The sequence below is a fragment of the Carcharodon carcharias genome (assembly GCF_017639515.1).
Source record: "Carcharodon carcharias isolate sCarCar2 chromosome 24 unlocalized genomic scaffold, sCarCar2.pri SUPER_24_unloc_2, whole genome shotgun sequence".
Taxonomy (NCBI): domain Eukaryota; kingdom Metazoa; phylum Chordata; class Chondrichthyes; order Lamniformes; family Lamnidae; genus Carcharodon; species Carcharodon carcharias.
In genome coordinates this window covers 1,150,152-1,222,240 of record NW_024470595.1, presented here as the reverse complement: position 1 = coordinate 1,222,240, position 72,089 = coordinate 1,150,152, and the positions used below count along the sequence as shown (strand labels likewise).

The following is a 72,089-nucleotide window of genomic DNA, read 5'->3' as shown; positions in this document are numbered from 1 at the left end:
CACTAGAGCTGTACCTTGCGTGTCCCTGCTAACCATTCTTAATTAACACATTCTTTTAGATAATATCACCAACTTCAACACCTCTTTGTTCTTTTGTCTGTGACATCTTTTGATTATCTGCTCCTATCACTGCTTGCTTGTCCCTACAACCACCACCCCCCACCTCTCTCCCCCCACCCCACCCCCACCTTAAACCAGCTTATATTTCACCCCTCTCCTATTTTTACTTAGTTCTGTTGAAGGGTAATGAGGACTCGAAACATCAACTTTGTTCTTCTCCGCCGATACTGCCAGACCTGCTGAGTTTTTCCAGGTAATTCTGTTTTTGTTTTGGATTTCCAGCATCCACAGTTTTTTTGTTTTTATCTCTGAGAGAAATCAAGAATTGTATTATTTCAAGGGAAGAGCTGCATAAAGTTGCCAAAAAAAGAAAAGCCTGAGAATTGGGAACATTTTGGAAATCTGCAGAGGAGGACATAGAAATGGATTAAGGAAGAAAAGATAGAATATGAGAGTAAGCTAGCAAGAAACACAAAGACTGATTGTAAATGCTTCTGTAGGTATGTAAAAAGGAAAATATTAGCAAAATAAATGTGGGTCCATTTCAAGCAAAGTCATGAAAATTTACAATGTGGAATCAGGAAATGGCAGAGAAATTAAACAAATATTTTGTGTCTGTCTTCACAGAGAAAAATACTAAAATATCACTCAGAAATAAAGGAGAATCAAGGGACTAGTGTAAACGAGGAACTGCAAGATATTAATATTTGTTAAAACAAGTATTAGATAAATTAATGGGGCTTAAAGTAGATAAATTCCCTGAACCTGATGATCTCATCCCAGAGTGTTGAAGGAAGTGGCTACAGAGATAGCAGATGCGTTGGTGATCATATTTCAAAATTCTGTAGCCTCTGGAATGGTTCCTGCAGATTGGAAGGTGGAAAATATAACCCTGTTGTTTAAGAAAGGAGGGAGAGAGAAAACTGGGAACGATAGATCTGTTAGCCTGTCATAAGTTGCAGGGAAAATGCTAGATTCTGCAATATAGGATGTGATAATAGAACACATAGAAAATAATGGTAGAATTGGGCAGATGCAACATGGATTTATGAAAGGGAAATCATGTGTAACATACCTGTTGGGGTTTTTTGAGGATACATTCAGCAGAATAGATAAGGGGAGACCCGTGGATGTGGTACAGTGAAGTAGCGCAAGGATCACAGCCGCAGCTATTCACAATCAATATCAATGATTTGGATGTGGGGATTAAATGTCATATTTAGAAGTTTGCAGGTGACAGGAAATTAGGTGGAAGTGTGAATTGTGAGGAGGATGCAAAGATGCTTCAAGGGCATCTAGAGAGGATAAGAGAGTGGCCAAAGTTTGGCAGATCCTGAGGGGACTTGACAGGGTGTATTCTGAAAGGATCTTTCCTCTTGTGGGAGTAGAACTAAGGGACACTTCAAAAAAATAAGTGTCACCCATTTAAGACTGAGATGAGAATAAATTTAGTTAGTCTGTGGAATTCTCTTCCCAAGAGGCGAATGGAGGCTGGGTCATTGAATATATTCAAGGCTGAGTTAAGGTAGGTTTTTGTTTGACAAGAGAATCGAGGGTTATGGCCAATCGACAGAAAAGCAGAGTTCAGGCCAGAATCAGATCAGCCACAATCAGATCATCCATCATCTTATCAAATGACGGAGAAGGCTTCGGGGCTGAATGGCCTACTCCTGCTCCTAGTTATTCTGTTCATATTCCAACATGTTCTTCAGACTACAATCTGACACCAGTGATGGATAGAGAAGCATTATTTTGTGGAGCCCAGAGGCTCTCCTGTGCTTGTTCATTAAGCCACTTGACCTCTCAGCTGCACCAACTATCCGCCCTGCCTTCAGGCCTCCCAGCTGCAGCACCTCATTTCCATTGATGTATGGATGGCAAGATCTGGACGCCAGCACTCTTAGTGGCTCCTTCCCTGACATCATGTGCTCTCTTCTACAAGCACATACATTTCTATTGTTACTCACCCATCAAAGATACACATTAGTCTATGCTGATGTCAGCCTGACTGTCCATCATGTCACCACAGGGAACCCTCCTGCATGTGGCCACTCAGTCTCGGCAGAGCAGGGTCAACTCTCACTGGCCACGGCCTTCCATAGAGGGGAGGTGGCGGGGGTGGGGGTGGGGGGCAGATAGAGCTGGAAAGAAGGCCAGTGATGAGTCCAACACCTTAAACCAGCTTATATTTCAACTCTTTCTTGGACTCGAACTCAAGTTCTGTCGAAGGGTCATGAGGACTCGAAACGTCAACTCTTTTCTTCTCCGCCGATGCTGCCAGACCTGCTGAGTTTTTCCAGGTAATTCTGTTTTTGTTTTGGATTTCCAGCATCCGCAGTTTTTTTGTTTTTATCTCTGTGTTTAATTGACTGCCACTGCTCTTCAAGAAATGCCTACCTCCTTGAAGAAGTTCTGTTCTTCTCTGCGACAAGATTTCCGTATCTCTCTGTTGTCTTGCTCAACTTCATTGCTTTCCATTTCCCTCCTGGTGTTTGACAAGGTGTTTACTAAAACCCGCTTTCACAGCCATATCTCCTTTCTCAGCGACTGTCTCCGTCTCCGACTTATCCCACGTGGATTTCAACTGAAATTCCACCCCTCGTGTTTCGAACCCACCCAGGATTACAGGTATCTCCGGGACATAAAACGTTTCTCAGACTGCTGTTCCTGTCACATTCTGAAAGCCACACTCAGTGCCATGCGCCGCCATATGAACACACATGACCTCTCCCTCCAGCAGCATCGCCATACCCTTTATCAAAGCTGCGCGTGCCCCCAGTTTCATTTTATTCTTCGGCTCATCCGATGCCTCAACAAGAAACTTTTTCTCTTTCTCTCAAGTGCTAAGGAACGCAAGCTCCAATGACTCATCAACACCAACACCCATCTAGGACCCTCCACCCCTGCCTGTCCCTCCGTCCCCACCCCAACTTCCAATCCCAGCCCCAGCCGTGTATTCACCATACCCCCTGACCTTCCCCTCTCCGATGTTGAACGTTCAGTGCTCAGCAAAGGACTTAGTTTCATACCCTTACGCCCTCACCTCAATGAATTTCGGGCTCGGCATGATGCTGAACTCTTCTTCCGCTGTCTTCGTCTCCGGGGTCACTTTTTTGGGCAGGAGTCCTCTCCCCATTCAACGGATCCTTTCACCAACCTCCAATATTCTTCCTCCACCTGGACACCTCCCTCTGGATTCTTACCTTCTCTTGATCTTTTCATTGAGAACTGTCGGCGCAACATTAGTCGTCTCAATTTCTCTGCTCATCTCACCATTCTAATCTCTCTCTCTCTGAACTTACTGCACTTCATTCTCTCAGGTCCAACCCTGATATTGTCATCAAACCCGCTGACAAGGGTGGTGCTGTTGATGTCTGGCGCACTGACCTCTACCTCACGGAAGCTGAGCGTCAACTCGCAGACACTTCCTCCTACCTCTCCCTGGACCATGACCCCACCACTGAACATCAAGCCATTGTTTCCAGGACTGTCACTGACCTCATCTACTCTGGGAATCTTCCTCCCACAGCTTGCAACCTGATAGTCACCCAACCTTGGACGGCCCGCTTCTATCTCCTACCCAAAATCCACAAACAGAACTGCCCCGGTAGACCGATCGTCTCAGCTTGCTCCTGCCCCACAGAACTCATTTCTTGTTATCTTGACTCCCTTCTCTCTCCCCTTGTCCAGTCCCTTCCCACCTACATCCGTGATTCCTCTGACACCTTACGTCACATCAACAATTTCCAGTTCCCTGGCCCCAACCGCTTCCTCTTCACCATGGACGTCCAATCCCTCTACACCTCCATCCCCCACCAGGATGGTCTGAGGGCCCTTAGCTTCTTCCTCGAACAGAGGCCCGAACAATCCCCATCCACCACTACTCTCCTCCGTCTGGCTGAACTTGTTCTCACACTGAACAATTTCTCCTTCAACTCCTCTCACTTCCTCCAAATAAAAGATGTGGCTATGGGTACCGGCATGGGCCCCAGCTATGCCTGTCTCTTTATGGGGTATGTGGAACATTCCTTGTTCCAGTCCTACTCCGGCCCCCTTCCACAACTCTTTCTCTGGTACATTGATGATTACTTCGGTGCTGCTTCGTGCTCTCGGCGGGACTTGGAAAAATTTATTAATTTTACTTCCAATCTCCACCCCTCCATCATTTTCACATGGTCCATCTCTGACACTTCCCTTCCCTTCCTTGACCTCTCTGTCTCAATCTCTGGTGATAGACTGTCCACCAATATCCATTACAAACCCACCGACTCCCACAGCTACCTCGACTACAGCTCCTCACACCCTGCTTCCTGTGAGGACTCCATCCCATTCTCTCAGTTCCTTCACCGCGGTCGCATCTGTTCCGATGATGCTACCTTCAAAAACAGTTCCTCTGACATGTCCTCCTTCTTCCTTAACCGAGGTTTTCCACCCAAGGTTGTTGACAGGGCCCTCAACTGTGTCCGGCCCATCTCCCGCGCATCCACCCTCACGCCTTCTCCTCCCTCCCAGAAACATGATAGGGTCCCCCCTGTGCTCACTTATCACCCCACCAGCCTCCGCATTCAAAGGATCATCCTCCCCCATTTCCGCCAACTCCAGCATGATGCCACCACCAAACACATTTCCCTTCACCCCCCCTTTGGCATTCCGTAGGGATTGCTCCCTCTGGGACACCCTGGTCCACTCCTCCATTACCCCCTACTCCTCAACCCCCTCCTATCGCACCACCCCATGCCCACGCAAAAGATGCAACACCTGCCCCTTCACTTCCTCTCTCCTCACTGTCCAAGAGCCCAAACACTCTTTTCAAGTGAAGCAGCATTTCACTTGCATCTCCCCCAACTTAGTCTACTGCATTCGTTGCTCCCAATGTGGTCTCCTCTACATTGGAGAGACCAAATGTAAACTGGGCGACCACTTTGCAGAACACCTGCGGTCTGTCCGCAAGAATGACCCAAACCTCCCTGTCGCTTGCCATTTTAACACTTCACCTTGCTCTCTTGCCCACATGTCTGTCCTTGGCTTGCTGCATTGTTCCAGTGAAGCCCAACGCAAACTGGAGGAACAACACCTCATCTTCCGACTCGGCACTTTACAGCCTTCTGGACTGAATATTGAATTCAACAACTTTAGGTCTTAAGCTCCCCCCTCCATCCCAACCCCTTTTCTGTTTCCCCTTTCCTTTTGTTTTTTTCCAATAAATTATATAGATTTTTCTTTTCCCACCTATTTCCATTATTTTTAAATATTTTAAATCTTTTATGCTCCCCCCACCCCCACTAGAGCTATACCTTGAGTGCAGTACCATCCGTTCTTAATTAGCTCATTCGTTTAGATAATATCACCAACTTTAACACCTATGTGTTCTTTTGTCCTGTTGTTTATGACATCTTTTGATGATCTGCTTCTATCACTGCTTTTGCCTACAACCACACCAACCCCCTCCACTTCTCTCTTTCTCTCTCTCTGTCTCTCCCCCCCCCCCCCCCCCCCCCCAACACCTTAAACCAGCTTATATTTCAAATCTTTCTTGGACTCGAACTCAAGTTCTGTCGAAGGGTCATGAGGACTCGAAACGTCAACTCTTTTCTTCTCCGCCGATGCTGCCAGACCTGCTGAGTTTTTCCAGGTAATTCTGTTTTTGTTTTGGATTTCCAGCATCCGCAGTTTTTTTGTTTTTATCTAGGTACTGTGGGGTAGTCTATTTAGGACTGAGATGAGAAATTTCTTCACCCAGAGACTGGTGAGCCTGTGGAATTCGCTACCACAGAAAGTGGTAGAGGCCAAGGCTTTGTATGTTTTGAAGAAGGAATTAGATATAGCTCTTGGGGTGAAAGGGATCAAAGGATAGGGGGAGAAAGGGGGAGCAGGCTATTGAGTTGGATGATCAGCCAATGAATGGTGGAGCATGCTTGAAGAGCCGAATGGCCGACTCCTGCTCCTATTTCCTATGTTTCTATGTTTAACTCTGTTTCTCTGTTCACAAATACTTGCCTGATCTGCTGAGTATTTGCAGTCTATTATATTTATATTTAATTTGCAGCATTAATAGTGTTTTCTTTTTCCTTTATAAATGGATGTTTTGCTTTTGGCATGCCTCTTACTGTATATTATTATTAATAGTATTCGTTAAAACACTGTGGATTTACCCTGATTCCTGTTATTTTTCTCCCGCTGATCCTTAGTCTATATGGTAACCGTCTCACTGATTCTTGTGCCGAGGATCTCGCCTCCGCTTTCAGTACAAACCGGTCACTGACGGATCTGAACCTGGGATTCAACCGCTTCACAGACCAATCTGTCCCCGCTCTCCGCCAGCTCATTCTGACCTGCAGGACTCTAAATCTGATCGAGTGAGTGTTTGTGTTAATTTTTTAGTGTAATCATTAAAATATAAATGGGATTTTAAAATATAAATTGTGCTGAATCTATCAAACAGCAGCAATGAAAAGCGGATTGCCACTGCTCAACAAGATTCTCCCAAACTGAAACTGCTTCATTTTCCTCCCGGGACCTTCAGCAGTGACTCCCCCGGGGATCTCCATCCGAGCAGAGTCTAGTCGGGTCAGGGGAGAGTAGTGGGGACGGCGGGGTCGGTGGGGGGTTAATGCGGTCAGGTTGACGGCTAATGGGGCTGGGTCAGCGGCATTGTTGGGTCGGGCTGTAAAGCCGGGGGTTTAGTCAGATTTGGTCAAGGACAGAGTTGGGAGGGTCAGGAGGTAGTCAGGTTGGGCGGGGGTGGTTGGAGGGGTTAATCGGATAGTGTGTGCAGTATGATGGTCAGTGGGGGTGGGGGTGGGTGATTGGGGGACTCGGTTGTGGAGTTACCCAGGTATTAGACCAGGTTTTACAGTCTAACATTTCCTGGGTAACTACCCAGGTAAGTCCTGTGGATTTGTCCCAAGTCTCCGATTCTAACCCAGTGTCAGAGACATTCACACAGGGTCCCGGGCAGCAGGGGTATTACCCAGTGGAAATTTAAACCTCTGGGGCAATTCCCACGTAGGTCCGCGAGTCAGGACATGACAGGGACACTCTGCCCATCTTCAGCCATATGTCAGGTCTCTGATGACCCAGTGAGCAGGAGATTTGGCCCATTAACTCCAGTCTCCCTGTTATTGACACTGTTGTTCAATCTGTTTATTCCTCTTTAATCTTTCATCTGTTTCAGGCTGTGGAGCAATCAGTTCAGTTTCAATGGAGGAAATCAGCTGAAGTCGCTGCAGGGAACCAGATCTGGACTGAGTGTGAAATATGAACCTTTGGATTTATAAACATTCCTGTTCTCATTGTAGGAACATTTTTAACCCAGTTTCTGTCCCTCCCCTTTAACCGGCCGCGCTCCAGGTTTTAATCCTATTGGCCGTTTCCCAGTTTCCACCTCGAGCTGAGTGAGCGTCATCTCCCATTGTGACGTCAGAGGCCCAGCAACAGGGTCACGAGAATCAGCCGCCCGGCCCCACAGGCGCAGCTTCTGCAGGATATCCGGGGCTAAATGTTCCCCAATGGGGCACTGGGGAAATGTACAGACAGGGAGGGCCCAGGTGGGGATCAGTCTGGGCTGCAGTGGGACATTGACAATTACATTCAGTATTCCTGGGTTTGGGGATAAAGCCCCTAGGGCTCCCGCCCAGTGACCCTGCTGGGAAGTGAACCTGTGTGGCTTCAGGGTGGGTGCAGGGTCTGTTCAGCTGGGATAGATCCCACTGTCCAATAGAGACAAACACCCACTACATGGGGTGTCCCAGAGAGAGTATCCTATTGGGGAGGTTTCAGCGGATTCTGTAAGCGAGGGATGAGACTGAAAGTATCAATGCTTTGCTGTCGTCCCTAAGAAAGAAAGCATCAGTTGTTGAAACAATGTGTTGAATTTAGACTCTGCCCTATTGATATTGCTGCAATTTACACACTGAAGGGTGAGTTTCCAAACAGCTGGAATGACAAGGAGGACTGGAGTGTGTCAAATATAGAATTTGACCTGGTAAATTCACCCACCCGCTCAAAGAGTAACAAGTTGTGGAAGTTAAGTGACCCAGTGGAAACTACACTGCAGTAAATGGACAGGATCCATGTAGGGACCCACAGCCTGAACCTCTGCGGGCCTAATGCATGGATTGTGGTCGAAACACAGAGCAGCATCGCCAGCATTTAAACAGAGAAAAGATAGTTTGATGTTCTGGGTCAGGTTCCTTAAGATGTAACTTTGTTGAATGTATATAATTTTCCAGATACTGATGGACCTGTTGTACATGCCATTATTTCCTGATTTATTTTACATTCCCCATCATATACAGTTTGTTTATTCTCCCCTCATTCTGGTACAATAAATGGTGAAGTTTCACTGTGTTCATCAGGCTTCAATAAATCAAGGAATGGGAACCAATAATTTGTAATCAGTCATGACCAGATTCGAACAACAGGTTCACACAAGAAAGATGATCTGGTATTAGATTTCTCCTGGGGCCACAGACTGACAGGTCAAGGGACAGAGCGATAAGACTCTATGGTTTCATAACAAAAACAGAATTACCTGGAAAAACTCAGCAGGTCTGGCAACATCGGCGGAGAAGAAAAGAGTTGACGTTTCGAGTCCTCATGACCCTTCGACAGAACTTGAGTTCGAGTGCAAGAAAGAGTTGAAATATGAAACCACGCTATGGTTTCATGTCGGAATCAACTCAGAAATGTCCACATAATCACCCTACCGTAATGAGAGATTAATACCGATATAGTGTTAAGAAAAGGTAACAGATACAAAAAAATACACTTTGTAAAGGTTTTTACATGCTTTTGTGATGTTGTCACTGACACCCAATTGACGCTCATACCCACAAATTGCAATGAGATAAGTGGCCCATTTAATGGAGTCGATTTCAACTATCAGAGGAGGATTGTGTATTGGGTTATGTTGCTGGACGAACGATCCAGGGGTTTTGCTGATAAGCCAGAGAATATGAGTTCAGATGACAGTTTGAGAATTTTAATTCAGTTTAACAGAAGCTGGATTTTAAATAGAAACTGTTGTCATTGATCATTAATCTGCCCGAGTGTTTGTAAAGGAAACGTGCCGTCCTTATCTGGTCTGACCTGTCTCTGACTCCAGACTCTCCAACGTGATTGACTGTCATGATTGCGGCCTCTGAAGTTTCCGAGTATTCCGCTTAGTTGTATCACACAGTCGCATCGATCATTCAAGGAGATGCCCCAAAGGCGACATCTCAGGGGAATTTGAGTTGACAATTACAGTGAATTCATCAGCAACAGCCACAACTGGGAAGTGGGTGGAACTTGTCACTTAGGTGTAAAACATTTCAGAACCTTGAAATGCAAATTGAAAGTTTTCTGGAGTCCGCTGATTTCTAATGCCAGTTTCTCACCAGTGGAGCAATTTGGGGGATAAATGTTCATGCAGGCAACGGGGAGCTCCCCATATCTTCTTGTATTCGAGCGCCAGGGATTAACGCTTCATCGGGGAAAGCAGCAAACAATGGAAAAGAGTATTGGGCCGAGTCCAAAAAGTCCGGCCGATTGACTATCCCCCATTATCGGCAAAATCCCAAGATAAACCTATTCTCCAATCAACAGTATTATATGCACAGACTACGGAATGGATGAATTAGATTCCTGAATGGTTCATAATAAACGAATCTCCCCAATCTGCAACAATCTCAGACCCTGATCTAAACTATAATTTTATAATCAGTGATCTAGTGAATACATTTTGATGCTATAGATTAAACTGGCAGCCTCTCATTCATTGTGTTGCTTACCTGCCTATTGATTGTGTAATTAATGTTCCTGTGTGACCCTACCAGCAACTATACAGAATAGTTCCTCCCGATCCACTCCAGCTCTACCCTCATAATTGTCAACACCTCAAATAAATGGACTCTTAGTCTCCTCTGTTCCAAAGAAAACAACCCCAGCCTATCCAGTCTTTCCTAATTAGAAATGGATGAGTGCCAGGCTGTCAAGGAGGACAAGGCCAGTAGTACATTAATCCCCTCAGTGCATCTCGCTCTACAACATTTATTCAGCCCTGAATACTGGTGAGAATGACGAATCAACTGAGGAATGCAGCCAGAGCCAAACCCATGGTACCACGGATTGTTCAGCTGTACGAGGTTGAGGAGGTGCAATAATTGGGGATTCTGTAGTTCAGGGAGACCGCCGGCCCTTCTGCGGCTGCAGACACGAGTCTTGGGTGATTTGTTGCCAGACCAACCACTTCCCCCAACCCCCATGTTGGGTCAAGGCCATGCGAAATCGCAAAGGCAAAGCAAGCAATGCTCAAAAAGATGCAAATAAAAATATGTAACTTACTAAATTCAGAGCTTGGAGGCGCTTGTTAGTATCACCACATCTCTCTTAAAAGAGCTGAGACCACAAGAAAATGGCACAGCGGCCCAGCTCCTTTTCAATAGAGATCAGTAAGAAACACGTGCTACACCCGCGCTTTCTCTTTGTCAGATCTGAACAATTATTTTGTGTTGCGCCTCCTGTTTAATGGACCTAGAGTTAATCATCTTCTCTATTATTCCCAAATTTCCCCAGTCCAATACAGTGTGAACAATTATTGTGTGGTGTTCTTCTCTAATCTGTAAACTTCATTGTTCGGGAGTGTGCCTTTCTTGCCTGTGAGCTGTCTGATTGGGACTGTTCCTGTTAATCCTATTTTATTGTCACACTCACAAGGTCTGAACTGTTGCTCTCTTTCCCATGGTCTCTATGATTATTAACCAGGTTAGGAAGGAATCAGTGACCCTCACCAGTGACAGCCGTTTCCTGATGGTTATCCACAAGGGCAGTTCAGACACTCTCGTCACTTCATCATTAACGACCATAATTAAAATATAAAAGATACATAACTACAGCAACAACAATAACTTCCATTTATAGGGCGCTTTTAACAAAGTGAAATGTCACAAGTTGCAGGAGGGTTACAGACAAATTTGACGCAAGAACAGAGGAAATAGGACCAGGAGTAAACCACACAGCCCGTCCAGCCTGCTCCGTTATTTCATGTAATCACGGCCAGGATTCCCTTCCCTCCATCCGAAGAGTTGGTGGTGAGCACAACGCCGCCAACTCCCACTGCCCCGCAGCCATTTCACTCTGGGATGAGCGTCAATTGGCTGCAGGTGAAACTTCCGCCCCTCACTGGGAGGAATTATCGCCTCAGAGAGCTGCTGGCTATCCTGATTGGCCGAGCGGTCTCTGGTCCCTGAGGCTCCAGGAGTGGAAAGGACCGGGACTGGAAGCAGCTCCCAGAGCCCAAATCCCAAAATTCCAGCAACAGGTAAGTTTTGGGAGCCTCAGGCCGGGTGGTGGGGGTGGCGGGGGTGGGGCGGTGGCCTTGCAGCTACCGGACTTAAGAGGTGGGGGCAAAGGTTTTCTTTATTCGTTCATGGAATGTTGCTGTCCCAGGAAAGAAGGAATTTATTGCCCATCTGTCTTTTGTTTAAGTGCCTGTTATTGAGGTTAAAGTATTTAGATTCAACACTAAATTAGATCTCCTCAAGATCATATACTTACTACGACCTATATTATATCTGCGCCCTCCTTCCGCTCCTTTAGTGAATTCCACTCTTCAGAACCAGGTTAAGCATTTTATTTAGTAGTTATGGTCTTACATTGGAACTGCTCTTTGGAACATTTCAATCATCATTGGCGCTTCGTGATCATAGTTTCACTTTTGCACGTCCATAGATGCCTCAAGATTATGGATATCAAAATATTCAATACAGAAAATACTCTCCTTACTCGCTGTCTAGGAGAATATGGGGGTGGGGGTGGGGGCAGGGGAGGGGGAATGGGTGGGTGTTGGTGATGGCCTGCAGTCATTTGTTTGGAATCTTGCCCTCCATTACCCAGATGTTTAGGGAATTTTCAAATTATCAAAGCTAATATTCACATTAATCAGTATAACCAATATCAAAACAAACTATAAGACAGAACTACGAATGAACTCTCTTAACTCCACTTCCCAGACACTCACTAGTTTGGTTATTGATATCAGGTTGATTTTATCTGTCGAGTCGTGACCATGTGGATTATATTCAGGAGGACTAGATAAATAGATGCAGATAGCGCCCGTCAGTTGAGGGATCAAGAACTAAACGACAGATATAAAATATTAAATGTCAGAACGATTTAGAAATGATGGTGAAGAAATGTCTTTACGTAGAGCACTGGGAGATGGTGGAATTCGCAGATTCAGAAATTATTCCAAAATAAAGAGGAAAATAAATAAGCTGGTCCCAAAAAATAAGCAGGTGATGTTCATAGAAGGCGGGTAAAATTACTAGAGGGTAAAGGCCCAAAAGGTTTGGCTGCTTGGAATGCTCTGTATAACACACTGACATGTTCACGACCAATTGAGAGTTTAAGTTAATACGATGAGTCATGTACTTGCTGCCGTTATAATTAGATACTGATCAGAAGACATGACGCTCTTCTCTTACCCCCTGGAAACAATGGAGAGTGGAACCTAATTGGGGACGAGGGTTTGTAACATTCACACGAATATTACAGGTAAACTATAAACAAGCACGATTTCAACACCCACTTCGTTGCCTCTATTCTAAAGGAATCTATCAATTAATATAACAGAGACTATTATTTCTGTTGCTGGACTGGAAGGCAGTAAGCGCCAACTCCATATCTGAACCCCAAGTATGACTGTTCCCTTTGAATACGGGGTAAAAGGTGGAAGGTTTCAGCAGGAAATTGAGCTGCACAGTTTCCGGGAGTAGTAGACATGAAACATACGCTCTAAGGTCAGGAAATGTTCTCTGATGCCTGTTCATTTTCAATGACAACAAATCCCTTAGATCCAAACGGAAGGTGGCCATTCTATACGGAATCACTGTCTGTAATTCTGCTCTAACTTGGGCAGGTCGTTTGGGTTTTAATTTTCATATTTTTACCCAATGACAAAATAAATTTCCCAGGAGATTTCACAACATTAATGAGCTCTTCCCTGAACTTTCTTTGTGTCGCTGCATAAATGCAGGTGTTTGTACAAGACTTCAACTGGGTGAGCATATATCCGGTCTCATTGGCAATAAATGCAGGTACTGTATATTCTTGTTGGATACGTAGGACCAGGGCATCAGTCCACTGACTCACCACCGATGTCAGACTCAACAATATAAAATTGGCCGACACGGCGAACAGAAAAATAATGGATTTCCTTCGGTTCTCCATCTCTTGATCGCGCTGATTCCCAGCCCTGGGAGTCCGGAGTCTCCTGCGGGCAATATTGGTTACTACAATGCGCCTGACCGTTAAACAATTACACAGCAATATCAATGCAAAAGGAACCAATGAAAGTAGAAAACTTTGTAATCTGAAGTAGGCTCCGCCTGCAGGCGATCTGAAAAAGGCCACATTGGGGCTGAAACCCCACTGAATATTGTTGATTATTATTTTAGGTTCAAATGCAAACCAAAAAGGATGTTCTCTAAACACATAAGTACAGAAACAATTATTAGGACGATCGACGCAGTTCTCGCTGTGCAATACCTAGTTTTCAGTTTCTCACAACATATAGCTACAAACCGGTCAAATGTGAAGCAGACTGTAAACCACACGGACAAGCCGACGTTGGTAGAATTCATGTACAGCATAATTTTGCAAATGACATTGTAGGAGAGGAATGAATATGGAAAACGTTCCCTGAGAATTTGATGAGCAACTCTATAGAGGAGCATGGCCAGTAGATCCACTGCTGCCATGGCCACCATATGAATGGAGATACTTATGGAAAGACGGCACCTTCCTCTGCAGATGGTCACTATTGTCAAAAGATTCACTGTAAGAAAGCGGAAGAAGAGTTAAATAAGGCTGGGGGTTGGGTGTGGCACTCAGAAATCTCCGGTCACAATTTGTGGGGCAATGTACAGATTTGTTGCTACTTTCAATTCGGAACACGGTTTCCTTTTAGAATATTCGGCCAGCATTGACGACATTTCTTTTGGATCAAGTAATTCATTGAAGACTCAATTACCTCATACATATTTCATTTAGGAAGTAACAGGTTCGTTCGGATTCAGGAACGGGGTTGGTAAAAGAGAACGGTCCACAACATTGAGGCCCAGACGCTGATAACACATGGCAGGGGTCGGGGGGCTGGGGCCGTGGTGTGCATCGGGGGGAGGGGGATGGTTCACTTTGGGGTGGTGGCGGAGGTTTACCGACTTGGGACGATATTGTAAAACATGAGTGATCAGTCAATTATCTGTCATTTTTCTACAATGATTAGTTTTCCATGCTTAACACCATTAAACTGCAAAAAAGTGCACATATCTTCCATAGCTGTGCGATTAAGGAAAGATGGGGTGTAAACAGCAACAGCTAAACAACAAGTATTTATATAGCGCTTTCGTGGAAGTGCCGTAAAATCAAACTAGGCAGTGAACACGTGGGGAGCTTTTAGGACGGTGGCTTAAAGCTTGGTCAAAGAGTGAAACTAACGAGTATCTTGAAAGGCCGACGAGACGTGGAGAGACGAGGGAAGGGGCGATTTGGCGGGAAATTCAAAGAGTTGGACTTAAGCACCAAAGATACGGGAACGAATAGTGGAACAATTAAAACTGGGGATGTCCAAGATGCCAAATTTAGAAGATCGCAAATGTCGCCGCGGTCTGTGGGGTTGCAGGAGATTTCAGGTTTACAATGGGCGGGACCTGGGGGTAATGGGTGTTGCGGTGTGGGGAGCCGGAGGTGGGGGGTGGTGGGTGGGTGGCGGTTGGGAGGGGACGGGGAGGTGGCGATTTGCACACAAGGATGAGGATTTTAAAATCAAGGCATTGTTTAATCGGGAAATGAATTAGACCAGCGACCACAGGCATGATATGCGAACACGACTCGTTGTGGATAAGGGTTCGGGAGCAGAGATTTTTTATCACCACAAGCTTATGGAAGGCAGACTGTAGGATGCCGGGCGGGTGTGCATTGGAATAGCAAAGTCTGCAGGTGACAAAGGCTGGAATGAGGAATTCAACAGCAGATCAACTGAGACAAGGCAAAATCGGACAATGTTACGGAGATGATCAAAGATTGGTCACGAAATACTGTGGAACTGTGGTCAGAAGCTCATCTCACGGTGAAATTCTGACACCAAAACAATCTTGTTTAGTCCCATACAATTTATGAGCAAGGGAAATAAGTCAAAGTTAGGCAACAGAGTTTTGAAGGGACCAGATACAATGGCTTATGGCTTCCTGATATTTAATGGGTGGAGATTTATGATCATTCGCTGCTGGATCTGTGATAAGCAGCCTGATGATTCGGTCGAGATGGAGCAATCTAAAGGTTCGATTGTGAGGCAGATCTGGCTGTCATCAGCAGCTATTTGTTTTATTCATTCCCGGGCTAGGCCAGCATTTGTTGCCCATCCCTTTCTGTGCTTGCGAAGGTGGTGATGAGCCGCCTTCTTGCACCTCGGCAGTCCATGTGGTGTAGGTACACCCACAGTGCTGTTATGGAGGGAGTTCCAGGATTTTGACCAAGCGGCAATGAAGGAATGATGATAGATCTCCAAGTCACAATGATCAGTTGCTTGGAGGGGAACTTCAACATCGTGTTGTTCCTTCGAGTCTGTTGTCCATGTCCTTCCCAATGGTCGTGGGTTTTGAAGGTGCGGCCGAAGGAGTCTGGGTGAGTTCCTGATTGAGTCCCTGTTCATGTGAAAACAATTGCTATGTTTGAGGACAATGTCGATGAGTGGCAGCATGTTGATGGGAAATAGGAAGCAAACAGGAATAGGTCCGAGTGGCGGTTTCCATATCAGAGGTAATGGCGCAGAAGAGGGAAGAGAAGCCCTTGCAATTGATGCTCTGGCTGTGATTAAATGAAAAGGAATCAAACGGAATCACAGAATTGTTAGGGTGCAGAAAGGGACCATTTGTTCCCTCGTGTCTGCACCAGGTCTCCGAATGAGCAACCCATCTAGCATTATTCCCCGCACCCCAGCTTCCCCCTCTCCACTCCACCTCACCCCCACCCCTACTTCCCATAACCCTGCACATTCTTCCTCTCAGATAACAGTCTAATTAACTGTGAGTGCTTCAATTGCATCGATCTCCTCCACAGCCTCAGGCAGTGCACTCCAAACCTGAACACACGCTGCACAAAAATATTTCTTCTCATATCACTTCTCCTTCTTTTAGTAATTACTCCACACATTTTCCCTCTCTTTCTCGAACCTTTCACGAATGGGACAATTATCTACTCTGTCCAAACGCCTGATGATTTTGAACACCTCCATCAAACCTGCTCTCAAAATTCCTTTCTCTAATGAAAACAATCCTAACTTATCCAATCTATTTTATAACCAAATTTCCTCATCCCTGGAACCAATCTGGTCAATTTGTTCTGCAACCTCTCTAATGCCTTCTCATCCTTCCTGAAGCATGGCACCCAGAACTGGACACAATACTGTAGCTGAGGCCGAACTAAGGCCTTGTTCAAATGCAACATTAACTTCTTGCTATTGTACTCTATTAATAAACCCCAGGATACAGCAGAGCACTGTCAACATGTCCTGTTCCCTTCAATATTCATGAGCAAACAGTCGCTTAGTAATACAGAACTTGAATACTGTTTTGTCGAAGCTTTTCATCTTGCACTCATGTGGACAATCACATGAATAACAATGTTAGGGCAATTTTTAGCAAATGCTGTCCGATCAGGGAATCACATCTAATGTCGGACACTGTACTTTGATTTCTGCAACCACGGTCTGTTCGGGTACCGTCTGTACCTTGCCCGTTCTGATAGCAGAAGTGATGTGCTGTTTGATATGATTTGATAGGTCTCCTATCAAACAGCAGCTCCCTTCTCCTGTTCACAACGGGCAAGGCCAAGCTAGCAAAACTCAAAACACAGTGTCCAAATTAGATGAGATTTAGCGATTGGACAACATTTGCTAAAGGTTCCTAAGTGAGAAAAAATTATGCTGAAAACCAATTTAAGACTGTGAGTTGGGCACACAGTGTGGCGCATCTGTGTAGAAGGAGCTACATATATCAATACCCAGAGTAGTGTCCTTTGCAGCTAGAAAGAACATGTATACACAATGCACCTGTTTCAGTGAAACAAAATAAGTAATAGCCATTCATTCCTTCTTTCCTCGGTGCAATGCCTTGGTGAATTCCAAACTGCATGGTTTAAAATTTGAAACAATTCAGTAGCCATCGACCGGTGCTTTCTCCATGGCAACACCTCTACCAATCAGAGTCCACTTGCCAGTTACTGAGCACTCTCTCATCAGATAATATAAAGTTGTTACTTCCCTGACTTTGGTAGTCTTGCAATTGTCATTATCATTCTCATTGCAAGGCAAAACTCTTTGATAAAATGCCTTTTTTTAGCATTAACCAATTTATGAACACATACAACCAAGTCTGTCTGTCCCTCCACACCCTTCAGAGTTGTACACTTTATTTTATAATGACCCTCCATTTTCTTCCTACCAAAATTAAGCACTTCACATCACTGCATTAAACTTCATCTGCCTCTAGTCCGCCCATTCCACCAACTTGTCGACGTCCCTTCGATGTTTTATACTGTCCTCCACACATTTCGGAATACCTCTAGGGTTTATGTATCTGTAAGGATTAAAATTTTGTCCTATACACAAGGGTCTCGGTCATTAATGCATATCAGGGAAAGCACGTGTCCCAACACTGATCCCTGTGGAACTCTAGTTCAAACCTTCATCCAGCCCGAAAATAAATCCACTCAGGAAAACTTTCCATTTCCTTTCACTCAGGGAGTTCCGTCTCCACCTTGTTTCTGTTCCATTTATTGCACGAGCTGCAAACTTGCTCCCAAGTCTGCTGCGTCACATTGTGTCAAATGATCTTTGGAAGACCATGAACACCATATCAAAAGTTGTGCCCTTATCAACCGTCTCTGTTAGCTCTTTGAAAAAATCTACAGCAATTTCGTGGAACAAGATTTTCCATTATCGAATTCATACATGCTAATTGAAACAAGAGAGTGCAGTCCCAGTTCACTACAAGACAATGTAAAACAGTGGAGGAGGATGGCTTGGTCAACGTCCTCTGCAGACAGACCCAGCGGCGCCCACATCCCAGGAGTGAATGAATAGTCACTTGATTTTATGCTCTGATAAAACAATGGAGCAGCGAAAATCATAAGGAGCAAATCGATTCTCCCAATTTGCCGACCAGCAGTCCCCTTCACCGGCGAGGTGGACTCCTAAATTTCCCTTGTATGTTCATCAAATGATCCCGCTGGACAAGGGGCAAGGCAAGGAGGAAATTCTCATTCTGTTACATAATCATTAAAAGTGAGATATTCAACAGCTATCAGACAGCAGGAAATATTGACTTACCAGGAGTACCAATGGCTACGAGCGCAGGATAGTAAATATCCTTGATCTGTAGAATTATTGGCCGTTCCATTCTTTAGAAGAATCTTCGCCTCCTGTCCTGTTTTGCAGTTCACATTGGAATGTATCTGATATCCTTAAGACATCCCCTTTATAGTACAATCCGTGCCCAGCTGAGAAAAGCAGCTTGCATAACATTTGGCGTTAGTTCCAGTCACTTAACAAACAAACAGCGCTTCCGCTTCAGTGAATTCAGAACGGCAATGGCAAAGTTGAGCAGGTCAGTCCACCAAACGCCTGCCATTGAAATTCATCATCAGAATGAAATCCCGATGGAAATGTGCCTCAATGTACACATGATAATTTTGTGGATCAGCATTTCAACGACTCAACAAAGGTTCTGGATCTAGTTTAGATCCCTTTTAGATCTAGTAGTGTGCAATAAGGACGGTTTAATTAATAATCTTATAAAATGCGATTTCTAAGGGAGACTGAAAATAATAAGGTAGAAGTTTAGATTTTGTTTTTGTAAATGATTTGGTTTACGCTGAATCTCGGGTGATGACTCTCAAAATAGCAAACAAATAGCTTTTGAATGCGAGCTGTCAAATGTAGGTTGGGTCACCACTGTTAAAGATATGATTGTGGACAAACAATGGTTCTCATTAAAATAATTACTGTACAATTTTAAACACGTATACATCCATTTAAGTTGTATCAGCCCCAAGACAAAAGAAGAACTGCGCAACCGTTACAAACAAGAGTGGTTAAAGATACCATAGTAATAAACCGCGAGAATGGAAAGCTTTTAGATTTCAACCAAAGAGGATCTACAATTTACAGGGATACAGTGAAGAGAATATGATATTACACCAACTACTAACTTTAAAAAAAGTTTGTAAACATTTCTATAAATTATGCAGATGAGAACAATAATAATCGTGAGAGTAAACATTGATCCTTTGGACTCAGAGAAAGGTGAAATTATAATGGGAATGGGGATTTGGCTCAAAAACGATTCAGAATAAACCTGAAACCAAATATCAAGTGAATATATTGAACTTGTGTAAATCTGTACCAGAAAAGAAACATTTCTGGAGACATTCATGGGGGTAAGTTGCAAGCAATCTCCTAGACCTTTCCACTTACAATATGGAGTTTTACAGAAGAGGTAGCTGCAAAGATAGCAGATGTATTGGATTCGATCTGTCAGAATTACTTAGAATCCAGAACAGTTCCCAAGGATTGGAAGGTAACGAACCCCGATATTTAGGAAGGGAGCAGGAAAGAAAACGGGGACCTATTAGCTTAACATCACTGCTAGGCAAAATAATATTTTCTTTTTTTTTCGGGATGTGCTAATAGAACACTTGGAAAATCTTAATGTTATTCAATAAACTCAACACAAGTTTGTGAAGGGGAAATTGAGTACGGCGATCTTATCAGCGTTTTTGAGGATGTAATTACGAGGACAAAGGGAACACAAGTGAATACACTAAATTTGGATTTTCAGGAAGCGTCCATTAAAGTATCCTTAGAGGTTCTTACGCAAACTTAGGAATTATGGGATTTGGCGTCAATATTAGCATGAAAAATGAATTGTGAATGGACAGACAACAGATAGTAGGTAGTAAAGTGACATTTTCACCTTTGCCGGCTGTAACTAGTGGGGTGCCGGATGGATGAAGACTTCGGTCTCAGCTATATACGTTCGATTTTAATGGCCGATATGATGGAACTGACTTCGAAGTGTGGGGTAAAGCTGTTTCCCACAGCAAGAGTTCATGTGAGACTGGAAAAGAGCCCGCCACAGTGTGATATAAAGAGTCACATAACAGTAAATCTGGAGTAGACAGGTTCGGACGTCGGAATGAGGTGAACTAGAGGCTCGTGTAGAAAACGGCATGGAGATATCTCTTAGCCTGGGCTATGCTGGTGCTTATGTATATCGCCGTGTGTTACCAATAAACAGTAACTGTTCAACAGTTGAACCTTCTTTGTAAGACCAATAGACAGAAGCCTTACAACTTGGTGGTAACTAGTGACCGAACACAGAACTCAATACAAGCGGGGGAAAGACCCCAAAATCTAATAAACTAAAGGAACCATATCCGGACCTGGCGAATTCACCAAAACTGAAGAGCACAGGTAGAGATCGCCTAAGAAGTAACCCCATTGAAGAACTGGAGGCTCAAGGGCAGAAGAGAAATCCACTGTGTAGCTGAATGACTCCAGCAGAGCACGTTGCGGGCATTGTCAATCCCCATCAAATACAGAATCTAGACAGATCGCAAAGGTGAGCAAGCTAAATAGAATTTTAAAAATCGGTACAAAGGCTGAACGGGTATTTAAAAGTATTGAGGGCATGAATCAGGCAGAATAGTCTATTTCTTCAATCACTGCGCCCAGCCCAAGTCCAGAATCGGCGGCCTAGAACGGTTGAAATAAAAACGTTTGACGCCTCAGTGAAAGCCGGAAATTACCTTTGATGAATTGAACACTATACTCTGGGAAATTCGCGAGAAAACCCAAACGTTCGATTCAAAGACTTGCTGCAAAGAAAATAGATCACTTTCAGGTTGGGTCCGACATCGCCGCTGGAGCCCGCCAAAACCCCAAAAGCCCGGGATGAAGTGAACTAAACGGCTACTGCAGAGCCATCTTTAAAAGTGTAACAACAATTAAATCTGAACTCTCTTCTGGTGAGAGAAAAACAGCCATGGATAATAAATCAGGGCCAACTGGTCGATCTTTGCTGACCCAAGGGGCAAATCAGGCACAGAATTGGTGGCGTTGGCCGGCATTTTAGAAGATATACGATAGTTTTAGAGTTAGATAAGGAGAAACAGGCTGAAAAACTGAAAATACTTTTGTAATCAGAAGGTCCGATCACCGATGACGTCATTGTGAGCCAAGGAATAAATGAATCTCGGGGTAAATTTGAAGCTGTTCTGAAATATTTCGATACTAACTTTAATTTAAGAAGGATTAAAATTTTAGTGCGAGGAAAGTTCAACAAAAAAGCCAACAACCTGGAGAGCCCATTGGCATCCTGGCCCTCGTGATGTCCGATAACGGCCGGCATTTCACTCGCGAAGTTTCACTCAATTCACCATCCATTACGGTTTTGAACAATTTACCTGCTCTCCAACTTTTCCACAATCAAATGGCGAGGCGGAAAGAGGCGGCACACCGTTAAACCCCTTGTGAGATATAGAAAATACCTCCCATAGACTGCCTCAAAGCAACAGTCAGGAGCTGATCCATGTCCCGCATAATCTTAGTCAAACTTATTTCTCCTAGTTTCTGTTACCAAGCTGAAACTGTTTACGTTTCGGCATGTTGTATTCCACCTGCCTTGTTCTTTCCCACACACTCAACCCATCCATCTCCCTTTGCAAATTTTCTGCGTTATCTCCAACACACATTTTCACGCCATTTTTCATCGTCAGTAAACTTGGATACTTTGTGCTGTAAGAGTTCTGTTCAGTAGGTTTCACAAAGATGTTCAGAGGCTTGTAATGTTGAACAATAATTGTTTGTTGCCAACACAACTGCATGTTGGTGTGTGTGTGTGTGTGTGCGCGCGCGCGCCTATGTGTGCTTACGTGCGCGTGTGTTTTTCTGTGGTTTTTTTTACAAACTATAGCCCAGACTAAGAGCTATCTCCATGCTGACATCCACTCAAGTCTCCTGATCATGCCTTTCCCATGCCCTAACCTGCCTACCTTAGCTATACTGTTACGTCACTCTTTCTATCACACTGTGGGCAGTACTGTTCTCCAGTCTCACATTAACTCTTGCTATGCCGAACATACTCGCAGTACCTTTCCCTCCACTCTTAACCCAACATAATTGCAGTACAATATTTTTTTTACAGCTACCCTTTCTCCTTCTCAAGCCAATGACTTTATAAATCCAGACAGCCTGGAGGCCTGACAATTCTACCAGATCTCGTTCTGGTCACATCTGGAGGGTTGTTGGCCCAGTTGTTTTGGGGCATCTTTATTGGTTTGGAGTTGAGAAATCAGAGTATCCTTTTTTTCTGGCACATTCTTTTATTCATTCATGGGATTTGACAGCCGGCTGGCTAGGCTACTGTTTATTACCCATCACCAATTGCCCTTGATAAGGTGGTGCTGAGCTGCTTTATTGAACCGCATGTGCGGTAGGTACACCCACTTGATTGTCTCTACCTGATTAGCTTAAAAGTATGATAGGAGGTTCTCCTAAATGGATGAGGAGGAGAATCCTGTTCCGGTGGATTGTACCTTCTGGAGTATGTAACAGGTATGATCTTGCTTGATCTTCATCTCCCCAGTCTATGTTGCCCGCTCTTTCAAGGTGCCTGGTCCAAACCTTGTCGCCTCTGTTTAACTGGAGCAGGTTCTTGGTGCAGCATTTCCTACTGTAAGCACCACAGTGCATTCTCGGTCCTGAACTTTCTTCTGATCCCTGACTGCCAGAATAACATAGAGATCCAGCTTGCCAGGGTTTCAGTCTCCTTACCTAAGGAAGGGCAGCTTTCACTCACAGAAAGGACAATGTATCTTCATTAGACTGCTTCATTGGAGGAGATGACTGAGTGTGAAGAGGGACTGATTAAGCTGGGCCTGTACACAGGTGATCGGCCTGCTTTGAAAACTTTATTTTCTGTAAGATTTGAATCTCAGAACACTCCAGCTTAGAGAAGCACTGGAGACCCCAGAGTCAGGAGGTGCGAGAAAAGCTCCATCATTTCAGTGCTGACCATTAGCTCCATCCAAGTTCCATCTGCCAACTATATAACTGCAGCAGCTTTAACAAAGACTATTCCAGCCTCCACTGCCTCGACTGCTGGTAACAGACTTAGCATCAGATCGCTCCTGATTAAGAATTTACTGGCAGATCATAGAGTCACAATGCCATAAGGTGTCGACAGGGGTGCTCAAGAGTCGACTGAGTTCTGGATCGACGTAATATTGTCCTGTGATAACGCTGAAAACGTAAATTAATCAGCACCGGGCAGAGATGACGATAACCTCACAAACAACCCTTATTATAGCTCTAGTGAGGAAGGCGGGGGCATGATTTATGTTTCTAAGTCTTCACAAAGATACGGTGACATTTCACCTACGGCCGCCATCTTATTCTTGCTCCACCGGCTCAATGTTTATTCATCTGTCAAAGTGATTTTTACTGACGTGAGCCCAGAATTTTATCTGCTTTCATTTTATGAAGGAGCACAGTTTGATGTTGAACTGAATGAGTCCCAGGCATCAACCAACATTCTCTGGGTTATCCGCTTCCCACTCTACAGGGCCCAGCCACTTCCAGTGTCACGGGGTGAATGGATAAAATGAAAAGCAAATATCTCTGCATCAACATCACTGTCCTTCTCCAGCTCTCTCTCCCTCGATATCCCTCTATTTCTTTCTTTCGATTTTTCTCTCTGTGGCTCTCTATGTATCTCCCCCTCTAAACCCTAACATCCCTGCCTCCCTTCAACCCGTCTCTCTCTCTCTCTCTCTCTCACACACACACACACGCAAACACAAACGCACACTGATGCTAACACACATTTTCCCTATTCTGGCCCAAGCGAATTGAAACAAAATATTTTCGGGAAAGCCGCAGTGACTGCCTTTAAAGAGATTGTTTGGGTCAAGTGGTGGTTCCTTGCCACGAATGGGAAAGTATGGCCAGACAAAACCAAAGGTTTTCGATGAGGAAATATGAATCGAGCAAAATGAAAGAAGTTAAGGCTGTCAGATTCTTTTCTTTTTATTCATTCACGTGATGAGAGCTTGCTGGCTGGGCCAGCCTTTATTGCCCATCCTAATTGTCCTTGAGAAGATGATGGTATGTTGCCTTCTTGAACCGCGGCTCTTCCTGTGGTTTAGGTACACCCACAGTTCGGTAAGGGAGGGGTTACAAGGTGTTGATCACGTGACAGTCAAGGAATGACAACATATTTCCAAGTCAGGATGGTGAGTGACTTGGACGGGAACGTCCAGGTGGAGGTGCCCCCATTTATCTGCTGCCCTTGTCCTTCTAGATGGTAGTGGTCGTGGGTTTGGAAGGTGGTACCTAAGGAGCCTTGGTGAATCCCTGTAGTGCATCCTATAGATGGTAGACACTGCTTGTGCCCTCTGTCAGTGGCGGAGGGAGTGAATGCTTGTGTGTGAGGTGCCACTCAAGTGGGCTGCGTGGAACTGGACCATGTCAAATCACTTGAGTATTGTGGAAGATGCACTCATTCAGACAAGTGGGGAGTATCCCATCACACTCCTGACATGTGCCTTGTAGCTTACAGACATGCTCTCAGGAGCGAGGGAGTGAGTTACTCGTCGCGGGAACCACAGCCTCTGATCTGCTTTTGTAGCCACAGCACTTATATCGTTAGTCCAGTTCAGTTTCTGGTCATGTTCACCCCCAGAATGTTGATTGTGAGGATTCAGTGAAGTGCAGTCGGACGTCAAGGGGCGATGGTTAGATTATCTCTTGATGGAGGTTATCATTGCCTGTCACTTGTGTGTTGTAAATGTTACTTGCCACTTGTCAGCCCAATCCTGGATATTGTCCAGGTCTTGCTGCATTTGACCATGGACTGCTTCAGTATCCGAGGAGTCGTGAATGGTGCTGAACATTTTGCAATCATCAGCGAACATCCCCACTTCTGACCTTATGTTGGACGGAAGATCATTGATGAAGCAAATGATGATGGTTTAGCAGAGGACACGACCCGGAGGACACTACACCACAAGTGAGAGCCATGGAAAAAAATAGACAATTCATAGGGGAAGTGAAGAATAACTACAGGTAGAAAAGGGCGAATGGGAGAATAGACTAGCAGATGTTTTTTTTTTTGCTCTATGGATATAAATATAAAAGGTTGCAAAAACAGGAACGGGCCGAATAGGGACTAAAACGGAATTTCACGTCTGGAACCAAATGATTATATTGTGTTTGCCAAGAAAGGAAAACACGGCCAAAGGCAGAGTGAAACTCGAGGTAGTTGTGAAATTGGATGGACGACAATTGTGGAAAGAGGAGGCATTATAAACCTGGCTTTACTTAAATGTTGATAATTCACCTGGATTGGTTCGGGGCAGGGTGTTGAGGAAAGAACGTTTGGAAATTATGGAGGGCAGTGGGCTGCAAATTTCCAATCCTGCTTACTTATAATGGACGACGCTAGAGGATATTAGAATTGCAAATGTTATACCATTGTTCATAAAATGTAACTAATTATCATTTTGTAAACCACACACGCACCAATTTAACCTCAAGTGGTGGAAGAGCTTTTGGAAACGATATCCAGAGACAAAATGTATTACCACATGGATAAGTGCGGATTCTTTACGGAAAACATGCCTGGATGTGTTAAAAGCAGATTGTGTTCAGTTAGCTTGATTGTTTTGGGAAGAAGACTGTCAGTGGAGTATAGGCACAAAGTCAGCTGAATGATAGAAAGCAAAGAGCCGCGGTGAATTGCTACATAATGGGATTCTCCAGCCATCAGCAGAGTCATAAATGCTGTTTTTTCTTCAACAAAGGACCGAGGCGTCAACGTGGAGGGCACCAATTCAAAATGTGTGGATGACACAAAACTCAGAAGTGTTGTAAAATTCAGAGGAGGATAATAATAAACTTCCAGAGGACAGAGGTAGGCTGAAGGGACAGATGCCAAGAAGTGATATTTAATGCGGAGAATAGTGAAGTTGTACATTTTTTCAGGTAGAGCGAGGAAAGGTGATATAAGGTATACTAGTCAATGATAAATGAGATACAGGAGCCGAGGGGGCTGGAGAAATGGCTGCACCAACCATTGACGTTGGCAGCGCATGTCCGGACATTAGTTAAATTAGTGACCGGTGATTCAACGCAAAATCAAATGGGTCCACCGACTGTGCGTTGGATTTTCAATTCACTCCCAGCATTCGGCGGAGTTGCAAGGAGAGGGAACTGGAAGATCTTTCTACCTGGCTTTCAGTCAGAGATTTGTTGTGTTTATAGCAAATATAGTAACAACTAAACTGCAGGAAAAAGCATCCAACTATAGTCGTCATGTATGCGTTGATCTCAGGGACAGTCGGTTCGCAGCACCGCTTGACAGAAGAGAAGACAACACTGTGGAGAGTTCTCCCTGCTTTTCACTAGTATTTGCGCTGTGCTGAGTGTTCTTTATAAGAAGTGAAACCGAATTAAATTTAATTCAGAAACGTTATACGGGGAAAGCATTAGTTTCTCAGTCAGTCAATTATTTGTCGCCGACAAATTTCTGGGCTATGACGTACCCTGTTGGACGACGCTTGGAAAGCACATGATTTTAGTGCCGCCAGCTGAACATTCGATGCAGAGCCAGTCATTAAGGATGTGGGGAGTACACAAAGAGCAGATATTTCAGGCACCAAATGAGCAATGGGCGTATTTCCTAGGTGGTGAGAAACAGGGGAACAAATAGATGCAAAAAGATTTGGGTCTTCAGGTGCACCGCTCACTATCCGCCAGTGCACATGTACAAACAATCATTTTAACATCTCAACTTCCAGGCGGTCATATCCGAAGTACCACTCATTCCAATAGATATTTACACACTGCCTTAAATTTGCTGCTACACGGATATATGTAACAGGCATAAAACCTAAAAGGAGTTTGTAATGCAATGTCGTGAATTGCATAGCACCATTTTGCTGTAAACATGATTGTACACCACTTCTGGGATCGCAAACTTATTAGGAATTCTTTATAAGTGATGGCGCTGTTTGACGGTGCGAATTGAGAATTCTCAGGATGGTGCCTTTGAGGCAGCAGATCAGCCTGAAATTTCGTGAATTTTTGTGAAGCCGTGAAACACATTATACATCTGCCTCTATTTCTCATATTCTTACAGGCGCTGCTCAAATCACCAGGATTACATTGGCACTGGATTGGAAGCAGTGCTGATTCCGGAGTTTAGTTGGTCACTTTAGGAGTTCAGCTCTGATAATCTTATTTTTATATAATTACAGGAAGGGTAAAGCAGAGAAGGTGCCCGTCCTGTCTTTGCTGGTTCGCTGAAGGAGACATTCACCTAGTGTCGTTCTCTGCATCTTTTCTCCCCCCTTTTTAGGGATGCTACTTGTTTCTGATCTCTTGAGAAGGGTGGTTTGATCGAGGTCTCTACCCTGTTAGAATCTAGTGTCAGATTAAATTGGGAGAAAATGCATCTGCCGGCGGGACGAATGGATTTGAATCAGCACATAATGCTGGCACTGATTCACAGCGCCAGTGTCTCGGCCCACCAAGGGAAAAGTCCAGAAGAATTTATCACACTTAAAGCAGCTGGGAATCTAGAAATAATTCCTAAAAATGATCACGGACGCTGAAATTCCGAGAAAAAAATCTGTATTTTTTGCAAACCGATTAAACATATCTATCTCTTCTGTTCTCTTGAAAAAGTCAGCATTCTTTGAGTGGGCTTGGGGAAGATGTTTCCATTAGTAGGGGAGACTAGGGCCCGAGGGCACAACCTCAGAGTAAAGGGAAGACCTTTTAGAAGAGAAATGAGGAGAAACTTCTTTAGCCAGAGAGCGGTGTATCTATGGAATTCATTGCCATAGAAGGCAGTGGAGGCCAGGTTATTGAGAGTATTTAAGACCGAGATAGATAGGTTCTTGTTTGGTAAGGGGATCAAAGCTTACGTGGAGAAGGCGGGAGAATGGGGTTGAGAAACTTATCAGTCATGATTGAATGGTGGAGCAGACTCGATGAGCCGATTGGCCTAATTTCTGCTCCTATGTCTTAAGGTCTTATGGTCCTTGCTTTCTTAAACTGTCATTTCACTGGGACTAAGCCATTTAACCCAAAAGGCTGCACTTGGACTAGGTCTGGAGCAATGGGCCCTCAGAATAAATGCCTGATGCTCTACTGACACAACTGTCCGGTCTGTATTGAACGTGTTTCCCATCGCTGCCTTCACTGTCTAACAAGTGCCTTCACAGCGTTTATATTTTTCCCATTTCCTTCTTTGGTAATTCACTGCCTGCAGCGCATATCCCTCACAGACAGACCGGCAGCCTCCCTTTGGCTTCATTTCACAAATCTTCCAACTTGCATCAACTTTTTATTTTAACCAGTGGAGTGTGACGTAACAATTGTTATCCTGGTCTGTGCACTGGACCTTCAAAGCCTTGAAGGGTGTATTTAATTCAGGGAGCTATTAAGTTGCAGAAATTGAAAGCGGAAGCTCCAAAGGCACAGGGATGGATTTCTCGAGTGGGTAAACCATTTATTATGGTGTTTGTTTGGGGAAAGTGTGATACTATTCCCTTGGAAGCAATACAGCTCATTCGGAATGACGTGTAAATTGTGTGAATCACTAAGTTTATGGAAGTAAATGTATCTGTCAACCCCAGACCATCATTAAAACGATCCACCATTTAACCCTACCCACTCTTTCTTGCATAACGTGCAGTAATATAAACCAGTGAATTTCCTCCCTTGATCTGCTAAACCTGTAATAAAACAAAGTGCTTCCTTAAGTAAACACCTCTAAATGTAATGTTGGTCCATTCAGGCTTCTTAATATCGGCACATAAACGCAAACGTTTTTTTTCGGACGTTGTTATGTTGATGTAACCTTCATAACATCTGGCTCCATGTTATTTCTTACTGGGTTTAACAGGTTTGGTTTCGTCACGTTTCTATCTTTGCCCCTTCATATTACATTTGGGCGGTTGCTATGCAGCCATTCACAACCCCATCTGGACATACCTTTTGATTCTTTACCATAACCATTACAACTCTCTGTGGATGTTGCATCAAGAAACATGTTCTCCCCTTCCCTCCACCATCACAGACATTCGCCTTTGTACATCCTGCCCTTTCCTGCTCTCCACGTTTTTAATACTTGGTATATTTCTATCTTTCTTCATTTCTGATGATAAGTCATCGACCTGAACAGTTCACTCTGATACCTCCACTGGTGCCTCCGACCGCTGAGGATTTCCAGGATTTAAAAAAAAATATTCCCAGCAATCACGCTGCATTGATTTACTATCTGCAAGGTCGGTGGAATGAGATTCAATCTGAATATAAAAATAACTAATTTACAGGGTGAGTTGGAAACTTGATTGTGGAACAAAATTGACAGCTCTTTCCAAGAACAGGCACGGAGTAGATTGGCTGACAGGCGTCCTTCTGAGCTGCAGGATTTGATGAATCACGACTTTAATTTCTGCGTTGACTGGGAAATTAGAAAATAGCTGAACACGTGAAGGTGATGAACGAACGGTTCCAGGTAATTGTCTGATGTTTTGTACCGAACATGTAACACATGTAAGAGGATTTCAAGCACAACATACGTCTACAAATTACTGCTATATTAACTCCTAAAACCCTTAATTAACCTCGCTTCCAATTACACTCCCGTTAAGGAAATAGTAAAAATAAATATATTTAAACAGACCTTAGCAAGTCGACACAATACCCTGGGCAGAAGTATTCAAAGTGGCTATTCCAAGCTTCGGTCTGTGTAGACAGCAGGCTTAATGCACAAATACTGAAGGCTGTTTACACTTCCAGTCGACCTTAGAATGCCTTCCCTGTCATCGTTCTCCTTTATACATGTTTGTACTTTTTAATGTGAGCCCCATTGTTCCCAGGTTTCTTTGGAACTTTACCTTTCTCATAATATGAACCATATTGCTAATCATAGTGCTAATATTATCTGGAACCTTTGGGAAAAAATAAACATGCTGATTGGTTGCCTTCTCTGGCTAGGTGTAACATCCAACCATCTCATTGAAATTCAAACTACTGCGATTTAACTGCAAATTCTGCTCAGCTCACATTCTAAGACGTCAGCCATGTTTTCCCATTTAGCATTTAAAACCTAGCTTCATTGATGAGTTAAAGCCTCCAGACAAGCTGTCTCCAATTCAATTACATCCCCCACACACTCAGAGAAACTAATCAAATCCCACTATTACCAACTTTTACAATAAATCACAATAATGTTATGAGAATTATGGTACGTTCGTGACATCAGGAATTCCGTCCCTTAAGCTCTGAGCCCCTTTAACTCTCTCTTCTTTCAAACCCACGTTCAAATCTACCTATTAGGTAAGACAGTTCGTCATTTTCCTAAATACCTCCATGTGAAGCTTGGGTTTAAATGTTGATATATAACGCTCCTTTCAAGCAGATTGGCAAGAGGAGGGGTGTAGTTGTTATTTTGTGAAATGCAACAGATACATAGGAGATTCTGCTGTGTTGTTCAGTTCAGCGGGCTTCAAAATTAAACTGTGTGGATCCGTTAAAAGTTAATATATCCCTCCGGTCAGAGCTCGGGTTGTGGAATATTGATGAGGGTCACTGCTCAATCAGGGATGACGAGTTTTATCTAACGTTGGCTCCCGTTTTTAGCAGCAGATACCACAGGATATCCACGTTCATCATGCCGGACCTCCACCATCGATTTGTAATTTGGCAATGTCCATGAGGTGACCAGGAATGCACACAGTACTCAAATTGTGGCCTAACTAATAATTGATAAAGTACCTCCATAACCTCCTTGTTAGTATGTGTTATGCCTCATCTAATAAGCGAAATCATTCTACTTGACTTCTTAAACACCTCATTGGCCTTTCAAGTAACATTCGGGAATCAGTAGAGATTCGATCCAATGTCCATCACTTCCTCTATACCTCCCAATACTCTCTTCATTAACTGTGTATTCCCTTCGACTTGTTTGAGCTCCCTAGCTGTATTGGCCTAAATAGCCAAGTGGTTATGGTGCTGGGTTTGTAAACTCAAGATTAAGAATTCAAATCTCACAACAGCAAACTATGAAACAATGTAACTTCATCTAAAACAGATAGAAACGGGTTTGTACTCGAATTAGTTTCCCCAGCTGTATTACATTCCTCTCCCCGGGTTGAATTCCATTTGGCAATTCCCTGACCATCTAACCAGTTAACTGATAACTTCCTGCTTTCAAACCTCCTCACTATCAAACACAAGCACTGTCCTCGTTGCCTGAAAACTTCATGAAGATTCACCCTATATATAAATTGCCAAATAGCGAATATGTGCCATGAAGAGCACGGCTAAATATGCATGTGGCTTTTTTTCAGGAGAGAAATCTGTTTGGTAAAAATCCATCTCCCAAACACTCCTAACGCTGATGTTTTCAGGATTCACTTCGGTGCTCGGGCGCTCTTTAAGATGTAAGTTCTCCGTTCGCTCTGCCATACAGCCTGATAAACAATTCCCAGTGATGTTTGCAGCAAAACATTGCAACGGATTTGAAAACTTTGCATTATAACTGCTCACCGTTGATTGGTGACACATAACCTCCTGGGCTCAGAAATCTATGCCGCCCCCGTCTAATTCCAACCAATCTCGAACGTTTCGCTATGAACACAGCCAGAAGAGGGTAAACGCGAGGCAGGACAAGAGTGAGCTCCCCCCACAATGTTGCTCTGGGACTTGGGAAGCGGCGCTGTTGCATGACAGTTAATCAGATAAATATATCAACCACAGGGGCAGTTGCCCTGTTAATACCCCTTTCCCAACATGCTCTGATCGCCTCAAGTCATCGATTGAGGGCCAGGCGGAAATATATTTCAGTTCCCTGACATTACAACTCCCCCAAATGATAGCACCAAATGTAAATTTCAACAGACCTTCGGTAATTTCTCGTTTAACCCACCGTCCTGCATTTGCCATGAAATCCATACGCTTCAATTCCAACATCCTTGAGATACGGCAACATTTCGACACTATTTTTACTTCAGTGTTTGAAGTGCTTATACTTATTAAATTTAGCATCGTTCTTAAGGCAATTGTGAATGAACAACTTGCACTGGTCATGCGCGACATGCCCATCATCCCAAGAAATAAATAGAAAAGATATTGCATGAGATATCAGCCTATTGATGACGGGAGAATTTGCAGCTGAAGATTTGATTTGGACAGATTATTTTCATCATTGACAAGAAGGAGAAGGTATCTGTTGCTGAACATCTTTGTGAAGGTCGGTCATTCAGCATCTCAGGGAGAAACATACACTCACAGCTCGCTGGTTACCTGAAGTTTCAACTGGGCAAATAGGAGTGTTCCAGACTGTGCGCAATCAATCAGCAAGGAAGAATGCTGAATCCTCCACTCACTGCCAGTTGAATTTGAAAACCAAATACGAGGGCGATTCTGTCAGGTGGCCGGTTAGCTCAGCTGGATAGAGCGTGGTGCTAATAACGCCAAGGTCACGGGTTCGATCCCCGTACGGGCCAACTAATTCTATTCCACTTAGAAGGAATTAAAGCTATCAACAGCCCTCTGCACGACAACAATAACTCGCTTCACAACAATTTCACGCAAATACTGCATCTGTCAGCAAAGTCTATCTATTACCAAATTTCTCAACAGTCAGTCAGCTGCTGATGTCCAAAAAAGCATTTGCTGCTTCGAGATGTCTTTTTAAAAAGCAGCACAATATACTACTAATTTGTTGTTAATTATTCTCAAATATGACCGGAACGAAGTAAAATACTGGACCGCGCAATGTCTACTTCATTGCTGAGCTACTCGTAAGCGACGGATAAACTAGGTCGCTGAGGAACCAATGTTTTCCCGTCTAACTTGACGTAATTCTAATCTCTGTCTGAAAATTTAGCCACGAAGACACCCAACAGAGGGTAAACCCAACGCAAAATAACTGTAAGCTCTCCCCACTGTGAAGTAGCTTTGCTGTATGACTGTTACCGGGATAGATTTGTAAATCGCCAAGGGCAGTCGGCCTGTTATTTGTTCTCTCATTTACTGGATCCGCAACTTGCCCTAATCGCCTAAAGCCGCTGATTGAGAGCCAGGTGGAAATATATTTCAGTTTCTTGCTCTTGTAACTTCCCCGAACTTTATTACCAAATTTAAAATTCAACAGGCCCTAGGTCATTTCTGGCTAAAGAACCCGTCATAATTCGTAAACACTGTGATCGTCCTATTTCTCATTCGCAATTCAGTTCCAATTGCAAGCTTCACTTGCATCAACCTGAGGAAAGGGCAACATCTCAAAACTAATTTTACTTCAATGTTTGAAGTGCTTTCACTTTTTAAATCTAGCAATCCTTCTCAAGGCAATTTCGGATGAGCAGGCAAATCCATATCTCATGAAATAAATAGAAAAAGGGAGACTGGATAAGATGTCAACCTGTTGATGGCGACAAATTTTTCAGCTTGAGGTTTGCTTTCGGCGGAATATGTTCAACATTCAGAAGGGGAGCGTTGAAGTTGCTGAGCAGCTTTGTGAAGATCGGAACAATGAGGCAGCTCTGGGGAAAACTCATTCCCTTCCAGCTCGCTGGTAAGCTGAAGCTTTCAATTTACAAATACGGTAGTTCCAACGTTCCAGCTGGTGCGCGGTCAGTCAGCAAGGACTGAGTGTCGATGGTCCTTGGGTCATTCTTCAGTAACATTCCAGACACAGAATCCGAGTGACCCCCGCCCCCCTGCTGCCTTGATACTGTGTCACACAGGTGTACTGGAAGGATATTGAGCGTATGTTGTTTTCATGCTTTGAAAAAGTGTCTGCCTGTACGATAGGAAAGAATCAAGGTTCATAATTCTCAGTCGGAACACATCTGAACATTCCCTGTACATACTGTGATATTTATCTGGCTGTCGCTATCACTGATCTCGATTCCCTCTTTCATACGGAGAACCTATTGACAATCATGATTCTCGCCAGAAGAAACTCCGGCCTTTCCAAATGTATCTCTGTCAGTATGGTGTCTGGCAAAAACAGATCTACTGATCATGTTCTTCATATATTAGAATATCAAACTTTCAGCAAAGTCTAACACATTGATTGCTCTCCAACACTGTCATTGTTACGGCAGTACCAAACTTTAATTGGAGCAGCCGCTCCGTCATTTCGCGCGGAATCACCCGTCATAAATTGACACTGAAGTGGCCGCCTTACTTCTCATTCGCAATTTAGCTCCATTACCAACCTTCAATTGTCACTGTCACTGTCAGCGATAGAGGGACAGAATTTTAAAGCAAGGTATGTCACTGTGAAAACTGCTGCAGTGACCATAACAGCCGTCTCTGTGCTGATCTATGGGGAGAATTTGCCATTTCGGTTGCCTAGGACACAAATGTTCATTTATCAGCAACTGAACAAACTGCAGAAACGGGTGATCAACAAACTGATCATTAACAATGTTCACTAGGGTTCCCGCCCTGGCGCGGATTTTGTTTCCATCGTCTTCCAGGGCAGCGGACTTTTCGCGTTTATTTTATCTCCATTTCTCAATTTACTTTTTTATTATTATTTAATTGCTTGACAATCAAGAGCATTTTAACAGCTACAAGAGACCACAGGGAACTCCGAGCACACAACAGCAAGAATCGGAATGACCCACTGGTGGGAAACCGAATAAAACTCATTATTTGCCTGTTCACTGTATCAGGCAGTTTTATGATATAGTGGGTGACAGCTGCTGTCTGTTCTTCAACTATCAGCTTAGCCGTTAATTAACGACCCAATTTTACATCCAGCATACATCGCCTCGCAATCTGGTTATACGTTGAATTATTTTAGCTCCTGTCCAAAAACTTGCGTTTATGCAGCCAAACAAGCTGTTACCATCTTTTCCCGCAGATAAACCCCCTCCACATGAATGAAAGCAAACCGCGATAATGCTCATGAGCTGAAAATCCCGCTTTTCCTCCAAAACATTTCATGTTCTTTGTTAAAATACATTTCAACCAGTTTCCTAAACACCTGTTTTTGCAGTTTGTTCCGTTTCTAGCAAATCTACATTAACTAATTGATCTGCGTAAATTATTTGTGTTTCCAAAGTTCGAGTCAATGGAATCAATTTAAGGCATTTTCAACTCAGGGAGCTGATGGGAGAAGATAATCATTTTAATCACGGAGGCTGCGAGCAGTATTTGAATGTTCACTCCGACCCGCATACACAAGTCATGCACAACACCTTAACCACTCGGACACCACAGCTGGACAAATGCAGCCTTGTCACAAGTCGGGACAAAATGTCAGGCATAATGTAATGTACAAAGCACCAGAGAATTGCCTGGAATCATTCGTTCATCACCTTCACCTCATGAGCCCTTTTCTAATCTCCCAGCCCATGTCGAAATGAAACTCGTGAATCGCAGAATCCTTTCAATCAGAAGGAAGCCTGTCGGCCCATCGAGCCTGTCCATGCTCTTTGATAGATCTGTTAATAATGTTCCACAATCCAGCTTTTCCCCATTACCCTGTAAATTAATTCTATTGAAATCCCGACTGAACCTGATTTCGCCAGTCTTTCTGGTGGAAAATCAAAGTAGCGTGAAAGCTGGAAATATGAAGAAAACAGAACTACCAAAGAAAGAAATGCAACAAAAGTTTGCGATGCCACTTTGTGGACAGTGAAAGTGGCTGTGGGAAGCATGTTAAACGAAGCCCTGGTACCTCCGTCGGTAGAGCATCAGGCTTTTATCCTGAGGATCCAGGTTTCCAGGGCTGTTTGGGCGTTGCTTTTTTGAGTCAAGGTGTTCGCTCCCAGCAAAACGGCAACAAAACGAGTCATGGACGTTGAATTCTTCAAGGAGAACAGAAGAAACGGAGAAACCTTTGATTTGCAGAAAAATACCCACCATCTCGTAATTGTGGTAGCTTCGATCGATTTTAGAATTGTTTTCAGGTTTCCAGCTACTCTAAGTGTGAATAGTGCTTCCTGATTTTTCCCTTGGTTGGCACGATCGCTATGGATCAGAGGCAAAAACATGTCAAGATTCAACGCCATTCTTACCGGCGGTAGAAACCGTTTTTTTCCGTGTTTAACCTAACAAATCACTTTAACAGGTTTGAAAAGTTCATTCTTCTATTTCAAGGAAATAAAAAAGTTTCGAAGCCCTGAATAGGGAGGGTGGCTGGGGGGGGTTGTGGGGAATGGTGGGGGTTGGGGGTGGGGGGGGGGGGGGGGGGGGCGGGGAGATGCTGGTGGGTGGGGGTGGTGGGGGGCGGTGTTATGCAGAGATCAGGAAGAAAGCAAAGGATTGACAAGGGGTGCAGTTCTCCTTCTGAAAGCCAGCACAAGCAGGATGGGCCAATTAACCTTCTGGGCTCTGCCCATTCTTTGATTCTATTTTATTTGTGTAGTCAATACGGTTGAGGTCACTATGAGGTTCTTCCAACTGAGACTTGGACACGACCCCAGGTTAGGGTTGCCATGAGTTTTGGAATACATCGAAGCTTTAACAACTTTTCATTCTTGGGTGAGAGAATTGCTGGTAAAGCCAACATTTATTTGTGAAGCCTTTTTCTCCACTGTACGTGCAAGCTCTGCACAGCTTAAATCTGCTCATTTCATTGTGGGACCACATAGAAAGCGATTGTCTGTGAGGACAGGAGACAATAGGCACAAAATCCAAGTGTTGTAATGGGAATGAGAGGTACAGGATTTGTAGAAGGAACTGATTGAGTCTCAGTTGTTCTATCCCATCTGGCTCTGGTTGCTGCTCTATAGGAACTATGTGATGATGTGCAGGATGTTGGAAAGAGGACAGGAAAGATTCACGAGAATACTCCTGGAATGAGGAACTTCAGTTATGATGGTAGATTGGAGAAGTTAGGACGGTTTTCCTGGGAGAAAAGAAGGCTGAGGAGATTTGATAGAAGGATTGAAAATCACGATGTGCCTGGTCAGAAGAGACAGGGAGAAAGTGTTCCCGTTCCTGAAAGGTTCAAGACTGAGAGGGTAGAGACTTAAAGTAGTTCGTTAAAAAAAAGCAAATGTGACACGTGGAAAAACTTTACTTTTCTTGCAAAAAGTGGTTAAGGCCTGAAATGCACTGCCTGGGAATGTGCTGGAGGTAGATTCAAAGGAAGCATGAAAAAGAGTGTTACACTGTTATTTGGTTTTAAATCCTGCCTGTGGCCCTGGGTCCGAGGGTCCAAATCACAAGAATTAACTTTCAAAAGAATTATCAACTTCCTAATGCCATCATGAGTATGGGTTTCGGTAAAGGGGCAGTCAGTCGGTAAAATGTTGGGACAGTGTGCTTTGATGTCTGGATTTGAAGAGGGTTAGGAGCGAGTTCAAGAAGCAAAGAAAGTTCCAGATGGGGAAAACTGAAAGTTTGGCGAGGAGGAAAAGTGAGGAATGTGAATGGCGTTCACCATCTTTCAGATTTTATTCAATGAAAGACCCAAAGGGACAATCGGCCCTGTGCCAAGGAGCTGCTGCTTAGTGCAGTGACCGGAAAATAGAACTGGAATTAGCAGAATCCTGGTGTTTACTAAGGGAGAGGAAACGGGTTAAGCAAGGAAACAAAATATGGTGGATTCTGAATAGCTGCCGTCAAAAAGCAAAGGAAATGAAGGAAAATAGTAAATTTTAAAAATGAACAAATTGATGGCAGAAATTAAAATGTAATTTACTCTGTCATGTTACAGTCATGGTTTGCAAGATGCACGTTTATTGTCAGATTATTAATGAATTTTGTGTGTATACTCATTACCAAATCGGGCATAGTCCGGTTCCTCTCGGTTCTAAAGTATCTTTTTTAAGCAAACCGTCCTCGATTCAATCTACCAAACCATTAATTTCACAGAAATCCCGATTCAGCCCAACTGAGGTGAAAGAGCCAGTTAACGCACGCACGGAAATGTCGCATGACTGTTTGGGTTAACGGCCCCTCTTTTCAAGGGGCTGTCATATCCCGGGAATCTCTGAAAACAACCGCAGATTCTTGACTCTGTTGATATCCAATATTTATCTGCATCTGTCTCCCACATTCCAACCAATTTCAAGCTCTGATTCCAATTTCGCGTGCTTTCTCTGGATAACTACCAGAGCATTCTCCACGTCGGGGAATTGAACCCGGGTGTCTGGCGTCACAAATTGGGATATTAATGAGTAAACTGAACTGCACGATGGGTACAGGCTTAGATGTTCCATGCCTCTGACATGCACACACAAACTCCTTTACAGCGCAGCAAAGCAATGATCATTGCGCTGTTGCAGAGGAGATGCTTTCTGACTGACCTAAACGAGCATAATTATCGTCCTGTGTGAAACAATCTATTATATAGAAAGCCACAAAATGCAATGGTGCACATATTTGTGCATGTGTGATGCTGAGGTAATGATAGAGAGTTGGAGACAGAGACAGAGAGAGAAAGGGCCAGTGATGCCAGAGGACTGGAGGATTGATAATGTTATATCCATTTTGAAGAAAGTAGCGGTTCGAAACCTATCTGAATTTCTCCCGCGTGTATTTTCGGAACAAAATCTCACCGAAATGGATCAAAATAATCTCCGGGCTTGGCGTTTCCTATTTGAGAGGTTTAAAATTAACAATAATAAAAACAGAAAATACTCGAAAAGCTCAGCAGGTCTGGCAGCTTCTGTAGAGAGAGTAACCAAGTTTACGTCTCGAGTCGGCATGACTTCCTCAAACTGCGATAGGCGGGAATGGGACACGAATCAGCTGCGCAGAAGTCAGGTTATATTCCCAATTGCACCACCAACGCTGATTACAGGCCCTTCAATGGCAGAAAAAAATGCTAATGCACTTACCAGGAGCGTTATCATTAAAAATAAAACGGCCGGTTGCTATGCAGCCATTCACAATCTCATCTGGACACATCCTTTGTTTTTTTTTAATCAGAACCATTACAATTCTGTTCAGCTTTTGTACCATGAAACCATTTCTCTCCTCCACCCCAACAACACACCGCCCTACCAAAATCCCTCACTCACCTCTTTTGTTAACCCTGCGCCCTCCCGCTTTCCACCAGGTTAAACATTCTATCCTTCTACATTTCTTTTGTTCTGATGAAAAGCCATCGACCTGAACAGGTACTGTGTTTGTCTGCACTGATGCTCTATGCTCTATGACCTCCTAAACATTTTGGTTACTTTTTTTGTTTCTGTTTGTTTTCCACTTTTCCACTGACTACACTGTTTTCCTTTTCCATTTGAAAGGTTGGCGAAAAAGTGGCGAACGATATTTATATTCCTCGCCCTTGCTCATCTTCCAGTTTTCTTCCTCCATAGATCTGTTTGTCTCGTGATCTCCCTCCTAACGCTCCTCAATTCCGGACACTAAACCACAGCTCAGTCCCTATGCTGAAGCCACTGATTGCCCCAGTAATTAAGTCCCCCTTCCTGATTTCTGCAGTGATTTGACACAAGCTTTCCAGATGCTAACGGAAACAGATCACAGTCGAAGAGCCCATTTCTATTGGCTGGGAATCTCGGAGTGAAAACTTTAAAACCAGAGATTCCAGCATTGAAATTAGGAAACAATTCTACACACAAAGCGAGCTAGAACAACGGGGTCACATTCTGTGAACGGAATCTAATGTTTTCAATCTGAGATTGATCGAGTTTTGTTAAAGGACGTTATTAAGGAATATGAGGCAAAGGCGAGCAGATGGAGTTAGTCACCGAATAGACACAACATCATTGAACATATTCTAGGGACTAACTAGCCTCAGCAACAGCAAACTTCGAGGGAAACAACTAACCTACAGCTTTCTGCACTCAACATTGAGTTCAAGAAATGTATATCATAACATCTGCCTCCATGTTGGTTCTTGAGCCAGTTTTATTTTCCTGATTTGGTTTTGTCACGGTTGTTTCTTTCTACAGCATGTTACATTTAGGCGGTTGCTATGCTGCCACTCAAACCTTCATCTGGACACAATTTTTATTCTTTACTGTACCCACAGGAATACAGAAATGTTACAGCGCAGCAGAAGGTCAGTCAGTGCATCCTGTCTGCAGCACATCCCCGAATGAGACATTCCCTGGCTTCTCCGCCTAGCCCTGCACATTCTCCCTTTGGATAAAACAGGCTAAATGACGTTTTAATGTTTCAATTGAACCTGCCTTACCCAATCTCAGGCAGTGCATCCCATACCGGAACCACATACAGTGAAAAAAAAAAAATCCTCATGTCATTTTAGCTTCTGTTATGAACTAGATTCAACCTGTGCCCTCTTGATCTCGATCCTTTCACGGGTGGGAACCCGTTGTCCCTATGTACGCTGCCCAATCACCTCATGATTTTTAATATCTCTATCAAAGCAGCTCCCAACCTTCTGTTCTCTATCAAAGCAGCTCCCAACCTTCTGTTCTCCAAGGAAAACAGTGCTACCTTCTCCAATCTATCTGCATAACTGAAGATCCTCATCCAGAAACAATTCTTGTGAACCTTATCCCCCTATTTCCAACATCCTTCACATCTTCACATTCTTCCTCAAGTGCAGCGCCCAGAACCAGATGGAATACATCAGCTGGTGTTGAAATTGTGCCTCAAAAAAATCTCATTTGCTTTACAGCCATTACAACACTCTTTGTGCCATGAAAAACGCTGTCTCCTGCCTCACAGGCAATCACTTTCGAAACGACCACACAACTGCTGAATCTGATCTAAGCTCTGCAGTCCTGCCACATCGAGTCATGCATGGTGGTGAACAATTTAACAGCTACCTGGAAGGGGAAGCTTCGTGAATAAATGTGGGCCTCTTCACACATCATTCTAGGTGCGTCTTCCTGACTTGCACAAACCTTGCTTGGTTTGCATGCATATCAACAGTCGGTGTTGCACTTGGAACCGTTAAGCTTCACTGACCTTCGAAGATCATTTCACATTTATGTCCATCCTTGAGTATCACTTTGATGCTATTAATTTTAGGCTTGTCCTTCAGGTCTTGCTGGAATGTGTCTATGCGATTAACAAGTGAACAATCCTGCCGACTATTTCTGCACTTGCAAAATCATACGATGGACCCCTTTCACCATCTGCTGATGCAGTTGTCCATGGGTTCGGTCTGTTGTGGAAATGACATGACTTGTCGATGATGAATTCTAAACTTGAACGTGATTCTGAAACGGTCTTCCAATATAACCCATATCTTTGCCCATGCTTTATCTCTTCTGCTGTTAATCCTGACATGTTCAGCCTGCTTAGAACTTCATTCACAAATGTAGGCGAATTTTAATGGCTTGTTTGTCTGGCTTAGGCACAAAAGAAGTAAGGAACCATAGCTCTGTTTAAACTTTTTGAATTCGGGTGGTAGTTCAGCTACATCCGAATTCAATCTGGGGAATGTTGTAGACATTTTGACAAAGTCTCTTTGACCTTCCATCTTCTGTGGTACCTGGAATGACTGTCACTTTGGCTGCTTTTGCTGTCTTTTCCAAAGTTGTGCCAATATAATCGCTGCCTTCTCTGGCCTGATTTTTATGCAGTTTTCTTTATTATTTTACTTTCTTTGACTCTCTCTCTCTCTCTGTCAAACCAGTCCACGCCCTGTCAGTCGTCTTTCTTGACTGACATAATCTGGAGCTGGTTTTCTTCACACCCTCTCCTACTCACTGAACTGAGAGGCCATGCATTGCAATCTAACCATGAGGGATCCGCCTGCTTCCCTGAGCTTCATTTGAACACTCTCTGACTCTGTCTTACGAGCTTTCCTGGACAGTCAGCGCGCTGCCTTCTCAATAATCTCCGACCTTCGACTCTCTTTAGGTCTGATCAAAACTTCAAGAGTCGCCTCATGCCATGTAGCAGAACCTGACAACGTTCACCAATTGTATCTGTAGTTAATCTTAACGCCAGGCTGTCTGACCACCGCATAACACCATTTTCTGTTGTTATAATGATGGAGGCGCAAACCACCATTCAAATAGAGGGTAAATGCTTTGAGATACTTTGCCTCATTCAAATGCATATCGTTACCTATGGTGGCCTGGTGGTGAGCATAGCTGCTTTTCAAGCAGTTCATTTGGGTTCTATTCCCAACAATCGCTGTTTGTTCATTTTAGATTTCTGAGTTCAGGAACTCCGAGAAGGAGTTGATTCTGATGTGCTGAGATTTTGTTCCGAAAACACACGTGGCTGTAATTGAATTGAAGCGATTTCCAAGATACATTTTTATAACGGAGGACCCTAGTCAAGGAGGGATTTGAAATTGAGAATGAGGATTTTATAACTGAGGCATTGGCAGGTGGGGAGCTAGTTTGCTAGGTCAGTAAACGCAGTGGTGATTGATACGGTTTCATATATTTAGATGAGGGACACATAAATATTTGTCCATAGGTAGAAAGTTTGAAGGCATCACAGCTTTGCCTTGTTCTGCTCACAGGCAACAGTGAAAGTAAGACTGGATTGCACGGCCCATTTCACTTCTAGTAATTCATTCTGCTATCCCTTAAAAGCAGATTTCAAAGCTCATGTACATTTTACCCTCGAGTAAGCAGGATTTCAGTCTGATATCTCAGGATATGCCCTACTTTACTTCAGATAGGCCGTAAATACGCAAGTAACTGAGCACAGCCTTGACGTTTTCACAGGAAACATTGAGTTGGGAAAGAGGTGAAATATTGAAAGAACTCATCTCAAGAAATGGGAAAATGTGGGGGAAAATCGGCTGCTCTGATAGTTTCGGTTTGCGGGTGAATTATTGAAACCTTCGATAGACCTGAAATATTTACTAAACTTCCTCTGTGGGAGGTGATTGCAGCACCTTTTGTTCTTATTTCAGATTCCCAGCATGAGCAGTCTGTCCCCTTCTGAACAATAAAACAATCTCTGTGCGGGAATCGACATTCAAATAAAGAATTAGGAAGCAGCAGAGGGAAAACGTTCAGAAAATGAGTGAATTTTTCTGAATTCGAGTAATCCTATCCCGGCACCACATTAAAGTTCAGAGAAAAATTTCCTTATCTGCAATAATCTTTCAGGTTAAACCAATTAAAACAAATCAACAAAATGTGGACAAATCAAGCACAGCCCCTAATTCAGGTCAGCTGTAAAACTAAAGACAAAATTTAAAGGAAACTTACAACTTCAAACCAAAATTTGATTAAAGGGGTCAACAAAACACCGCAGTCCCCGCGGTGCCCACTGGGGATGGAAGGCCTCGAGAGTACCAGCAGACACCGCGTGTTCCCTCTCCAGGGACATCTGGCCGCGAAAGTAGCCACGGAAGAGGGACAAACAATCGGGCAGGACTCCCCCGTCGATCACCCACCGCCTGGACCTGTTAATGGCCAACTTGACCAGGCCCAGGAGCAGGTTCACGAGGAGGTCGTCCGCCTTCCCGACCCCCTTCCGCACCGGGTGTGCATAGATCACGAGTGTTGGGCTGAAGTGCAAACAAAACATCAGTAAAAGGTTTTTCAAGTAACTAAAAAGGGAGTGCAGCCTACAACACCCTATATATGCATGGTCCACGGACTCCACAAGACCGCCAAAAGGGTGGGTGTCCTGGGAATCCATGAACCTATGCATCCTACGATAATAGGGGACTGCTGCATGCAACACCCTCCAACCCAGGTCCCCGATAGAAAGGGGGAGGACACCTCCGTAGGGGGCCTCCCATTGGGGGCCTCTGCCGTCAGATGGCATCAAGGCATGGCAGGACGTGTCCGGGCGGTAGACAAGGGCGAGAAAATGGCAGGTGTGCAGCAGCAGTCCGTACAAAAAGCTCCTCTTTGCCTTGCCAAAAGACACAGAGGGCATGTCCCCAAGGTGGCTCATATTGCGGGGCACCAGAACCCGAGGGAGGGTTCGGGGCTTGGGGCCAATGTGGAATTCTGTCCGAACAGGGGAACGTTCACACAGAAGACCACCACGCACCTGGGCCAACTCAAGACCCAAAATAACATCGGATCCGAGCACGACCGTTCTCAGGTCTTGGATGGCATCGGCTGCGACCTGGACACTGACAGACGCACAGCGCACCCACTCCTGCGGGAGCATCCAGCCCAGTCCTCCACCACCCAGCACGTCCCCGATTCTGGTCACCCCTGCGGCCACAGCCCTCCTCTCCGCCAACCACTGAAAAGGACGGAGGGGCGGATTCCTGAGCAGCGGATCTCTGATGATAGCCACTACTCCTGACGGGGTAGAGCTGCGTCGCGAGGCGACCATATTCCAGACTTTCATCAGGTCCTGGTAAAAGACGGGCAACTCCTGCAAAAAGTAACCGAGGGCCCTCTGTTCTATAAACAGGAGCTGCATGTCATAATTCAGGCCGTGCACCTGACGGAAGAAATACATAATCAGGGCACACCATCTAGGAGGAGGCTCGACGTAAATGTACTGCTGCAGTGTCTGAAGTTGGAAAGTCACCACCTTTGTGCATAGGCACACTAGCGCCTGACCACCCTCCCCAAGTGGTAGACTCAGAACCTCAGCAGCGACCCAGTGCAATCTTTTGGCCCAGAAGAAGTTGACTAACAATTTCTGGATTCTTGTGACAAATTCCGGGGGAGCTGTCAAAGTGACCAGCCGATACCACAACATGGCGGCGATCAGCTGGTTTATGACCACAACTCGACCCCGGTAAGATAGCACTCGGAGCAGTCGTGTCTAGCGCCGCATGCGAGGGGTGACTTTCGTCTCCAGCTCCTGCCAGTTTGCCAGCCAGGATTCCTCAGCGGGGCAGAGATGGACCACCAGGTAGAGGAGGCTGGTCCTGCTCCAGGTAAAAGGCCTGAGCTCCTCGGGTAGGGGATCCATTTGCCACTGACCGACCAGGAGTCCAGAACATTTATCCCAGTTGATCCTGGCAGAAGAAGCGGCAGAGTAGATCTCCTGGCACTCGCGCATTCTCCGCAGGTCAGCCGGGTCACTAAACATAAGGAGCACGTCATCAGCATAAGCCAAAACGACCACCCCGATGCCCGGCCCATGCAGAACCAATCCCGACAACCTCCTCCGCAAGAGGTGCAGGAAAGGCTCCACGCAAATAGAATACAACTGGCCAGACAGGGTGCAGCCCTGATGTACCCCTCTCCCAAAGTGAAGGGGCGCCGTAAGGGACCAGTTAACCTTCACTAGACACTCTGCGGTGGTGTACAAAAGTCGGATCCGGGCGACAAAATGCGTCCCGAACACGAAAGGTCGCAGAGTTCCGAGTAAGTATTTGTTATCCACCCTGTGGAAGGCCTTCTCCTGTTCGACAGACAGGAAGACGCTCCACAGACCAGCCCTCAGGGAATGTTGGATGATGTCCTGGACCACATGGATCTTATCATAAATGGTTTGGTCCGGGACATTTTATTCATTTTTCTTTTCCGATTATATGTATAAAGTTCCTCTCTAGGGAGGGGAGGGTGGGGGAGAGAGGTGGAAATAACCTCCGCCCTTTTAGGCAGTAAAGGAGAGGAAGGCAGAGGAGTAAAGGGTGGGGAGACACAGGAGGGAAAAGAGCATGTTCAGGTTGGTGTCTCTGGTGTTTGAAAGTACGTTGGGTGGGGGCCTGTTGATCTTCAGTTTGGGGGAGGCGATGTCTTCCACAGCTACTGCTGGCCACCGGGAAAGGTCTGTGTGGCGGGAGGGGTGGAAAGAAAGATGGTTTGAACCACACCCCTCTCTTCCTTCCCCAACCCTTTTCCATCTCCTTGCCTCCCCCTACAAAGCACAGTCCTTAAAAGTCTCCACCTTAACCAAAAATAGACAGTCCAGACACCCACCTAGGACGTTGTTGTGAACTCAGTATAGGCCTCCTGGCCTTCCTGCCCTGTAGTCGCAAGAGCTGTTCTTTCTCTCCCTCTCTCTCCTTTGGCCCCACACGGGCAGGTCCAGCAGCAGCAGCAGCAAACCTGGAGCAGAGCAAACACCCTCGAGTGCAGGAACAGCAACCACCTTCAACTGCAGCAGCAGCAACCACCTTGAAGTGTAGGAACAGCAGCCACCACCCTCAAAGGCAGGAGCAACAGCAACCACCTTCAAGTGTAGGAACAGCAGCAACCAACTCCAAGGGTTAGGAACAGCAGCAACCACCTTCAAGTGCAGGAGCAGCAGCAACCACCTTCAAGTGCAGGAGCAGCAGCAACCACCTTCAAGTGCAGGAGCAGCAGCAACCACCTTCAAGTGCAGGAGCAGCAGCAACCACCTTCAAGTGTAGGAAAAGCAGCAACCACCTTCAAGTGCAGCAGCAGCAACCACCCTCAAGTGCAGGAGCAATAGCAACCACCTTCAAGTGTAGGAACAGCAACCACCCTCAAAGGCAGGAACAGTAATCACTTTCAAGTGTAGGAACAGCAGCAACACTGGAGGAGCAGCAACACCTACACACCTTCTCTCCTCAGTGTTTGGAATCAAACATTGATTATCTGCAATAATCTTTCACATGAAATCAATTAAACCAAATCAACAAAATTGGGAAAAATCAGGCACTACCCCTAATTCAGGTCAGTTGTAAAACCAAGAACAAAATTTAAAGGAACCCTACAAACTTTAAATCAAAATGTGATTAAAGAGGTCAACAAAACACCCTAGTCCCCGCGGTGCCCACGGAGCACGGAAGGGCTCGAGAGTGCCAGCAGACACCGCGTGCTCCCTCTCCAGGGACATCCAGCCGCAAACGTAGCCGTGGAAGAGGGACAAACAAGCGGGCGGGGCTTCCCCGTCGATCGCCCGCTGCCTGGACCTGTTAATGACCAACTTGGCCAGGCCCAGGAGCAGGTTCACGAGGAGGTCTTCCTCCTTCCCGACCCCCTTCCGGACCGGGTGCCCATAGATCAGGAGCGTGGGGCTGAAGTGCAAACAAAACATCAATAAAAGGATTTTCAAATAACTAAAAAGGGAGTGCAGCCTACAACACCTTATGTATACATGGTCCACGGACTCCACAAGACCGCAAAAAGGTCATGTGTCCTGAGATTCCGTGAACCTATGCATTCTCCTATTATAGGGGACTGCTGCATGCAACACCCTCCAACCCAGGTCCCCGATAGAAAGGGGGAGGACACCTCCATAGAGGGCCTCCCATCGGGGGCCTCCACCGCCGGATGGCAACAAGGCACGCCAGGGCGTATCCGCCGGCTGACAAGGGCGAGAAAATGGAAGGTGTGCAGCAGCAGTCCATACAAAAAGCTCCTCTTTGCCGTGCCAAAAGCCACACACGGCATATCCCCGAGGCGGCTCATATTGCGGGGTGCCAGCACCCGAGGGAGGGATCGGGCCTTGGGGCCAATGTGGAACTCTGTCCGAACAGGGGAACGCTCAGACGGAAGACCACCGCGCACTTGTGGCACCTCAAGACACAAAATAACGTCGGGTCCGAGCACAACCGTTCTCAGGTCCTGGATGGCATCGGCTGCGACCTGGACACTCACAGACGCGCGACACGCCACCTCCTGTGGGAGCATCCAGCCCAGTTCTCCGCCACCCAGCACATCCCCGATCCTGGTCACCCCAGTGGCCACAGCCCTCCTCTCCGCCCACCACTGAAAAGGACGGCGAGGCGGAATCCTGAGCAGCAGCTCTCTGATGACAGCCGCTACTCCTGACGGGGGAGAGCTGCGTCACGATGCAACCACTTTCCAGATTTTGATCAGGTCCTGGTAAAAGACGGGCAATGCCTGCAATGAGCCACCGAGGCCCCTCTGTTCTAAAAACAGGAGCTGCATGTCATAATTCAGGCCGTGCACCTGACGGATGAAATACGTCGTCAGGGTGCACCATCTAGGAGGAGGCTCGACGTAAAGGTATCGCTGCAGGGTCTGAAGGTGGAAAGTCACCACTTGTGTGCGTAGGCACACTAGCGCCTGACCACCATCCCCAAGCGGTAGACTCAGAACCTCAGCAGCGACCCAGTGCAATTTTTTGTCCCAGACGAAGTCGACTAACAATTTCTGGATTCTTGTGACAAAGTCCGGGGGAGCTGTCAAAGTGACCAGTTGATACCACAACATGCCAGCCATCAGCTGGTTTATGACCAGAACCCGACCCCTGTAAGATAGCACTCGTAGCAGTCCTGTCCAGCACCGCAGGCGAGTGGTGACTTTCGTCTCCAGTTCCTGCCAGTTTGCCGGCCAGGATTCCTCAGCGGGGCAGAGATGGACCCCCAGGTAGAGGAGGCTGGTCCTGCTCCAGGTGAAAGGCCTGAGCTCCTCGGGTAGGGGATCCATCTGCCACTGACCGACCAGGAGTCCAGAACATTTATCCCAGTTGATCCTGGCAGAAGAAGAGGCAGAGTAGACCTCCTGGCACTCACGCTTCCTTTGCAGGTCAGCCGGGACACTAAACATAAGGAGCACGTCATCAGCGTAAGCCGAAAGGACCACCCAGATGCCGTGCCCGTGCAGAGCAAATCCCGACAACCTCCTCCGCAAGAGGCGCAGGAAAGGCTCCACGCAAATAGAATACAACTGGCAGACAGGGGGCAGCCCTGACGTACCCCTCTCCCAAAGCGAAGGGGCGCCGTCAGGGACCCATTAACCTTCACTAAACACTTTCCGGTGGTGTACAGAAGTATGATCCGGGCGACAAAATGCATCCCGAACCCGAACGCTCGCAGAGTTCCGAGTAAGTATCCGTGATCCACCCTGTCGAAGGCTTTCTCCTGATCGGGAGACAGGAAGGCGCTCAACAGTCCAGCCCTCTGGGAATGGTGGGTGATGTCCCGGACTACATGGATGTTATCATAAATGGTTCGGTCCGGGACCGTGTAGGAATGGTCAGGGTGGATCCATTATCTGCAATAATCTTATAAGTGAAACCAATTAAACCAAATCAACAAAATTGGGATAAATCAGGCACAGCCCCTAATTCAGGTGAGCTATAAAACCAAGAACAAAATTTAAAGGAACCTTATAAAGTTTAAATCAAAATGTGATTAAAGGGTCAACAAAACACCCCAGTCCCCGTGGTGCCCACCGAGCACGGAAGGCCTCGAGAGTGCCAGCAGACACCGCGTGCTCCCTCTCCAGGGACATCCAGTCGCGAACGTAGCCGCAGAAGAGGGACAAACAATCGGGCGGGTCTTCCCCGTCGATCACCCGCTGCTGGACCTGTTAATGGCCAACATGGCCAGGCCCAGGAGCAGGTTCACGAGGACGTCCTCCTCCTTCCCAACCCCCTTCCGCACCGGGTGTCCATAGATCAGGAGCATGGGGCTGAAGTGCAAACAAAACATCAATAAAAGGTTTTTCAAATAACTAAAAAGGGAGTGCAGCCTACAACACTCTATATATGCATGGTCCACGGACTCCACAGACCGCAAAAAGGGCACGTGTCCTGGGAGTCCGTGAACCTATGCATTCTCCTATTATAGGGGACTGCTGCATGCAACACCCTCCAACGCAGGTCCCCGAGAGAAAGGGGGAGGACACCTCCGTAGAGGGCCTCCCATTGGCGGCTTCCACGGCCGGACGGCAACAAGGCACGCCAGGGCGTGTCCGGGCGGTGGACAAGGGCGAGAAAATGGAAGGGGTGCAGCAGCAGTCCGTACAAAAAGCTCCTCTTTGCCGTGCCAAAAGGCAGAGAGGGCATGTCCCCGAGGCGGCTTATATTGCGGGGCACCAGCACCCGAGGGAGGGTTCGGGGCTTGGGGCCAATGTGGAATTCTGTCCGATCAGGGGAACGTTCAGACAGAAGACCACCGCGCACCTGGGCCACCTCAAGACCCAAAATAACATCGGGTCCGAGCACGTCCGATCTCCATTCTTGGATGGCATCGGCTGTGACCTGGACACTCACAGACGCGGGACACGCCAACTCCTGTGGGAGCATCCAGCCCAGTCCTCCGCCACCCAGCACGTCCCCGATCCTGGTCACCCCTGCAGCCACAGCCCTCCTCTCCGCCAACCACTGAAAAGGACAGAGGGGCAGATTCCTGAGCAGTGGCTCTCTGACGATAGCTGCTACTCCTGACAGGGGAGAGCTGCATCGCGAGGCGACCACTTTCCAGACTTTCATCAGGTCCTGGTAAAAGACGGGCAATGCCTGCAAAGAGCCACCGAGGCCCCTCTGTTCTATAAACAGGAGCTGCACGTCATAATTCAGGCCATGCAGCTGACAGAAGAAATACGTCGTCAGGGCACACCATCTAGGAGGAGGCTCGACGTAAAGGTATCGCTGCAGTGTCTGAAGGTGGAAAGTCGCCACCTTTGTGCGTAGGCACACTAGCGCTTGACCACCCTCCCTAAGCGGGAGACTCAGAACCTCAGCAGCGACCCAGTGCAATCTTTTGTCCCAGAAGAAGTCGACTAACAATTTCTGGATTCTTGTGACAAAGTCTAGGGGAGCGGTCAAAGTGACCAGTCGATACCACAACATGGCGGCGATCAGCTGGTTTATGACCAGAACTCGAGCCCAGTAAATGGCACTCGTAGCAGTCCTGTACAGCGCCGCAGGTAAGCGGTGACTTTCGTCTCCAGTTCCTGCCAGTTCGCCGGCCAGGATTCCTCAGCGGGGCAGAGATGGACCCCCAGATAGAGGAGGCTGTTCCTGCTCCAGGTGAAAGGCCTGAGCTCATCGGGTAGTGGATCCATTTGCTACTGACCGACCAGGAGTCCAGAACATTTATCCCAGTTGATCCTGGCAGAAGAAACAGCAGAGTAGACCTCCTGGCACTCGCATATCCTCCGCAGGTCAGCCGGGTCACTAAACATAGGGAGCACATCATCGGCGTAAGCTGAAAGGACCACCCCGATGCTGGGCCCGCGCAGAACCAATCCCGACAACCTCCTCTGCAAGAGGCGCAGGAAAGGCTCCACGCAAATAGAATACAACTGGCCAGACAGGGGGCAGCCCTGATATACCCCTCTCCCAAAGCGAAGGGGCGCCGTCAGGGATCCGTTAACCTTCACTAGACACACCGCGGCGGTGTATAGAAGTCGAATCCGGGCGACAAAATCCGACCCGAACCCAAACGCTCGCAGAGTTCTGAGTAATTATCCGTGATCCAACCTGTCGAAGGCCTTCTCCTGATCGAGAGACAGGAAGGCGCTCAACAGACCAGCCCTCTGGGAATGGTGGATGATGTCCCGGACCAGATGGATGTTATCATATATGGTTCGGTCCGGGACCATGTAGGACTGGTCAGGGTGGCTCCATTATCTGCAATGAGGAGCAAGCCTGAGTTATGATTTCAATGGAAGATAAGTTGAGGTTGTTAACCTTTTTGTCTGAATTACACCTGCGCGTGATTTCCGTGCAACATCTCACAGACGTGGATCAAATACAGCTCCGAGTGTGGGGTTTCTGATTTGAGTGGCTTAAAAACCCAACAAACTGCGATGTTAGGGAATTGAACCAGAGTCAACTGCTTGAAAAGCAAAGCCACTCACCACTATATCACCATCGCTGAACCCGGTACTTTCACAGCTGCAAACCTTCCCAAGGTTCTTAAGAAGAACGTTATGGTTAAACATAGAGCTGATGCTCAGCCATGGAAGGAGATTTAGGTCTGGTGACAAACGTTTTTTCTCAGAGAGGTAGACTTTAAGGAGATTCCTAAAAATGAGAGGGAGCTGGAGAAGTGGAGGGGTTTTAGGAGGGAGACCAGACTTTTAGACCAGGGTAGCTGAATGCACGGTTGTTGATGCTGTAGGGATTGAAACCCGGAATGCGCAAGATGGCAGAACAAGAGGAATCTGGAAGATTTGTTGGGCTGGAGGAGGTTACGGAGAAATGAAGGGGTGAAGTCATGGAGAGATTTTAAAGTAAGGATGAGGGTTTTAAAATTGCGGCATTTCCGGGGTAGGAGCCAGTGTCGGTCAACAAACACGGGGGTGATAGGTGAACTGGACTTGGTTCAGGTGATGTTCCAGGCAGCAGAATTTTGGATGAGCACAGATATGTGAGGGGTGGAAGATGGGAGGCCGGCCGGGTAAACACTGGAATAGTCAAGTCTGGAGTGTACAAATTCATGTATGAGGGTTTCAGCAGCTGAAGAGCTGAGGCAGGGTTGCAGTTGCCGATGTTTAAGATCTTCAAGTTTTGAGCGTTCATCTGATTATAGCCTGTCAGTCTGCCTAATATCATGCAGTTTTATGAGAGACGTTAGGGGTAAAATGGATACAGCGTCACCCATTATTGTTGAATATTAGGATTGTTACTGTATCTGTATCTTTGAAACATTATGTCACTGCGCCACTTTTCACATTTCACTACAATCGGAAGCTGAACAAAATGTCCCAGACTGTGGCCAAGGAGTGAAAGCCTCTAAAGCTGTAATTTGCCCCTTTAAGTCGCCCAATTGGGATCATTTCCTGCAGGATATTTGCTGTTCATGAACCATTAATATCAATGATTCCTGGCACTAGTTTCACTGGGAGGGATGAAGAGTCAGTGACCAGAGCGGAGTGTCACAGTTGTTCTGTTCCTGACTCTCCCCCTCCCGGTAGTTTAGTGAGGACTCAGTCTCCCCTGGAATGTGTTGTCCCCAATTCCGCCCGATTCCCGTCTTTTAACACTGAGTGAAGGGACAGCTGTCAGTAACTCCAGTATCGGAATCCTGGTGAGTTCATTGCGGTTCAGTGTTTAGACAACACAATAACGAACAAGGTTCATAGAACATATCAGAGCTCAGATTCAGGAGGGGATGAGAATCGTGGGCAATGTGCGCTGTCGACCTTCTGATTCAGGTTCCTGAACGTTACGGAAAAAAAATAAATGATACTTGCTGTATTGTTGCTGTTATGGTTGTATGGCCCATTAGATGAGGCGTTTTACTTCCCTCTGTCGTTCAAGGTTATCAGAAGCTTGTCGGTTGGGGTCCTGCGATTTGCCCTATGATCATTTCACACAGATAAATTGCCATGTACAGAAGTTCTGGAACACTTTGTGTGTAGAATTCTTTTTTTCTAATTCTCTCGGTAAAAACTCTGGCTTTAACTCTTTGACGGTGGCACTGGGTCCTAGATTCCCATTCAGCGGAAATAGTTTTGAGCTGGTCTTACTTGCTCAAGGTTACAAAAAATTGTATCGAATCCCTTCTGCAATCACGAAGAAGGACCTCGCTAAAGGGACAGTCAGTGCGTTAATTGTAGGGACTGAGTTGTGGTTTGTTGTCGGGAATTGAAGAGGGTTACGAGTGAGTTGCAGAGACAAACAGATTTACAGAGGAATAAAACTGAATGATTGGCGAGGAGGAAGAGAGAGGAATATGAATGGCCTTCACCATCTTTCAAATTTTATTCAATGAAAGGGCAAAAGAGAAAATAACCTCTGTGCCAAGGAGCTGCTGATAGTGCAGAGAGCAGAAAATAGAGCAGGAATTAGGAGAATCATCGTGTTCACTGAGGGAGAGGCAATGGGATTAGAAAATAAATGTTGCGAGGGGGCGGGGATGAAAGGCAGGATCCGGAAATGCTGCCGTCAAAAAGCAACGGAAATAAAGGGAAAATACGTTTAATAAATTAATAAAATGGTGGCAGAGGTTATAATGTAAGTCACTCTGTCATGTTACAGTCACAGTTTACAAGATGCGCGTTTGCTGACAGATTACTATTGAATTGTGCCTCGCTAGTCATTACTAAATCGCGTGTGGCCGGTTCCTCTAGGTTTAAAATACCTTCACTAATTTCACTGAAATTCCGATTCAGCCCAGTTTAAGTGAAAGAGCCAGCTTCGGGTGTGCGGACACATAGGGATCGGTCGCCTGATTGTTAGTGTGAAGGACCTTTCCTCTCAAGGAATACAAATATTCGGGGAATGTCTAAAAGCAGGTGCTGTCCTTGAGACGAAATCTTTTCCTGCTTCCTCTCCGGCATATCAACGACATTTCCAATCTCGTGTGTTTTCTCTTGTCAATTTGAAGGAGATACACGTACTCACCGTCGGGGAATTGAACCCCGGTCGCCCACGTGACAAGCAAGGCTACTAACCACTATACTAACGAAGAATTAGCGACTTTAGTTACAGAGTAGAGAAACCTGAGGCTAACTTCACTCAGTAACAAATGAAAATGCTGAAGTGGCACAATGTGGGACTGGAGGGGTTGCGGGCTTCCTTCAGTTTTCTCAGAGACTGGAAGGATGACCGGGTACCTTAGCTGATTGAACTCGCTGTTCTTCAATCGCAAGCAGGAAATTATGATGCTTAATAACCCACAAATTGATAGATTTGTTGAATGAAAGAAATTGAAATGTCCTCCAATCAGCGCATTCATATCGTGAAGCATTCCTCTTTTGTGTAGTATCTCGGTTTATCAATGGGAAAATCTGACCGCCAGTGAGATCTGCGGATGTCATATTCACACCAAACTTCCAAGGAAGTTGCCAATATGGGGAATTGTCAGTGAATACGCGGCACACCCTCTTCACAATCATGCGCACGACTGACGAAAAAATGTAAATCCTGCATCTGCAGTGAAAGCCAAGGAGAGTTCGGAGACTTTGAAAATGTCTTCAATTCAGGTTATCTGTTTTGTTGCAAATCCTGGCAAAGTAATACTTCTTCTGACCCCAATTTGGGACTTTTAATAAGGATAGGGATTTATTTTTCCTCTTGAATCATTTCCCGACCAGGAACTCAAGGAGGTAAAAAAATACATAAATTTTAAAATGACACGTGAATATATTTATGTTCACCCTGCAGTGACGGGGAGATCCCCACTCTTATTGTGTCCAGCCTCCTGCTGGGCCGCCGTGTTGCATTAATTGCAGCAGCTGTTTATTATTCGGTTCAGCTCAGTCTCTCCCGTCACTGGCTCTCCATTCTATCGATGGTGCTGTCTCATGAACTCCGAGAAGGTAACGCATTCGCTTATTAAAATCACAAGACAGACTGTTTGATTGAAACATTTCGTCCCAGACCGAGTGTTTAGTTCAACAGCCAGCCGCCCCTGAGAATTACATGCAACACATTAACTTTCTTTATAAATGCCTGGCTACTGGTTGATAAATGCACTCACCCTTGTCAGCCTCAATGGCCTTCAAGGGTAAAGGCCTCCTCCCGTCTGCTGTAGAAGCTTGACCCCTGCAGTTTGAGTTCGGTAGTGCATCGCTAGTGAAGAGTGGATGTACCAGGCGGCTTACAAGCAGATTTCTCTTTTCCAAATTTTTCAGGGTCTTCAATTGTTCAGTTGCTATCAAAAACAATTGACGATGTTGCAATTCCACCTTCTCTTGGCCACGGTTCTGAAAGTTAGGTAATTAATTTGAGTCCCTGATTGTCCGATGAATGCAAATGTGTGTTGCTACTAATGGGATGTGAAAACTCGACATCGTGCTTTCATTTTCTGAGTGAATAGTACTTGTGTCATATCTCCGCTCCCATTCCCGTTCTTGAATCTTGCCTCCACGAGGCATCCTTTGTGTGAAAATGGTTTCTTGTGGACCCGTGTTATGCAATTTCGGCATGCATGCCCCATGATGTCTGCCATAATGCTGGGAATGACTGCTGGCCTTTTTGCAAAAGTTAAAAAGAAATGTTTCAATGATGGGGACTAAACCATCATAAACAGAGAGTCAAAGCTTGATTATTGAGATTTGTCATTTAAATTTCCAGTCTGCAGACAAGAATCACTCATTGGCATCCGTAAACATTAAAATTTATAGGCTGATCTAAGCAGGCCACCATTTGCTTACAAAGTGGTGGAACAGTGTATTTTTACATTGTCTCAAAAGTGACATCCCTGACAAGGTCGGCATCCCCATCCCTTGAAAATAGTTAAGAGTCAACCACATTTCTGCAGGCCAGTCTGGGTGAGGATAACAGATTTACATCCCAAAAGAGCAGCTGTGACCCCTGTATATTTTTACAACAATCGATGATAGCCTAATGTGGGTCAGCATTATTTAGATTAGATTTACATCCCAGAATTTCTCAACCAATTTTAAATTCGATCAGCTGCCAGAGTTGGATTTGAACCTTGAGCATTCACCTCTCTGGTTTACTAATCCAGTGCCATGGCCAGAGGATATGTTAATGACTCGGATTTAGGAATAGGAAGTATTATAGCCAAATGTGTAGATTACGCCAAAATAGGTGGGAAAGGAAGTTGCAATGAATAAATAAGAAATTTACAAAAAAATATGGACAGGTTAGGTGAATCAGCGAAAATTTGGCAGATGGAGTTTAACGTTGATAAGTGTGAGGCTGTCCATTTTGGCTGGAAGAATGACAAGGCGAATGTTATGTAAATGAAGAGAAACTTCAGAATGCGCCAGTTTAGAGGGATCTGCGTGTCCAAATGCATGAAACGCAGAAAGGTAATGTGCAGGTGCAGCGAATAATAAGGGAGGCAAAGAGAATTTTGGCATTTATTGATAAAGGAGTAGAGAATAAAGAGATGGAAGTGTGGTTGCAACTGTACAAAGCATTGGTGTGAACGCACCTGGAGTACTGTGCACAGTTTAGACCCCCTTATTTGAGGAATGATGTAATTGCATTGGAGGCGGTTCAGAGGAGATTCACTCGATTGACTTCAGAGTTGCCAGGCTTTTCTAATGAGGATAGATTGAGAAGTCTAGGCCCTTACCCGCTAAGGGGTAGAAGGGTGATAGAAGATCTAATTGAAATATAAAAGATGCTAAAAGGGATATACAAAGAAGAAGTGGAGCGGATGTTTCCCCTTGTGGGGCATGCCAAATCAGGCTAAGGGGTGGTAGATTTAAATCAGATATGAGGAAGAATTACTTTTCTCAAAGGATAGCAGAAGTCACTCCCTCAGAGCGCACTGGGTGCATGGCGCTTAATACAAAAAATGAGGTTTTAGGTAGACTTTTATTTAGTAACGGGTTCTAAGGATATGGAGTGGGTGGGAAACTGGAGTTGAGGCCGAAATTAGATCTGCCACGATCGTTTTGAATGGCGGGGCAGGCTGGAGGAGTTGAAATTCCTATTCCTTCTCCTAGTTCCTATGTCCTTATGTTCTTACATTCTTATGTTCTCCTCTTTCCACTGTTCTGCTGGTGCAATTTCTCCAGCACAAACAGATGCATTTGGCGGATGATCCAAGTCTCACAGCCATCTCGAAGTGGGAGTGCAACAACAGCGTTGTTGGCCTTGTTCAAACTCTAGACCTCCCTGCAAAAATCTAGGAAGCTGAGGTCCTACTTAATGCATAATGCTAATGGCGGAGTAGGGGACATGCTGGGACATGAACTTACAGATTGTGGTTGAAAGAAAATCTGCGGTTGCTGATGGCCCACAGTGCCGTATAAATGCCCTTGATTTGAACTGTTAGATGTCTTAGAAATCTATCCCATTTAGCAAGATGTTAGTGTCACACAGCACGATAGATGGTATCCTCAGGTTGAAGTGAAGAAAGTTGGTTTGTGAAGGATTACAATGATGTCAATATTTGTTCAATTATTAAGTCGGTTTGTGAAGGTTGACATTTAAGTCAACCTTTGCTCAGTCTTAAACTTATTCAAGGAATTAACTATTATGATCATCTGATTGTCACCATGATCCTTCTTGTCATCTTCAGTTCCTCGAAACGAGGATGCCATCGGACAGGCTTCATGATTTGTGCGTGCACTGGTGTCTAAGCAGCTCAACCCTGGGGCCAAAGTTCTTTATCTAGAGAGGTTAGCAATTTCTCTGAGGAAGGGGATACCTCGAGTTATTGTTCTGTTCTATCTTCTTCCATGTTTGTCGCTTCTCCACAGCAGAGCTCATGTGGTCAGTCTCTGACTGCGCTGCAGATTATTGGATGAGGCACTGCCATATGGCATGATTATCAGCAGCCTCCTCCCATATAATTCGATGTCTGTTTTGCCCTCTTTTGAATATGGCCGTAATAATGCCCTTAAAATATTTTAACTGCCCTCGTTGAGTCTTGGTGACTTCGTTAAGCTTTGAAAGGAGATTCTGCTTCATAGGCTGTTAAATTGACATGTGAATTCATTCTCCAGAACAGTAGAGCTGATATCACATGGCCAGACTGGTGATACTGGAGGAATTGTTCTCATGGGGAACGCCGCATATTTTCACATTTCTCACCACTTGGCATTAAGCATCCTGTGGAGACACCACTGGTGGAATTTCTCCAGCATCAGAAATTACCCTTAGCAGGTGACTCAAGTCGCACAGCCAACTTGAAAGGTGCTGACAACAACAGCTTTGTTGGTCTTGCTGAAAATCTCAGACTTTCCGACAAAAATCTGGGAAGCAGAGATCCTACCAGCAAACTTCAGCAATATTATCATTATTCCACTGTTTAAGATGGGTGATAAATCAATCACTGTGAACGATCGGGACATGTCCCTTCAGTCCACTCTTAGGAAGATTCTCACGTGAATCTTCCTCAATCACCTTCTGCTCGTCAGTGGATTCATCCTTCTGGAGATCCAATTTGGATTCTGGCCATCCATGGGAAACACAACATGGTATTTGTCTCTCGGCAAATCCAAAGACAAGTGCTCAGAAAAACACATGGCATTTTATGATCAGTCAAAATACTTTGAATCAATAGAGAGGGGAGCCCTTTGGAAATTCTCCCGGAGACTTTGGAGTCTAGAAAAAAGGTTTTGAAATGTAGTCAGTGTTGTAATGTTGGAGGAGAGACAGCTCTTTTACACAGAAGATTCCACAAACAGATGATCTGTTTTTCTGTGAAGTTGATTGCGGGCGGTTGTAGGGGGAGGGGGACAAATAAGGACCATAATTCTGGGGAGAGCTCCCATGCTCGTCTTTTAGATTGGGCCATGGTATATTTTACAACAACCTGAGCAGGCAGGCTAGACCTCGTTTACCCTCAAAGCAAAATATTTCCCTGTCAGTGGACAGACGTTGAGGTCTGTGACCTGAGGGAGCATCATTCTCCACTAAACCCTTTGCTAAAATAACTCGCCTCACCAGCCCCTTGTGTTTGCTGATCTGCTTCACCTTCATCAGAGAACAATTAACAGTTAGTCTCTGACTCAAAAACTGGTGGACGTCTATAGTACCCTTGAGATTCGGACTTAATGCGTTCTGAAATCACAGAGTCGGAGAAATATTCAGAATGAATGGAATTCCTATGGTCCATGGTTCCTGTGATGTCTTTGAAAGAGCGATTCTATGTAGTCCCTTTTGTCTGCACTTTACCCGTAGCTCTCAAATACCCCACCTCCAAACCCACCAGTAATCACCCAGTTTCCTTTCGAAACGTATGATTGAATCAGCTTCCACCATGTCTTCAGGCAGCGTATTCTAGATTCTAACAACTCTATATAAAAATATGATCTTTTACTGCCCCCTCGAATTATTTTACCAATTGTTGTAAACATTGTTACTGTTACTTGTTCCAGTGAAAGCAGATTCTCCTTACTCTTCTAAGCTGCACATTAATTTGATACCTCTATTCAATTCCCCTGATCTAAGTAGGACAAGTCTAGCTTCTCCAGTCTCCCCATGGAACTGAATTATTTTTATCTCTGTCACCATTCCAGTGAATCTCCTCTGAAATTCTCCTAGAACCTGCAATTCTTTCTAATATATAATGAGTAGATTTAAGCACAAATCCTGAGCTAATAAATGTCCATTGATGTATGAAACTTCAACATAGCTTCTTACTTTTGTGCTCTCTGCCTTTTTGTATAAGCAACATACCCTCAGTGCATTCTTAACAATCTTATCTACTTGTTCTCACAGTGATACAGAAATGCACACACGTGTCCTTTCTGCTCCTGCACAATGTTTAAAATTGGCATTTTAGTTTACAACGTCTCTCCTCATTCCTCCTCCCAGTGTCTCTCCATTTCGCCAATCTCTGTATATATACTGAAGTTTATGACTATGCTCCTCACTGTTTACATTTCCAGATCCCTGTTATCTGCAATTATAGACATACGAAATATTAGGCCATTAGGCTCCTCGAGCCTGCTCCACCATTCAATAAGATCATGGTTCGTCTGTTTGTTTTTCGAATTCTACGTTCTCATCCAACCTCGATAAAATCTGAACCACTTACCTAACAAAATCTGCCTGAAAGCGAATCAGCATCCCCGTCTCCATTGCTTTCGGCCTTCTGAGGTAAAGATCCAAAGTCGCTGAACAGAGAGAAACGAAGTCCTCCTTATTAATGTCAGAAAATTTTAGAAAAGTGCCCCCTGGTTCTTGAAATGATGTCTTTCATAAAGAACGCGACGATATTTAGGTCTACCATAAAGAGCAGTGGTCATCTTCCCAACCCCTAACACACTGCTGTACATTCCTCTCCAGTCTGAATAACTTTTCCCGCTGATAATTCTATCTACGCCAATTGTGTATCCAATCTGTCACTGTCCCTTTAACACATAAAATTCAGTTTCCATAGCAGCTCCCTTAAATGACACTTGGTCACATTTTGTGCATAAACATATTATTTATGTTAACATTATGTTAAATTCCCTGATCAACCCTCTCGTTACTGAGGGGAAGAATTCCATTATGTTTATCAGCTCCGACTTATCATTAACATGCTCGTGTTTCTAGTAATTTATAAACCTATTAACTGGAAAAGGAACAAGTATTTCTGCCAGGATTATGGTCTGCTGAAATTACCCCACCGACACCATTTTTATGACTGCTCTGTTGCATCAGGGTTAATCCCTATTTCCTTTAATATACAGCAGGGGACATTTTTAACCATCAAGGCCTCTGGCACCAATTGCAGGATTGAAAGGTTATGGTTGGTGCCTCCGCTATTTCCATTGTTCCTTCCGTCAGCCGCCCTCATTCATCCTAACCAGACCGGATAAATATTCTTATTTATTGTGATATAAAAACGTGCTGGATTGAAAGGAGTTAACTCAGCCTGTTTGTTCAGTGATGATGAGTAATATCAGTCTACACGGGTCTTAATTGTGTCACTGGGGTGTTTCCCCATTCTATTAATAAGGGACATATTTCAATGCATTATCCCATAGCGTAAGCGGGAGAATCACCTCCGACACCAACAGTGATCAACATCACCAGTGAGAGCGAGAGGGGAGATCAGAATCTGAGAAGAACAGGTTTGAATGTTCCAACAATGGATCAGAATCTGACAGCAACAGATTGGAATGTTACAAGAATGTACAGAAGTTTATCCTCGGCGCTTTACTCACTTTCTACATATTATGATGGATTGTCATTAGCTGATCGCACCTATTACTTTTTTCGGGTTGTTCAAGGAGGTTATTATCCCATCCTGGCTCTCGTTGGTGTACCTAGTAAGTGTCTCTGCCCAGTTATTTATTCTATAAACCACAGTTAACTTGATTGCTGTACTTGTATTGTGAATTTCAGAAAGATGGGACCCATTGTCTTCAATTTCATTCAGAAACGTCGCTTCCTATACAATGAATCTGAAATGGAACCAGCATGTCCAGGACATGTGTGATCCCTTTGACCCTGAGATGATTAGTTGCCCAATATTCTCTTCACTCCCAATCCTTCCCACTACCTTCTCCATAATAGCATTCATCACCATCTCCGCCTCAGGCCAGCTACTGAATAAACCCTCACCTGTGTCTCAAGCTAGAAGCGACTACCCCAGTGTTATCCTGGTCGTCCTCCCACTTCAACAAATGCCAAACTACGTTTTCCATATCCTAACTCACACCAAATCGGTTTCACCAAGCACCTCTGATCTCATTGACCTACTTTGCTTCCTGGTCTCGTATCACTTCACTTATTATATTCTCATTCTTACGATATGATCCCTCCATACCTAACTCCTGTGACTAAATCAAATCTCTCAGTTAGTTTCGCATATTCTGAAGTTTTAGTCAATATAATTACAACATGAATATAATTCGCACTATATCTCCCCATGGTCATGATTCTGGTCTTTGTAGATGGTCATAGTCATTGGTGCCGGATTTCTGAATTTCAAACAATTAAATGCTGCGGGAGGTGCTATCATTGACTTCCCAGCGTCTCCCAACTGATACTTCATGTAGGACAGACGGTTTCAGCAGCTTTGATACATGAAACTCGGATTGTTCCTGGCAATTGAACGTCTGCCTTACTAGCAGCTGAACATTTTTCCAGCAACACAGCGAATCCCCACTGGTGCTATCTGAAAGGACGAGGCATAAAACCTACAGCTGTGGGGAGTTTGACCGAATTCTTCAATTAAAAAGTTCGTGCAAGTGTTATTGATGGTTATCACTAGCTCACTGTGTAGTGAGCTGCTGCTTACTTCCAGGAAGGAAGTACCAAACAGGTGTTTGGTAACCGAACTTTGGAAGAGCTAAGGGTATAATTGTTACAGTTCACCTGAGTCTGTAACATGACCAACAAATGGAGAGGGGAAGCTCTGTAAAAATGGAGGAGGGGTGGCTGTGCCCTATCGAGCCCCAGTTTTCCAAGAACACTTTACCAACCTCCACCTAACCCAGGAGCAGAGCCTGAGGCAAACCTGACTCAACAAGGAAGTGATGATGGATCTTTTCCATCCCCTTAAATACAACCGCGAAATGCATACGAGGGTGAGGAAGGCCTTTAATGTCACAACTTCATTGAACTTGGATGGATTGGGAACTTTCCTGAAAGGATGATCTCGATCGATCTGTCCAGCAGGTGACGGAGACCAACCATGCCGGGTGAGATGAATACATTGTTTTTTTTTTTCCCCTCAGCAGGGAGAAGCAGGATTATAATTTCCATGGTTTTCCCCGCATAGCAGGATCCCGATGCTGGAACTCATACCGCATTAACCTACAATTCCTTTTTGCCCATGAACAGTACAAGTTGGTGAATGTTTGCTATTCCAACAATAGCCACGAAACCCCCACTTTGAAGCAGTCGGCCATTCCCTCCGCCTTCTGATCTGTTTCATAACGGAAACGTGGCTTCTTGGAGATGAATTCTGCAGCCTCGGTATGTGATTCAAAACACCCACACCCTCATCAATTCCCAACGCCAAGCAACAATCTGAAAATAACACATGTCTAGATATAACAACTATCAGTGTGACGAATCAATGCTTCTGATTCCTGAACCGCCGATTGTTACCACCACCACCCCCCACCGGCCCCCAACCCACCCACTAGCCCGGTGACCACCCCAGTGCACGCTGGAGCAGGTGGTGAAGTTCATTGAGTTCTGCTGCTCTCTTCATATCGTCTCCATTATGAGGACACAGGCGTTGTCACCAGAAATGTGGAGGGTACATCAGGGGGAGGAGGCGGAGCCAGATGGGATATTTTCTGGACGCCTTCGACCCGGACAGGCTGTTGGAGAGTGCTTGCTAAGACTTCGGTTCCCATTGGACAACTTCCCTTTTCCATCATGTTTCCCTCATTTTCCACTGTTAAATCCAACTGATAGGCCAGTCACAGCTTCCCCTTGGCCACCATCCTGTTAAAAAAACCAGCAACAAAAGCAAGATCATTCGTATCTTTATCCAACAATAAATCCAATTATACAAACAAAACTGAAATATATACCCTTGTGTTTTCCTTCAATATTTGTCTTCTGGTATCCCCCGGCTTGCCTAGTGCTCCTGCACAGTCCTTACCCAGTGAACTACAAACATACGAACGAGGAACATGAGTTTGACGTTCGGCCGCTCGGGCCTGGCCCGCCATTTAATAAGATCGTGGCTGATCTAAAAGAAATCCTGTCCTCGATAACCTACTAAGAATCTGCCTTAAAAATATTCAATGGCTTTGTTCCCACCGCAGTTTCAGGTGGGGGGTTCAAAAGCCTCACGACCCCATGCGAGAAAAAAAAAAACTGGCCTATCTCTGTTATAAATATGCGACCCCTTATTTTTAAACAGTGAAAATAAGTTCTAGTTTCTCACACAAGAGCAAACATCCCCTCCACGTTCACTCTGTAGACTTCTCTCAGGATGTTATATGTTTCAATTGAGTCACCTCATACTCTTCTAAACTCAAGCAGATACATTCCAAAATTCTATTTATAAGATAACCTGCCCATTCCAGGTCTTATTCTGAGAAACATTCTCTGAATTGCGTCCAACACATTTACAACCCCCCTTAACTAAGTTGAGCAAAATTATACACAATACTCCAGCTATTTTTTCAGTCGTGTTCTGCGCAGCTGAAACATAGCTTATCAACTTTTTTATTCAATCCCCGTCGCAAAATTAACAACATTCTAGTAGCTTTATTAATTAATTGCTGTAGCTTCATACTAGCATCTTGCGATTCATGCACTTAGAACCGCCAATCCTTTTGCATCTCAGAGCTCTGAAAAATCTCACCATTTAGATAAAATGTCTCATCTCTATTCTTCCTGCCAAAATGGGGAATTTCAAACTTTACCACGTTATACTACATTTTCCAGATCTTTGCCTTTTTCCAGATCTTTCCCAGATCTCAGATTCACTTGTAAAAACTATATTTTTTGGGTAACTTCTTCATGTGCTCTCTACAAATCAATTTCATCCATATTTTTGTGCCAACAGAAAATTAGACAAGTATATATCCATAATGCGGTTGTGGTACACCTCAGATGCAACACCCTGAAGGCCGTAGCCCCATTTAAGACTTTCCATCGCCTCTCAAAGCTTCATCCCTCCCGTAGGTCAGCTGGCTATGTCTGACAGCTAGGCCTTTTCAACTCCCTGCACAAAACATCAGTTCGGCTTCCCTTAGCTCCTCCTTTTACTGGACGGGCTTTTGTAAATGACCCACTGGTTGAGGGAGGTGGTGGTGTAGTGCTAATGTCGCTGCTCTCGTAATTCAAGGCTAATGCTCTGGTTACACAGGTTCAAATCCAGCGAAGCAATTGCCAATGGCTGTAAAATCCATCTCCTCCATCAATATCATTTAGGGAATTAAATATCCCCCGCCGCTTATTTGGTCTGGCCTACATGGGACTCCAGACTCAGGGCAATGTGATTAAATCTTGAATACTTTCTGAAATTACATTAATGGGAAAGTTATGAATGTGCATTAAATGCCTTACCATTGGCACCCACATCGTGTGAATGCAGATATAAATGCTGTTCCAGGGCAAGTACAACACCCTTAAATGTGGAAAATTGCCCAACTATGTTCTGTACAAAAATAAACAGGAGGAATACAAGCCGGAAAATTACCGGGTCATCACTAGTCAATCAAGCAGCATATGCTTAGTTAGAAACTGTTCAATGACGCTTAGTTTGGTTTCAGCCAGGGACACTCGTTTGACCTCATTTCAGTCTTGGTTGAAACATGGACAAAAAATCTTGACTGCCGACATGAGGGAAGACTGACGACCCTTGACAGCAAGGCCACATTTGACAAGTGTGGCATCAAGGAGCCCTAGCAAAGCTGGAGTCAATGGGAGTGGGATGGGTGGTATATCAGCTGGTTGGTGTCATACCTAGCACAAAGTAAAATTGTTTTGGTGGTTGGAGGTCAGTCATCTCAACTCCAAGTCATAACTGCAGTTCTTCCTCAGTGAAGTGACCTCGGCCCAACCATCTTCAACTTATTAATGAAAAGTCTTCCTTCCATCACATGGTCAGAAGTGGGAATGTTCGCTGTTGGTTTCACATTGTCCAGCAGAATTCACGTCTCCACGGATACAGTAGCAGTCCATGTTGAAACGCAAGAAGAGCTGGACAATATCCAGGCTCGGGCTGAAAAGTGGCACACAAGCAATCAGCAATGAACATTACCCTCAAAAGTGAACTTAAAACTCGCTCGTTGACATTTAATGGCACTGCTTGTACTAAATGCAACATTATGAATATCTTGGGTCCCATTGACTTGAAACTGAAATGGACAAGTTACATAAATACTTTGTCTGCAAGAGCAGGTCAGAGGCTGGAAATCCTGCAGTGAGTAACTCAATTCCTGACTCTCCAAAGTCTGTCCACCGTCGACAAAGTGCAAGTCAGGAGTGTGATGGAATACTCCCCACTTGCCTGGATGAATGCAGTTCCCACAACACTCAAGAAGCTTGACACAATGCAGGGCAAAGCAGATTAGTTGATTGGCACCACACACAAAAGCATTCAATCCCTCCACCACCGATGCACAGTAGCAGCAGTTGTATCATTTCCAAGATAGAAACCATGCATTCACCAATGCTATTTCGTCAGCACCTTCTAAACCCACGACGAGTGCAATCGAGAAAGATAAGGAGAGCAGATAGTTGCAAACACCACCACATGGATGTTCTCCTCCAAATCACTAACTACCCTGACTTCAAAATATATCGCTGTTCCTCAATGTCGCTGGGTCAAAATCCTGGAACTTCCTTCCTAACAGCACTCCATATGCACCTACACCACATGGAACTCAGCGGTTCAAGAAGGCAGCTCACTAACACCTTTTCAAAGGGAACTAGGTATGGGCAATGAACACTAGCCCCGCCAGCAAAGCCCGTATCCTGTGAATGAATAGCAGAAAATAATTTCACTAGGCAGCATTACCAGAAGGACAGACGTGTTCTCTGTAACAACCTGTCGATGGGTCAATAGTGAAACTACAGAAGTGATCAATCTAGAGATTCAGTCAAAAATGCAGAATGTTTAGTTTGTAAGATAAATGGAATAACATCTATTGAACATATTTGCAATTTACCCCCATACTTAATTTCTTTATTCTGTTGAGAACGATGGACTTATACAGCTTCGAACTTAGAAATTAAATCATGTCTACTTTTAATATTGCACTAAACACAGGTCTACATGGCTAATTTTAGGTAGGTACTGCTTATTTCTTTTCGCGTTTCGAAATGTGCTTCAATTAAATTTCACCAATAAATTCCCAGGATCCACCTGTTAGGGTTAAAGAATAAACAAATAACCTATTGAACCCGTCATTGGTTCAAAATGTGGTTCAGATACTTCAACCTCTCAAGGAGGTCTCTACAACGCATTGCTTCTTGGGTTTGGCATATGCTTGTACATTGCTGCATGCTCTGTAACTTGCCATTGTGAAGGAGTATGCCGCTGGAGCTGGAAGAGGGTGAGGAAAGGATCCTTACATCGAATGAGGATGTGGAGGTAAATTGGAAGAACATGAGGAGGATAATGAAGAGGTGGGTAGTAAGGGAGAAAGGCCACGGGAGAGCTGCTGGATATAAGGGGCATGGCGTCACCAGTGTTGGGCACAGGAGCCCATGAAGGACTTCATCATGACCAGAGAATGCTTAATCCAGCATCGCTTCACATGATGGCTGCCATGGAAGAGGATGAACCAAGGCATGGAAGAGAGGGGAGTATTTTCAAAACATCAAAGACAGGGCATTGTATCCATCATGTCACACATGAGGGAATTTTTCTGGATACGACACACAAGCTGTTGGAGAGAAAATGGTAACCCCTGAACACATCTTTCCTTCAACAACTTGTTTGAATATTTTGAATTATTCATATAATCTTTTTGTTATTATTCATGGGATATGAGTATGTCACTTGCAAGGCCAGTATTCGCTGACAATCTGTAATCATCCTTTAATGGTTTCCCTTGCTGAGCCATTTCAGAAGGCAGTTAAGAGTCTACCACATTGCTGAAGTCCTAGAGTCAGTCCGGGGCAGGATGGGAAATTTCCTTCCCTAAATGACATTGGGGAAACAGATTGTGTTTTAATAAAAACATCGATGATGGTTTCACGGCCACCATTACTGAAACCATACTTATATTGCACATTTAATAATAGCGTTTAAATTCCACCAGCTGCCATGGAGGAATTTGAACCCATGGCCATGAACATTGAAGTGGACGCCTGGATTACTTGTTCAGTGACAACATCCCCAAGGCTTCACCAGATAGATGTTACATGTATTTCTGAATATCCATAGTTTACCTAAACACCACTGTGACCAAAATAGTTCTCTACCTGCCGCTGTTTCCAGCACTCATGGATATTCCTAATGTTGTATTCAACTTTTTCCCTAGGAGGAGGTGCAAACAGGCTGCTCACCTCTGTGGTTATATGATTGTGAGAATCATGGTGGTCCGCCTCATCGTTCAAGAAACCATGGGGACTCTTACTGTGATTGCACTACCTGCATCGCTGCAGGAACAGCTGACGAACTTGGACCTGGGTGTCAGATGTTGCTTCTATCTGAGGGATAAAGGAATCAGAAGGGACTGAGATTCCCTCAAATTTCACCTGCCCCTCAGCCACTTTTTCTGATCACACAGCCTTGGGGATGGAGCCCCGTTGGTTGGATTGAGTGGGCAGCTGGTGCACTGCTGGGATTCCCTCGAGGTACTGATCTTCCACCAGCGTGGTACTGCTGTTCATGGCCCTGAGCACAACCCCGACTACTGCAATGGAGCTGCTGCCACAGTGCAGTATATCTCACACCTGCTGCATGGAGTCACCACGAGGTTGGCCAATCTCTCATGGTTTCTCGTCATGGACTCCCCATACCAGTGTCAAGATCTAAGTCATGATCACCATGAGCTCCACAATTCAGAGCAGATGAGGCCTCAATGCATCAGGCAACTGTGTCCAATGGCATCATATCTGCTGCTCTGTTTACAAATAATGAATCCCAAACTGAGACTCCAGAGGCTTTCTCTCACTGTCCCGAGGGGTGCCCCAGCTCCGATGGGAACAATGAACACAAATCTCTGAATATGATACCTCCTCCTATGGCTGATGCTGTGCTCATCACCCTGTGGTCGCCACCTTATGTTGGCAGTTGCACTCAGTGCCGCATGAATCTCTGGGCTGTTGTCTGTTAAATGCAATGGCGGTGAAGGTGCTTCCTTGGGCAAGCCTACCTCCTCCTCGTGGAGGGGATGAATGGGAGAGTGTGCAGTGGGCCTGGAGCGCTGGGATTTGTGAGAGACACCACAAGGCAGCAATGAGTTAAGGTCATGCAGATTATCCTCTTTCTAAGTGACTTTCTTCCACATCTCTCTCGGCATTTGGTTTATGCCAATCACTGTCTTCCTGACAAAAGAAAATCATAACTTGTTACACATTACCAATCCGGCCCGAATTTCTATTCCAAAACCTAGTTCTTTCACTCCCCTCACCACCCCACAACTCACTCTCAAACCCGGAGGGAACTTAGGCCCTTCATGGAACAGGATGTGCCTGTGTCAGTCTACCCCTGTCAGGAGGATGTCCAGGCCGTGCTCCATGAATCAGAATGCAGCTGCCTCCTGGGACTCTGAAGGGAGCCTGGAACATTCAGTGAACATGATCTCCTGCTATGTTTTTACCTCTGTCAGCTGGATATCCAGGCCATGCTCCGTGAAGCAGGTTGCTGCTTCTCCATGGAATTCCTGGCATCTTCATCCGTCTGCCATCCAGGTATAAGGGATAGTCTGTATAGGGTCAGGATACATGTTATTCATGCTGTTCCTATCATGAATCTCGTGGGATGTATTGTAGGTGAGAAGGGAGGTGCTTCATTGTGTGCCGTATGAGAAAATGTTTGGTGGGACACAGGCCGGGGGCCTCGGAATTGCCTCAGAAAAGACAGGTTGGCAATTCCTGTCCCTTGTCAGCAATCAGATAACCTCTGAAAGTATTTTCTTAATAATTTTCTGGTTGTTATCGAAAATTCGTTTTACGGAGTTGGTGTATTTTCTGTCTCTGTGTTTGAATTAATTACATTTTGTAGTCAAGCAGACATGCAATTTGAAGTTGTAAACAGATGTATGGTGTAGACGTGTCTTTAACTTTCTAAGGAGTAAACGTGTTTGGGGGCATAGCACATAAGGGGTAAAGTAAATTTGCAGTGATATATAGTTGCTGTTGGAATTTAGTTTATCAAAGTGATCTCAGTCTGTATACAAATAGCCAGACAAGATAGTAAAGGTGCGTGTGTATTTGTCTCAAGGGTTATTGACAAGACATAGTGGCAACATGAAAATATATTCATTAGGGGCATTAGGAGAAAGTAAAGTTACAAAGAAACATGGACATAATGAAGTTTACAAATTTGAATGGGAGGTCGATGTCGAAAGGAAAAAGAAGCTCTCCGTCAGGAAGACTACATTGTAGGACCGATCAGAAGTGTGAGAAGCCTCCAAAATTTGTACCTAAACCTGCAGTCCACAGAAACGGAAGCTGGAAAGAGACATTTTGAATTTCACTGTCTGGGATATTAGATTACCTTGTTGGACAAACATAAGAGCTAAAATGTATTATCTCTACCCTTGCCTTAAATAGAAAGTAACTGGGAGCAAGGTTAATTAGCGATTTTAAGAGTTATTCGAGTGATAATTTGTAGTTCTGCTTATGAGTTTCATTCCCCTCTTTTGTCACTAAATATTCAGAAAAACAGTCAGTGTCTTTTATTGGTGAGCAGGAAAAGATTGTTGCATCAGGGTACAGAGGTTAGAGTAGATTGACTGCATTGCAGCTGAATAGGGGACACAGCCATGGCTAATGAGTAAACCAAGACAAATGGTATTTAAGGGGGCAGCTGACAAAGAACTACAATGTTGCAGTAATCAGCGAGAAGAACAGTAATTTCCTGCATTGCAAAGATCAGAATCCTCAACCCAGAGAGGCAGAACCAAGAACGCCAGGATCATGCCCCGGGGACATAAGCTCAAATCCCACTACAGCAAATTCCAGCAGGTGTAATTTAAATTAATTTTATAGAAACTGAAATTGGAAACTAGTCTCAGTATGTTATTTTAAACTTTCATGGGAGGTGGGCGTCGGTTGGTAGGCCAGCATTTACTGCTCATCCCTAATATCCCTCGTTCAGAAGGCATTAAAGATTCAACCAGAGATAAGGCAGGAGTAAAAGTCTTGAACTCGTGGAAGGCAAATTTTGCAGAAATGAAAAGGGACTTGGCTGAAGTGATTGGACAGCATGGCTGGAGGATAAAACAGTGGGAAACCAGTGGGAAGCAGTAAAAAGCACGATCCTAATTGTACAAAAAGACATGTCCCCTACAAAAATATGAGTGGTGCTGTCAAATCCAGAGCCCCTGATTGTCCAGAGGAATACAAGGGAAGATCAAACAGAAAAAGAAAGCGTAGGATTGGCACAAAGAACTAAGCACTGCAGATAGCCTAGAAGAATATAGGAAGTGCAGGGACAAAGTAAGATTGGAAATAAGAAAATGAAAGGGAAGATATGAAGAAAGATTAGCAAGTAAACTTAAAGATAACCCAAAGATAATAATATATCAATAAGTTAAAGATAAAAGGTTATTTAATGAGATATTGGAACCTTTCAGAATTTAGATGGAATCTTGTGTGTCGATGCAGAGGCTGTGGGAAGCGTTTTGAATTAATATTTTGTCTCCATCTTTAAAAAGGTCAGGGAGGATTTAGATAAAGTAGTCCAGGAGGAAAACTGCAGATATTGGACTGGATAGTCATAAAGATGAGGAAGTACTCGAAGGGTTGAAATCCTTGAAATATGATAAGCCAACAGGGCCAGATGGATTGTTTCCAAGGCTGCTGAAGGAAGTCAGGGAGGAGAAAGCATATGCTCTGAGGATAATTTTCCAATCGGCAAAATATACAGGGGAGTTACTGGAGGAGTATAGAATTGCAAATATAGTTCCATTGTTTGAAAAGGTATCAAAGGAAATTCCAAACAATTATTGGCCGTTAGTCTTACATCAGTGGTGAGCAAATTAGTGGAATAAATTCTGCGGATTATTTGTCATTTGGAATGGCATGGACTAGTCAGGGATAATCAGCATAGATTTGTTAAAGGGAGGTCTTGCCTCATAAATTTGAGTGACTTAATTGAGTTGGTGACAAGAAGGGTTGATGAAGGTCATGCAGTGTATATTGTGTACATGGATTTTTGCAAGGCATTTGACAAGATCCCACATGGCAGATTGAGCAGGAAAACTAAAGCCCATGGGATTCAGGTTAATGTCTAAAACTGCATAAAATGTTGGCTTTTGTAACATGAAACAAAGGGTAATGGTCGATGGATGCCCCAGTGAAGTCAAAGTTGTCTGAAGTGGTGCTCCTACAGGGCTCGGTGTTTGGACCCTTTCTGTTTGTGTGATATATTAACGATTTGGATGGGAATGTGGGAGGTGCGATTGTGAAATTTGCAGTTTACACAAAGATTGGCGGAGGAATGGATGGTGTCAAGGATAGCCATAATATCAAA

At 44.8% G+C, this 72,089-nt stretch overlaps 1 non-coding gene across 1 annotated transcript; it reads left to right on the top strand.

The window, feature by feature from the left end:
* Nucleotides 1-32,611: 32,611 nt before the first annotated feature.
* trnai-aau lies at nt 32,612-32,685 on the top strand. Its single transcript has one exon. It is a non-coding gene; the product is annotated as a tRNA-Ile (tRNA).
* Nucleotides 32,686-72,089: the final 39,404 nt, after the last annotated feature.